This window comes from Cryptomeria japonica, chromosome 11, assembly GCF_030272615.1.
Source record: "Cryptomeria japonica chromosome 11, Sugi_1.0, whole genome shotgun sequence".
NCBI classification, from domain to species: domain Eukaryota; kingdom Viridiplantae; phylum Streptophyta; class Pinopsida; order Cupressales; family Cupressaceae; genus Cryptomeria; species Cryptomeria japonica.
Genome location: NC_081415.1, coordinates 153,740,394 through 153,812,482, shown reverse-complemented (window position 1 = coordinate 153,812,482; position 72,089 = coordinate 153,740,394).

Sequence of the window (72,089 nt, the reverse complement as noted above, 5' to 3'; positions counted from 1 at the left end):
TCTGTGATGGCAGGTTCTAGTTCTCTTAGGGTGCCTTAGGTTAGCACTTTACTTAATGATAAATCTTCCTTATCTTCTACTGGGATGATTGGTTTCAAGGTTACTTCTAAGCGTGGTCTATTGTCCCCTAAGAATCTTTGTTTGTTTCATCACCTACTAATTGGTGTAGAGCACATTTCATTTCACAGCTAATTTTCAAGCACATGGTGTTGTCTATAGGTTCATTTATTTTGTAATTGTGGGTTGGATCAATGATCAACCTTGATGTAGCTGAATGCCTATTTTGTATGGTCAATAATCTCTCAGGTGAGCATATAAACCTAGAGGTCTATTAGGCCATGAAGGCTTGGAATTTGGATTTTTGTTGAGGATGTTGTCTTAGGTGTTGGAGTCAATAATGACCTTGGTTGTGTTTCCATAAGGTCTAGGTAGTTAATAGCCGGTGTTGTTCTAAAATTGTAAAATGTTGCATTTATTGTCAAGCAACTTTTCAAAGTTGTCGGTAGGATGAAAACTACTCCAATGGTCCTAACTATTAAAAAGTTGGTTATGCACATTGGAAGAGGTCTATATATGTGGACAACCATAGGAAGGCATGTCAAATGTTTTGTAAAGTTTGGTGGAGAAAGTGAATAAGACAAATTTGATTTCACCATACAGAGATTTTTCCATACGATTCGTATAGAGTGTGACAATTTTTGATGAACTTTTGAATTGGTTGGGAGTAACTCTGAAACACCTTTCTAATGCACTAGGTTTGACCTCTCAAAGTAAATTTTAGTTGAAGTTACAAATATTTAATTTATGCAGGTTGAAACCCTCCATTTCTAAGGGTTATAATGCAAGTAAGGCCCTAACTTGTAGTCTACTCATTGGGATCTGATGGCCATGGGTAGAATTCTAGTTAGGGATGTGTATTTTGAGATTCCAGAGGGGCGAGGTCAGAGGAGTTGGTTGGTACATTTCCACCAAGCCCTAGTCTAAACCAGTTGAGGGTTTAGATTAGATTAGATGAGTTTCTTTGAATAGACAATGAATAATGATGAGAAGATGAGTTGAAGTGTTGAAACTGTGTATTTGAACATAGGAGAAACTTCCCAAAAAGTTGGAACCTTCCTATGATCCCATTCTCCATACCTCTTTTGTGTGACCGTTCTAACTTGGTCAATTAGGCCTGTAACCAAGTGGGTGTTGAAGAGTGCAGGAATAGGGTGGAAAATCCAATCTTTTCAAATCTGATAGTGACCCCAAAAGGGTGTTTGAAACCTAAATTTTGGTAAAGTGTTGTTTGGTGTTATTTGGAGAAAATTTCCAAAAGACAGTGAAATAGGGCTACTAACTGATGGACCTATATCGATAAGTCTATGAAACCGGTATTAGTAAAAACTGTGAAACTTGTACCAGTACACCTATATCGGTGGGCTTGTCTAGTCCTCAAAAACCAATATTTGTCTTGTGTTTCAAATGAGCATTATGGAAGATCTTAATAGGTCTTAGGAAGTGGACAGGAGTGTGTGTCAACCCGGTTAGTGGTGAGAATTTTATTTCACCATTGAGGTGTGAAACATAACTGGAAAGAGAAGACCAAAGGTGTGTGGGTGGGTTCATCACCCTACTGCTACCGGCCTCTGCATGAGGTGGTATCAGAGTGCTAGAAGAAATTGGGGAATATTTTGAACCATGGGAGATAAAATAGAGGGATAAGGTGAAGAAGAGATACCCTCTAGAGTCACCAATGTGGAATTGGCTAGGATGGTGAGGGAGCAAGTAGCCAAGAACAAAAGGATGGAAGTAGAACTAGCAAAGTTGAAGAAGGATCATGTTGGGAAGGAAGTTAGCCTAGACTCGGAAGAAGAAGAAGAAGAAGAAGAAGAAGTGGTACCGGAAGATCAAAGGCAATTCATTGAAGCCCTTAAGAAAGTAGGTGGAAGAGACACTAAGGCAGAATTACCTGTGTTTCAAGGGAAGATGAATCCAGAGGAGTGCATGGACTAGATTCAGGCCTTGTTGGATGAATATGCTATCATCGGCATACCAATGGAAAAATATATGATTCACACACAGCTATGTTGAGAAATTAATCTCTCCTCCCATCAAGGGGAGGTTCACTTTGAAATTTCTTCTCTAATTAATAAGAAATCAAAATCTATGGGTTGGTGTTGGGCATATAACTCTTTTTTTAGAGTCTATGTATTCTCCCTCCACCTTGTTACAATTTCTCTATCTCTTTAGATATTTAAAGAAAAGAACAATGAATCTAACAAACTACACTAAAACTTACTATCAAGTAGCACAAAGTCTCCCTTGAATGTAATACTAACTCAAATTGATTACTAAAAATAATTAGAAACTTAACTTGCACCTCAAAGTCTTCAAGTATATAAATTCCTAATCCTTTACAATACAAGTAACTATAGTAATACAAAGCCTACCACTAATCACTCAATTATTAGAAGATTTCCCAAATATGCTAGGAACACACGGTCTACTTGCACGATTCAAGAGCTCTTTTACCCACATAACAATATCTCCAATATCAAAGAAGTAAAGAACATATATCAGTAATGGATATAAGAACATTAAATCATATAAACAACTTTCTTGACACAACACAAAGTTTGAGATCAAACAAAATTACTTTCTTTATTTGCTAGATAGAATATTCACAACAAAATCTCAAAGTCTTAGTTGAGGTAAAAATTCTACAGGGTTTTGCTTAGCATGAAAAAGATAAATATTTACAAATGAGGTCCTCCTTAAATAGGAAAAGAATGGAGAAAAATGTGGGCATAGTTGACTAATTCAACTACACAGTCTCACTTCACTACAACTAAAACATGAGGAAAATGTGCAGCTGCGAGAAAACTAGCAGCATCTAATGATGCAAATGCATAAAAAAAAGCTAAAAGGGGACACTTTATTCATCTTTCTCCTCCTCATTTGACTTATGGAATTCTTTGAACTTATTCAAGATGGCTTTCATCTCTACTTCATCCAGCATTGGGGTAGAATCTGTGATCACACGAACACGAGAAATCACATCCTCAGTCTTTGCCTATTTATTTTTCCTGTCCTTCAGCATGGATGAAAGGACTTCATAACTGAGCTGGATCTCTAGTAACTTATCAAATGTGCCAAGTGAGAAATCGTGTCCCGTTCAGTCATCCATTAGAGAAAGGAAATTCTGTATGATGGCTTCACTAGTAATGAGATTCTGATTGCCATCATATAGATAACAAGGAAGATCAACAATTTTGGGAAAAATGAGATCAATCTTATCATCACCTTCTTTCTTTTGTCGGTCTAGCTCTGCAATCATCAACCTTATTGTCTCTTGCTTGTGAGACAACAATGAAAAAATTTGGATATATTTTTCCCTTGTAGGAATTATTTTATTTTCAATGAGGACATCTATTCTGAATTCCTCCATCTTTCTCTAAAGGGTCGTACTTTTCTAAACTTCCTCAATCTCCTGAGATAATGAAGTTTTGAGTCCTTGCATTTGGCTTTGGATTACTTCAAAATCCACCAATAACCCAATTGTTGAACTTAGAAGATGAGAGCCTTCTGACCTTAGCCGTGAAATCCACTCATCCATCACTCAGCCCTTGGCTCCTACCTATTCAATTTTCTTTAGAGCTTTAGTGTCCATTCAGGATCCTATGGGCTCAACTTCCTGAGAAGATTGTGTGACCTTCAGAAAAACATTAGTCAATTGTTCACATTTCTATTTTAATTCATTCTTCTCATCACTCTCTTGATCAAACCTCTACAACAAAGAGTTGAAAGTTGTTCAAGAATCCAACTTAACACTCTCATGTGTTTCCACCCCAAGCTCTACAGTTTGCATGGTGTAATACTCAGGTCGTATATTGACTTTACCTTTATCTAATGATGGTATCATGACCTTAGCATACTTCCTTTTAGATACTGGGTCTACTAACACCCGAGATACAATCTTTGGCTTCTTTGTTCCTTTAGGCTTCAGAGGAATCAACTACTCAAAATCAAACTCATCAAGAGAAATTACCTATTTTTTACTCTTAGGCGCCACTACCTCCATCCAAGGTGGTAATTTTGGATTGGCCAATGGAGTACTAGTTCCTTGCTAAATTTTAGATAAGATTTCGAGAGCAGGTTGACCGGAGCCCGCAGCAATTATGAGTGTTGTCAATGGCACCAATGTTGAAGTATCTTGTGGGACACCTGTCGATGTTGCAACAGTTGTTGTTGCTGACATCTCTTGATTCATAGATGGGAGAATTGAAGGTGTCGTGGATTTAACTTCAGTACTTACCAATGGTGGAATTTCTGTTGTGATTGTAGTAATAGGTAAGTTCACTGTAGATTGTTCTATAAATGCCTCTTCCAAGAGTTCATTAAAATCCAGCATCGAAGATTCAATGGTGGATGAAGTAAAATCATCCAAATTGGAGAAATTGGTTAATGTAAAAAATTGTTGAGGAGTCTCTGACTATGCCATGCCCATACCTAGATCCCCATCTTGAAACTCATCATCCTCTTGATCAGAATCAGAATCAAAAGAGTCGATGATCACCTTTGAATGAGTTATAACTTGTGAAGTGATTGGTGCATTAACTTCATCTGGATGTGATGTTTCTTCAACCTGTGCTGCCTCTTGTTGAGGAATTTCACCTTCTTCAATCTCCTTCTCTTTTTCAATTTCAATAGCAGGCTGTTGTTCTGGTTCCTTTGCAATTGTCCCCTACACTACTGATGATGACTCACCCTTCTTGGACCATTTAATTGTGAATTTAACTTTGGGCCCTTTCCCATTAGATTGTGTCATGTGGGCCGAGGATAGTTCTTGTGGATTTGCCCTGCTTTTCATTCTTGTCTTAGCTGTAGCTGTCTTACCAACTAGGCCATCACTATTATCATCATCCCCAAAACTAGCAGGAAGTTGTTTCATCCTAAGATTCTTTTTTAACAACCAAGCATTCGTGTTTGCCACAATGGGAGAAATTCTTTGGGTGATAGATTTACTCTACTTTTTTTACCATTGCATCGGTGGGAGCGGAGAGTCCAATATCTTCTTTTCATAATAGAGAGGGTCTATTATGTCATCTGTGTCTTCCATGGTCATTGGGATCTTTTCTAAATCCAAGTTTTCAATCTATTCTAGGGTAAGATGACTAAAGTCTATCCTTCTTATATCTTCCTCATTTTGACAATATGCCCATACATCTTCAAACCTATAGAAATGGGTGTAACTCCTCTTGAGTTTGTTCTTCATGCAACAAAAATCAAAATTGTTTCATGCCTTAAATCTTCTCATAGTATTCCATTGCATTTCTTCCTCCATGTTTTTGGCTTTGGGGTTAGTTAGAATTGAGTACCTGCCAATTGATTCTGGAAACTTCAACTCAGTCTTATATGCTTGTGATTTCTTTTTGTGCACATAGATTAGTTTCTGACATAACTCCATGAGAATGATCTTGTCAGAAGGATACCTTGGTATAATGAAGGGTTTGCCTAAGAAACACCCAATCCAGATGTAAGTGAATGTTGGTAATTGAAGGAAAATGCATCCAAAATGAGACACCCTATTATATGCAGCCTCTGAATATCTTTCCTTCTGTAGACTCTTATCAAACATGCACTTCCACATAGCAAAGAGGGCATCATTAACTCTCCTAAAGTGGCTACCTTGATTCTTGATCGTAAGTTGATCATAGTATTCCTAGACAGGCACTAATCTCCTATCACCCTTCGTAGATAAACCTTGATATTACCTCATAGAGGTAGCTACATAAATTAGGTATGAGGTCATATAGAATTTTAGCATCACTTTTTCTTCCTTCAATTAAGCACAGAGCACATCATTGATTTGTTTAACCCAATAAATTCTTACAGCCCCTTCCCTGATTATATTCATGTAATAACACATCCAACTTTGAAAGTAATGTGAGTCTTTTAAACCCTTCACTCTTGATAACATGGTGACCATATCGTTGTACTCCTCATTGAAGTCACTCTTGTGAAAAAACTTGGGCCATCTCAAGGTAGTGGAATTTATGGAAGCAGAGAGGTACACAGTATTGATCACTTTCTTGCATTTGACCTCATTTTTCTCATAGTACTCTTGATCACTTTCTTGAGAAATGTCAGCTACTTCTTCATCTGGAGAACCTCTGAAAACACTGTTGAAGAAAACACTATCCAGAGTCATGACGATATTTTGATCAGCATCCCTAACCTGTCTTGTATTCGGATCAAAGTGATCTGCTACTACAAGTACAGATTCTAGATCATAAGCTGCAACTAGGAAGGATGCATATTTATGCAACTCAGATATGATCAGGTTAGTTAGGCGGGCAGGAGCTTTCTTAACTCAGTCAATAAACTCCTACATACTGACATGTCCAATCTATGTATCTTTGATCTCCTTGATGTTTCAGTCTACTAAACTCTCTGGGTACAAATTCAAGTACTTATCATACTTGTACTTCATCTTTTTTGTTGATGTTTTACCCAGAGAAGATTCCAACTGGCTCGAGGAAGGCTCTAATTTGTCATGAGAGGGATTTGACATTTGCAAATCACTACATTTAACATTGTGGATTATCTCCTTTGATAGTTATCATTATCAATAAAATCAACTTTTCTCAATCGGACCAAAAAATCAGACTTAGAATAGGCTTGGGAGTAAAACTGTCAAAAATATCAAGTCGGGGAAAAAAGTTTGATCTGCACTTTAGGAGGTAAAATTTGCACATCAGACTTTAAAATCTGATGTGCGAGGATAAACATCTTCATTTTCATATCGGACTAAAAAGTCCGATGTGCAAGTCGGGAAAAATCATTAGCACGTCGGACTTTAAAGTCCGATGTGCAGGTGTAGAACATTTGCAAAAGACCACCACATCGGACTTCAAATTTTGATGTGCTGGTTGTGAGATAAGTAACTGAATGACATGTCGGGTTTTAAAACCCGACATGTCAATCGAACAATCTCTTCCCTCGCATATTGGACTTTAAAGTCTGATGTGCGAGGGTTATCCTCCTGCATATCAGACTTTAAAATCCAATATACAAGGGATTACCATTACTCAGCCTGCATACTAGATTTTAAAACCTGGTGTGCTGGCTAGGAGAAAGAAAAAATAAAAAGGGTAATCAAATTTTAAAGTCTGATTACCCTCTGAAGACAATGACCAAGCAAAAACAAAAACAAAAAAGGAAAGGAAAGAAAAACATGAAAAACAAATAAAAACTTGAAATAAAATATAAAACCTACCTCAATCCGCCATGGTGAGAAAAAAAATCAATGGAGACTCGATAAATCCACAAGGTCGGTGAGTGAAAATAGAGTAGAGAAGAGGAGGCATGCACAGAGGAGAAAAAACAAATAAAAATGAAGAAATAAACCCCAAAACTTAATAAATAAACTCTTAAATTAGCAATTAATGCGACATTAATTACTAATCACACAATACATGTTGAACTTTAAAGCCCGACATGCAGGAATAAACTCTTGCAAGTTGGACTTTAAAGTCCAACATGCAACTTTTAACCACAATGCCTGCAGATCGGACTTTAAAGTCCAAATTGCAGGGGAAGGATTGCCTGCAAGTCAGACTTTAAAGTCCGATTTGTAGTGATAAAACCAAACCTTTGCACATCGAACTTTAAAATCCGATGTGCAATTACCTTTGCAAAGAAAGAACCTTGCAGGTCGGACTTTAAAGTTCATCCTACAAGAAAAACTGCAAATCTTAAAAACTTAGAAAACAAAAAAAATGAAAAGCAAAAAGATAAATGAGCTAACTGACGAAGTCGATCAATCTCTCCCAAAGGTTGTAAGGTATGAAACGAACTAGTTTTGTAGGGTTGCCTCATGATTTTGGTTGTGCTAAAATTGAGGACAACAACTGGCTCTAGCTGGGGAACAAGATGCACCATTGAAGCTTGTATAATCCAAAACTCAAAGTGCCTATATCCATTGGGCTATAGAGTCAGGCGATGAAAAGACTAAAAAGAAAAGAATATACATATTTTATAACAAGTACAACTTCCTTTTCATCACTCTCTATTGAGTAAAGAGCTTCAAATGTTCTCCACTATGAGGTAGTGAGAATGGGGTACCATCTGCATATGCAAGTAAATAGCTATGCTCGCCACATATTTCATGAATAGTGAAGGGACCTCTCCATAAGGAGTCAAACTTTTCATGCAACCCCTTTGTTTCCCTCCTCTTGTCCCATAACAAGACTTGATCACCAACTGAGAATTCATGGGAAGTTGTTTTCTTATCAAACAATACCTTCACTTGCCTTTAGTGTTCAACAATCCTATCAACCACTTCTTCTCTTGTTTCTTCCAATTGAGAAAGAAACATAATCTTCTTATCAAGCAAATTTTGATAGGTTTCATCTTCAATGGCCTTGGCAATATTTAATGTTGGAAGTTCCACAGTGATTGGAATCTCGGCATTCAACCCATACAAAAGTTGAAAAGGTGACATACCGATTGCTCTTTTTGGAGTTATACGATCCGCCCATAGCACATCATAGAGAGCTTTATGCTAAGTCCATTGTTTCTCATCAACAAGCTTTCTCGTAATAGTAACCAGATTCTTGTTGCTTGACTCAGCCTGAATGGTGGATAATAGTTAGATGAGTGTGAAAGGGTAATACCATAATCAAAACAAAATCAATTATCTCATAAGATGAAAAATATGAAGCATTATCAGTTATTATCTTATGAGGAACATCAAACCTTGAAACGATGTTTTCCTTTAGGAATTGACAAACTACTGCTGAGGTAGCTTGCTTGGTTGGAATTGCCTCCACCCACTGTGTGAAGTAATCTGTTGTTGTGAGAATGTATATGTGACCTACACTAGATGTCAGATTGACAGGTCCAATGAGGTCCAATCCTCACTATTGAAAGGGCTCTTCAATTACTACTAGTTTAAGAGGGAGCGCAACTAGTTTGGGCTTACCCACAAATTGCTGACGTTGCTCACACTTGCAAACCCAACTGTATGTATCCTTAAATAATGTTGACCAATAGTATCAAGCAAGAAAGATTTTGTGTGTAGTCACGGGAGCTGAAAAATGTCCACCACAAGAAAGATCATGAAAAGCTTGAAGTAATCTTACTTGTTGTTTGTCTACGCAACACAGGAAATTGTCATCTAGACCTTTCTTGTACAAACCATTGTCCCATAGGACAAAATTCATTGCTTTAAGCCTCAGGGTTCACCTTTCTTTCCTTGATAGGTGTGGAGGACAGTCCCCATATGTTAAGGGATATGCCAAGTCTAAATACCACTCATCAGTGGAAATGATAAATAGAACTATGGGAAGATCTTGGTTCATACCTTCATTTTCTAGCACCACTTCATCAATTGATTTGTTGTCAGCTATCAACTAACATAGACCTTTTCCATGAACCAACTTAGTAGGCTTGATTTCCATGTCATATTCTTGAATCTTGGCAACCCAGTTGCCCCTTTTAGTTCCAAACTCTTGTTGCATCAAAATTGACTTGACAACAGCATCAAGAACAAGAGGGATGACAGGTGAATTCAGTATATTAAACTTGAAATGTTTCACCGCTTTTACTATGGCAAAAGCATGCTTCTCCATTTTTGAGTACTTCAACTCATAAGCCTTTAAAGGATAACTCATGAATACAATGGGTGATTCCATGACTTCATTATTTTTTTGCATCAGTATAGTTGAATAGGTATGATCTGATGCATAGATATACATGATAAACTCTTTGGTATAATCTGGGCATACCAAGATTGTGGAGTTTGCCATGGTCTCCTTGATCTAATGGAATTATTTCTTTCCTTCAGGAGTCCACTTGAAAAGAGAATTACCTTTCATCATGTTAACTATGTGACAAGTCTGGTCAGCAAAGTCTAGAATAAATATTCGCAAGAAATTTACTTTGCTGAAGAAAGAATGAACAACAGTCTTACTTGTTGGCAAGGAAAGATCATGAATAGATTTAACTCTTTCAGCATCAATTTTTATACATTCTTTCGAAAAAATATGCCCAAGTAACTTACCTTAAGTAACCCCAAAAATAGATTTCTTGGGATTGAGGGAAATTCCATGTTGATGACATTTCTCTAAGACTTGTTGCAAATGAAAGAAATGATCTTGGCGTTTCTTAGAATAAACAGTCAAATCATCCAAATAGACTACAATGAACTTACCAATAAAACTTCAGAAGGATAAGTCCATTGCACATTGGAAAGTTTCTTCTGCGTTTATTAACCCAAAAGGCATCCTGTGATATGCAAAGGTACCCCAAGGTGTAGTAAACGCGGTCCTATGCTAATCTTGTTCTAGAACTTCTACTTGGTTATAACTCAAAAATCCATCCAACATGGACATCATCTCTGCTCTGGTAATAGCTTGTAGGACATGATCCATGACAGGTAGAGGATAATTATCTTTCAAGGATGCCTGATTCAAATTCCAGAAATCAACACATATCTGAATCTCACCATTCTTCTTACGCACAAGTACTATATTGGCTATCCAGGATGAATGATGAATGGGGAAAATTATTTTTTCTTTCAACATCTTATGAACTTCAACAAAGGTGGTATCTAATATCTTTGGATTACATTGCCTTTTCTTTTGTCGGAAAGGCATGAGACCTGACTTTAATGGAATATCGTGACGAAGTTCTTCTGAGCGGAAAGACTTTAAGTCTTCATAGGAGTAGGCCAAGACATCAACATATTGTCACAACAATGCAACAAATTTCTACCTTTCTTCTTATGAACAACACTTTTAGATGTTGATCAGCTTTGGGTTGACTTCAGTGCCAATATTTACCTGCTCATATTCAATTGAGCCCATAGCTGATTTTTGCTTCTTTTTGACATAGCGGTGATTGATGTCAAACAACTTTTCTAAAGAAACCAGACCCTTAGGGATCTAATTTCCTTTCAACTGCAAAAATTTCTCTCATTTCTGCATCAATGCTTTCAATTGCATCCTTTGAAGGGAAGTGACTACCTTCAAAATATAGGTCATCAAAATTGTTAGTGGTTTTCAAGAAATTTATTACATGACGATCATCATTAAACACTTGCCAATGATTAGAGTTGTCAGGAACACTTGGCCAAAAAACTAATTCAACAACATAAGTTGATCTTGAAAAATATTTGTGAGGAACCAAAGAAGTTGTAGATATTGCTAATTAATTCATCCTATCATTAAATTCAGGAGAGACAATAGTTATATCAAAGGTATAAAATGCCTCAATAAAATCCCAAACCAAGTTACGATAATGTCATAGCCTATCACTCCTAGTTTGATATATATTCTGAACCTGACACATAATTAACTCTGCATCTCCTTGAGCATGCAAGTTCTTGATTCCCTTCTTCTAAGCAACATTCATTCCCAAGAGAAGTGATTCACACTCAACAGTGTTATTTGTGTTATCAAACTGCAATTTGAAAGAGAAAGGGAATATATTACCCTTAGGAGAAACCAAAATAACACCGACTCCTGATTTGGTAGAAGAACAACTACCATCAAATTCTAGTGTTCAAACATCATTTGGATTACCAATGTTAGCAGTATCAAAATTAAGAATTTCCTCCTGTGAAGGTGAAGAGCCCATAGAATCTGTAATAGTACTCTCACAATCACTAGAACCCTCTTTATGGGAAAAGATACCTTCAATCTAAGGAACAATCTCTACCTCATCATCAGCATGGAAGAAATAGTTACCCATTCCTAATGACTCAAAAAGGATTGGAGCCCGCTGATCATCAGATTTAAAAATAGTATACTTTGATTCTTTTTTAGGATACAACTTCTTAACCTCTCCCTTGATAGGAATGTGTACCTCAGTCATATCCATGCTTAACTCTCCCCCAACATCTCTACAAAATTTTCTTCCCAACAATAGGCCATAAGAAGCTGGTACATTTGCTACCAATACCGTCATCTGATATTCTTTTCTCAAAATGTAGTGAACGTAAATTGTGTGTCCTTGATCTAGCCTATCAAGGGAACTTGCTTGTTATCCATAGAGAAACATATTCCAAATGTTTTAGTGAGATTCAAGCCAAGAGCATTGTCATCTTTTGTTGGCATAACATTATTAGATGCCCCAGAATCGATCACACAATTACTAAGCTTAAAACCATTAATCAACAAAGAGATGTAGAATGGCTCTATATTTTATGTAGGAGAAGGAGAAATTACTAAGTTATTCTGAAGTGGATCAGAATTGGGAAGGATTTTTGGGGTACTATACTTTTCTTTAACAAACTTGACCAAATGGTCAAATTGATCTGGGTTAGACCTCAAAAACTCTACCTCAGACATTTATATTCTAGTTTTCCTAGGATGATCTAGAATATCAAATGACTGAAAAGAATTCATTAAAGATGAATTTGAGTTCTCATTTTGAGAACTTGAAACATGAGGAACACTAGTCTTCGATGTAGGTGCAAAAGAACTGACAGGTGTAAAAATTGGTAGCAATCGAAGGAGTACTTACACTTTTATCTTTCATGATGTCCTTTGAGATAGAGTTGTCTTTTGGGGGATTTGGTATAGGAGTCCCACGCTTAGCAATAGTAACTAGAAAACGTTGAGAATCCTTAATTTGAACAGAATCATCATTTTTCACATTGGCAAGTGGTTAAGCCGCTTGTGCTTGTGAACGAGTGAATACTGCAAAGACATCTCCTTCACGTGTATCTAACATATCATCTTATTGATATTGCATAAACCTGATGTTAGAGTCGCTAGCCAATTCTGCATCATCTTCTTGATGCAAATTGGCATCTTCATCACCAAAAGGGGGAAGATCATTTTGTTCAGCTTCATAATATCCTGTAGCTGAATTTTGGGGTGGTGCTTTGAATGCAAGCCTTTCTAGAGAAGGAAGTCATTTGTTCTGATTATGCATGGCTTAATTGGAAGCATTATTTGGATAAGTCCTTCTTAGGACATCACGATAAGAAGTATTTCCTTGTGAGGAAATCTACTTCTTAAGTGCTAACAACTCATTTGCTAGCTTATGTATCATAGGATCAACAAAATTAGTTGAAGAGAAAGACTCATCAACAACTTGATTACTCCTAACCTTGTTAGGATCTCTCCTTATCTTACCCACAAGGATAAGTTCATCTTCAACTGATATAGCCATTTGTTGAGGGGTGGTCGAATCTATAGGATTGTCCCTTCGCAAAAGAAAACTTACCTCTAGCAATTGAATGTTGATGAAAAAGCATTTCAGATTTCCAGTAGTGGGTCGTGAAGCAACTAGGATACGGTTATGTAGCTTATTGAATTTTGATACGAACTCACGCATGGGTTCCTAAGGCTCTTTCTTCATTTGGGTTAATTGCACCAATAATTCATGATCATATTCGGCAGACTTGAATCTTTCCTCAAATAATGTTCTGAGAGTTGCCCAACTTGTAATACAAGCATTTTAAAGATGATAGAACCAATCAGCAGAAGCTCCATGAAAATTTTCAATGAACAGTCTCACTAAAACATCTTTGTGTTTAACCACCAGAACTCCACATGCAATATAGAAGGCAGCAATGTGTTCATCTGGATGTTGAGATCCATCTCCCAAAAACTTGGCCAAATTTTTCTGTATGCCTTTGGGAAGTTCATGTAAAGGTGTGGTTAAGCTTAAAGGACCAAAGGCAGTGCCCCAAGGGCCAGCAACAACCATCCTTAATGGATTATATGGTGGTATTACAAAATTATTTGCAAGTGGAACAACTGAGACTTACAAACTTGACGCCTCACTTGGTATAGAAGATCGTCATGCAGATGGAGGAAAACTTTGTGTTCACTGCAAAGGAGAAAGTGTTTATGGAGGTGTCATAAAGGAAAAATTAAATTGTTGCAATAACTCAAATGTAGGATCAACAATTCTTGCTAATCGCTGCCCACGAGTGTAACTTCAATCAGCCAAATTAGAATATGGAGAAAAACAACAATATGGAAATTACAATGAAAGCGCATTGCAACCCAAAAAGACAAATTGATTACATGTCACTCCCCAGCAGAGTTGCCAAAAAACTGTTGGGTGAATATTTTTTCACCAACATACCAATGGAAAAATATATGATTCACACACAGCTATGTTTAGAAATTAATCTCTCCTCTCATCAAGGGGCGGTTCCCTTTAAAATTTCTTCTCTAATTATTAAGAAATTAAAATTTGTGGGTTGGTGTTGGGCATATAACTCTCTTTTTTTAGAGTCTATGTATTCTCCCTCCACCTTGTTACAATTACTCTATCTCTTTAGATATTTAAAGAAAATAACAATGAATCTAACAAACTGCGCTAAAACTTACTATCAAGTAGCACAAAGTCTCCCTTGAATGTAATACTAACTCAAACTAATTATTACAAATAATTAGAAACTTAACTTGCAGTTCAAAGTCTTCAATTATAAATTCCTAATCCTTTAAAATTCAAGTAACTGCAGTAACACAAAGCCTACTACTAATCACTCAATTATTAGAAAATTTTCCAAATATGCGAGGAGCACACAGTCTACTTGCACGATTCAAGAGCTCTTTTACCCACATTAAAATATCTCCAATATCAAAGAAGTAAAGAACATATATAAGTAATGGACATAAGAACATTAACTCATATAAACAATTTTCTTGAAACAACACAAAGTTTGAGATCAAACAAAATTGCTTTCTTTATTTGCTTGATAGAATCTTCACAACAAAAGCTCAAAGTCATAGTTGAGGTAAAAATTTTGCAGGGTTTTGCTTAGCATGAAAAAGATAAATATTTACAAATGAGGTCCTCTTTAAATAGGAAAAGAATGGAGAAAAATGTGGGCACAGTTGACTAATTCAACTGCACAGTCCCACTTTACGACAACTACAGCATGAGGAAAATGTGCAGCTATGAGAAAACTAGCAGCATCTAATTATGCAACTGAATAAAAAGAAAAAGATAAAAGGGGACGCTTCATTCATCTTTCTCCTCCTTGTTTGACTTATGGAATTCTTTGAACTAAGTCAGGATGGATTTCATCTCTGATTCATCCAACATTGGGGTATAATTTGTGATCACACAAACATGGGAAATCGCATCCTGGGTCTTTACCTAGTTCTTTTTCCCGTCCTTCAGCATGGATGCAAGGACTTCAAAACTGACCTGGATCTCCAGTAACTTATCAAATGTGCCAAGTGAGAAATCTTGTCTCATGCAGTTCTCCATTAGAGAAAGGAATTCTTGTGTGATGGCTTCACTAGTAAAGAGATTCTAATTGCCATCATATAGATAACAAGGAAGATCAACAATTTTGGAAAAAATAAGATCAATCTCGTCATCACCTTCTTTCTTTTCTCGGTCTAGCTCTGCAATCATCAACCTTATTATCTCTTTCTTGTTAGACAATAATGACAAAATTTGGATATATTTTTCCCTTGTAGGAATTACTTTATTTTCAATGAGGACATCTATTCTTAAGTTCTCCATCTTGCTCCAAAGGGTTGTACTTTTCTCAACTTCAACAATCTCCTGAGATAATGAAAATTTGAGTCCTTGCATTTGGCTTAGGATTACTTCAAAATCTACCAATAGCCCAACTATTGAACTTAGAAGATGAGAGCCTTCTAACCTTAGCCATGAAATCCGCTCATCCATCACCCAGCTCTTGGCTCCTACCTATTCAATTTTCTTTAGAGCTTCAGTGTCCATTCAGGATCATGTGGGCTCAACTTCCTAAGAAGATTGTGTGACCTTCAGAAGAACAATAGTCAATTGTTCACATTTTTTCTTTAATTCATTCTTCTCATTTCTCTCTTGATCGAACCTCTGTAACAAAGAGTTGAAAGTTGTCCAAGAATCCAACTTAACACTCTCATGTGTTTCCACCCCAAGCTCTACAGTTTGCATGGTGTAATCCTCAGGTCGTATATTGACTTTATCTTTATCTGATGATGGTATCATGACCTCAGCATACTTCCTTTTAGATACTGGGTCTACTAATACCTGAGATACAATCTTTGGCTTCTTTGTTCCTTTAGGCTTCAAAGGAATCAACTACTCAAAATCAAACTCATCAAGAGAAATTACCTATTTTTTACTCTTAGGTGCCACTACCTCCATCCAAGGTGGTTGTAGTCACACAAATTTGTCCATTTTAATTAAATGAATATTTGCTATTTATTTGATTAAAAATCTACTAGCCATCAGTTAATTAAATTAATAATTAATTAATTCATCTCCAAACATTCTTCTATTAATTAAATAAATTATTCAATTTATTTTAATTCATTCATTAAATCAAATTCCATTCAATTAAATAAATAAAATCTATTTATTTAATTAAAATCCCCTTTTCCTCTTTTAAATAAATTAAATAAAATATTTATTTAAATCATTATCCCCACCCCACTTGCATTTTCCTACAAATGCAACTTGCACACATTTTGAAATAAATGAATTTTTATTTTAAATAAAATCCTATTTTCCCTCACCCACTAAATCCACTTGCAAAATCTAATCCCCTTCTAGATTCTTCTAATCCCTTCCTAATTAGCCTAAACCATCCCCTAATTATTGTCACATTCCTAAGCAAAATGGAGTCACTCCTCAAAGCCTAAAAGTCTTTGATAACCATTAAAGGCTTTCAACCTTCAACCACTTAATTCCTCAAAGTCTTTGATAGCCATTAAAGGCTTCCAACTTTCAACCACTTAATCCCCCAAAGTCTCCAATAACCATTAATGGTTAACCCAAACCCTTCCACATGGTTAAAACATTTGTTTTGACTCAACCTCTACCCAACCCAAGGGTCTCATCAAGCCTTTAATGCTTTGACCATGATTATCTCTTAATCATTTGCACAAAGGTTTATCCTTGGATTAACTCTTAATCCAGTGGATAATCTTAATTTAGGCTTGACCCTTAGCCTTTAGATAACCATGAGGTCTTCTCAAGCCTTTAATGCCTCCAACCTCTTCTTTCAACCCAACCCTATGTGGACATTTGTCATCATTTCATTGGTGCCAATTGTGCACATGGATCCCCAACTTTCAAGCTTGACCCTTGATTAAACCCTTCAATCCTGGTCATCCATTGCTCCATTTTTTCTATAAATAGAGCCCATTCCTTCATAATCCAGATCCTGAAAACTTGTATGCATTTAGCATAAACAATCTAACATCTTATCATTTTGGTTAAAATATATCATTTTAGCATCAATAGATTAGTATTAGCTTTTCATTTCACATTTAGAGCTATACTACAATCTCAATCCTCCATAAGCATCCATAGTGCAAAAAGCTGCTAAGAGCTACACTATTTTGGAATTGGAGAGGAGAGGAACAAGGGAGAAGAAGCTAAGGCCATGCTAAGAGGCAGTTGGAGATGCCTCATAATCTTTGTTTTGTTTATTAGATAAATTAGCATGCTTTTAGTGTCTCTTTTGGTATGCCTTCATAGATTAGTTTTTGATTGACTAACACTAATCATTTTTGTGTTGTTTATCTTAGACTAACCTTGTGCCAGTTAGGAGGGCATCAGTGGTAATTTTGGATTGGCCAATGGAGTACTAGTTCCTTGCTAAATTTTAGATAAGATTTCAGGAGCAGGCTGACCGGAGCCCGCAGCAATTATGAGTGTTGTCAATGGCACCAATGTTGAAGTATCTTGTGGGACACCTGTCGATGTTGCAATAGTTGTTGTTGCTGACATCTCTTGATTCATAGATGGGAGAATTGAAGGTGTCATGGATTTAACTTCAGTACTTACCAATGGTGGAATTTCTGTTGTGATTGTAGTAATAGGTAAGTTCACTGTAGATTGTTCTATAAATGCCTCTTCCAAGGGTTCATTAAAATCCAGCATCGAAGATTCAATGGTGGATGAAGTAAAATCATCCAAATTGGAGAAATTGGTTAATGTAAAAAATTGTTGAGGAGTCTCTGACTATGCCATGCCCATACCTAGATCCCCATCTTGAAACTCCTCATCCTCTTGATAAGAATCAAAATCAATAGAGTGGACGATAACCTCTAAATGAGTTAGAACCTGTGAAGTGATCGGGGTATTAACTTCACCTAGATGTGATGTTTCTTCAACCTGTGCTTCCTCTTGTAGAGGAATTTCACCTTCTTCTGTCTCTTTCTCTTTTTCAATTTTAGTGTTAGGCTGTTGTTCTGGTTCCTTTGTAACTGCCCCTTGCACTTCTCATGATGACTCATGCTTCTTGGACCCTTTAATTGTGAATTTAAATTCGGTCCCTTTCCCCTTAGATTGTGTCACGGGGGGCCGAGGATAGTGCTTGTGGACCTGCCCTGCTTTTCATTCTTGTCTCAGCTGTAGCTGTCTTACCAACTAGGCCATCACTATTATCGTCATCCCCAGAACTAGCAGGAAGTTGTTTCATCCTAAGATTCTTTTTTAATAGCCAAGCATTGGTGTTTTCTAGAATGGGAGCGATTCTTTGGGTGACATATTTACTCTCCTTTTTTGACCATTGCATCGGCGGGAGTGGAGAGTCGACAATCTTCTTTTCATAATAGACATGGTCTATTATGTCATCGGTGTCTTCCATGGTCATTGGGATCTTTGCTAAATCCAAGTTTTCAATCTATTTCATAGTAAGACGACTAAATTCCTTCCTTCTTATATCTTCCTCATTTTGACAATCTACCCATGCATCTTCAAACCTATAGACTTGAGTTTGTTCTACATGCCACGAAAATAAAAATTGTTTTGTGCCTTAAATCTTCTGATAGTATTCCATTGCATTTTTTCCTCTATGTTTTTGGCTTTGGGGTTAGTTAGAATTGAGTACCTACCAATTGATTTCGGGAACTTCAACCTAGTATTACGTGCTTGTGATTGCTTTTCATGCGCATAGATTAGTTTCTGATACAAATCCATGAGAATGATCTTGTCAGAAGGATACCTTGGTAGAATGAAGGGTTTTCCTGAGAAACATCCAATTTGGATGTAAGTAAATGTTGGGAATTTGAGAAAAATGCATCCAAAATGAGACACCCTATTATATGCAGCCTCTGATAATCTTTTCTTCTACAGGCTCTTATCAAACATGCACTTCCATACATCAAAGAAGGCATCATTAACTCTTCTAAAGTGACTACCTTGATTCTTGATTGTAAGTTGATCATAGTATTCCCAGACAAGCACTAATCTCCTATCACCCTTGGTAGACAAACCTAGATATTGCCTCATAGAGCTAGTTGCATAAACTAGGTATGAGGTCATATAGAATTTCAACATCACTTTGACTTCCTTCAATTGATCATAGAGCGCATCACTGATCTGTTCACCCCAATCAATTCTCACAACCCCTTTCTTGATTATATTCATGTAATAACACGTCCATCTTTTAAAGTAATGAGAGTCTTTTAAACCCTTCACTCTTGATAACATGGTGACCATGTCATTGTACTCCTCATTGGAGTCACTCCTATGAAAAAACTTGGGCCATCACGAGGTAGTGGAATTTATGGCAATAGAGAGGTACACAATATTGGTCACTTTCTTGCATTTGACCTCATTTTTCTCATAGTACTCTTGAGCACTTTCTTGAGAAATGTCAGCTACTTCTTCAACTCGAGAACCTTTGAAAACATTGTTGAAGAAAACACTATCCATAGTCATGATGACATTTTGATCAGCGTCCCTAACCTATCTTGTATTCAGATCAAAGTGATCCGCTACTGCAAGTACAAATTCTAGATCATGAGCTGCAACTGGGAAGGATGCATATTTATGCAAATCAGATTTGATTAGGTTGGTTAGGCGGGCAGGAGCTTTCTCAACTCAATCAATAAATTCCTGCATACTGACATCTCCAATTTTTGTATCTCTGATCTCCTTGATGTTTGAGTCTAATGAACTCTGTGGGTACAAATTCAAGTACTTATCATACTTGTACTTCATCTTTTTTGTTAGTGTTTTACCTGGAGAAGATTCCAACTAGCTCGAGGAAGGCTATGATTTATCGTGAGAGGGCTTTGACATTCACAAATGACTACATTAAATACTAAGGATTAGCTCCTTTGATAGTTATCATCATCAATAAAATCAACTTTTCTCAATCGAATCAAAAAATCGGACTCAGAATAGGCTTGGGAGTAAAACTGTCAAAAATAGCAAGTCGGGGAAAAAAGTCCGATCTGCACTTTAGGAGATAAAATTTGCACATCGAATTTTCAAATCTGATGTACAAGGATGAATATCTTTATTTGCATATCAGAATAAAAATTCCGATTTGAAAATTGGGGAAAGTCATCAACACATCGGAGATGTGCAAGTCAGGAAAAGTCATTAGCACATCGGACTTTAAAGTCTGACATGCAGGTGTAGAACATTTACAAAAGACCAGCACATCAGACTTCAAAGTCTGATGTGCTGGCTGGGAGATAAGTAACCAATTGACATTTCAGGTTTTAAAACCCGACATTTCAATCGAACAATCTCTTCCCTCTCATATCGGACTTTAAAGTCCGATGTGCGAGGGTTATCCTCCTGCATATCGGACTTTAAAATCCGATATGCAAGGGATTACCATTACTCGGCCTACATATCAGATTTTAAAACCTGATGTGCCGGCTAGGGCAAAGAAAAAATAAAAAGGGTAATCAGATTTTAAAGTCCAATTACCCTTTGAAGACAATGACCAAGCAAAAACAAAAACAAAAATGGAAAGGAAATAAAAAACATGGAAAGCAAACAAAAACCCATAATAAAATAAAAAACCTATCTCAATCTGCCATGGTGATAAAAAAAATTGATGAAGACCCTATAAACCCACAAGGTCGGCTAGCAAAAATGGAGGAGAGAAGAGGAGGCACGCGCAGAGGAGAAAAACAAATAAAAATGAAGAAATAAACCCCAAAACGTAATAAATAAACTCCTAAATTATCAATTAATGCGACATTAATTACTAATCATGTAATGCATGTCAGAATTTAAAGTCTAACATGCATGAATAAACTCTTACAAGTTAGACTTTAAAGATCGACATGCAACTTTTAATGAGAAGGCTTGTAGATAGGACTTTAAAGTTTCAACTGCAGGGGAAGGATTGCCTGCAAGTCGGACTTTAAAGTCCGATCTGCAGGGATAAAACCAAACCTTTGCACATCGAACTTTAAAGTCTGATGTGCAATTACATTTGCAAAGAAAGAACCTTGCAAGTCGGACTTTAAAGTCCATCCTGGAGGAAAAACTACAAATCTTAAAAACTTAGAAAACAATAAAAATGAAAAGCGAAAAGGTGAATGAGCTAACCAAAAAAGTCGATCAAGCTCTCCTAGAGGTTGTAAGGTATGAAACAGACCAGTTTCATAGGGTTGCCTCATGATTTTCGCTATGTTGAAATCAAGGACAACAGACCTTAGAAAACTATTTTTTATATGAGGAGGTGAAGGATAACCAAAGAGTAAAGGTGGCTAAGTCAAAATTGAAAGGTCTGACCCTTAGTTGGTGGAATGTCCTACAAAGGGAAAGAATGGTGGAAGGTAAGAGCCCCATCACTTCATGGAAGAAGATGGTGTCAAAAGTTAAGAAGCAGTTTGTCCCTGAGGATTATGAGATAATCCTACCTAAGAAGCTACAAAATTTGAGGCAAAAAGACCTGGATGTTAGTGCCTACACTGAGGAGTTCCACAGAATGACACTCAAAGCAAAGGTACCAAAGAGTGAGACACAACACCTAGCAAGGTACATGAATGGCTTTAAGTTTAACATTCAAGATGAACTCAGTTTGTTTAATCCCGAATCAATGTACAAGTGTTATCAAATGGTACTTAGGATTGAGGAGAAGCAAAAAAGGTGAGGAGAACACCATAATAGAGGAAGAGGTACGAATTTCAAAGGTAAAGGTAGATTCAATGGTAGAGGATCATACCCTAAGACCCAAAGAGAAACCAATAGTCAGTAACATGAGGGGGAATCAGGGAATAGAGGTAGTTTTAGAGGGAGAAGAGCAAATGGAAGAGGAAGATTTGGTGGAAGAGGGCCTAGTGTTTTCACTGGTAGGTGTTTCTCTTGTAACTAGGTGGGACATCAATCCTTTAGGTGTCCGGAGAAGCAAGGAAATGTTGTTCAAGGGGGTGAAAGGAGAGCACATTTGATTCAAGAGGAAGACAGTCAGAGCATAACCTCCTACCACACATCAACTTCAAAGTCTACAGACCCGGATCAAGGAAAACTGTTGATGATAAAAAGGACTCTCTTGAAGGAATCAATCTACAAAGAACCACCTCAGAGGAAGTTCCTTTTCAGAACCACCTGCAAGGTACAAGGTAAAGTTTGTAAGGTCATTGTAGATTCTGGATCCATAAATAACATAGCTTCTATTGAAATGGTTACTAAGCTTAACTTGCAAAGAATACCTCATCCCTATCCCTATAAGGTATCTTGGTTGAATAAAGGACAAGTGTTAATTAGTGAACAAGTTTGGGTAGATTCTTCAATTGGTGAATATAAGGATAGAGTGTTGTGTGATGTGGTAGAAATGGATGCTTTTCATTTATTACTTGGTAGGCCTTGGTAATATGATGTAGATGCTAGGAATGAGGGTAGAAAGAATGTCTACACCATCACCAAAAATGCAGAGAATTTTACCATGACCCCTCTCCTGAATGACAGTAAGGACAAAGACCTTGTGACTAGTGTCATGTTGGTAGATGAGAAAGAATTCATGAGGGATTTGAAGGAGGAGGATACTCCTTGTTTTTCCATAATTGTCAAGCCTAGGGATGGACCTAAAAAGAAGTCTAAGAGCCATGAGGAAAAAGGGAAGGTAGGGCCTAAGGAGGTTCAAGACCTACTAGATAAGTACAATGGAATTGTTGCAAACAGTACCACAGATACTCTACCACCTTAAAGAGAAATCAATCATTTCTTAGACCTTATACTGGGTGCTACCCTACCTAACAAAGCAACCTATAAACTGACCCTTGAACAAAATGTAGAACTTGCAAGACAAATCCAAGAGTTACTTGAGAAAGGGTTCATTAGGAAGAGTATAAGCCCATATGCAGTCCCCACAGTGTTAGCTCCTAAGAAATAAGGGACATGGAAGTTGTGTACTGACTCTAGGGCTATCAACAGGATAACAATTAGATATAGGTTCCCAATGCTGAGAATAGAGGATTTGATGGATTGTCTAAGAGGGGCCCAGTACTACTCCAAAATAGACTTGAATAGTGGCTATCACCAAATTAGGATCAAAGATGGACACCAATGGAAGACAACATTTAAAAAGAATGAAGACTTGTTTGAATTGATGGTAAAGCCATTTGGGCTTTCTAATGCCCCTAGTACCTTTATGAGGTTAATGAATAAGGTTCTTAAACCCTTTATCAATCATTTTTTGGTAGTATACTTGGATGATATATTGATTTTTCAGTAAGGATAAAAATGAACATCTAATGTACTTGGATTTAGTATTGAAAAGGTTGCATGAGGAGCAGTTGAAGGTAAACTTGGACAAGTGTGTCTTCTTGCAGGAGGAATTGTTGTTTCTTGGATTTTTTGTTTCCCAAGGTAATCTGAGAATGGATCCATTGAAGGTGGAGGCAATCCTCAGTTGGCCCACACTTAGATCTGCAAGTGAGGTAAAAAGTTTCCATGGCTTAGCAAGTTTTTATAGGAAGTTTAAAAGAAATTTCAGTGGAGTTACTGCTCCTATGATAGATACCATTAAGGGTGGAAGAAAGTGTCAATTTTCTTGGAATGATGAAGCCAACAAGTCTTTTGAGTATTTGAAAACAAAGACTGTAGAACAGCCCATCTTAGTCCTTCCTTATTTTCATAAGGTATTTACTATTGAATGTGATGAATCTAAGAAAGCTATAGGAGAAGTCTTGAGTCAGGAGGGTAGGCCTGTGGCCTTTCTTAGTGAGAAATTAAATGAAGCAAAACAAAAATATTCAACCTATGATCTAGAGATGTATGACTTGGTACAATCTCTTAGGAAATGGAGGCATTGTCTATTACCAGTGGAATTTGTTGTTTACATTGACAACCATGCTCTAAGTTTTTTGAATCGGCAGGAGAAACTCAATCATTGACACATGAAATGGATGGAGTACCTTCAAGATTTTACATTCACTATCAAGCATAAGAAGGGAGTGGCCAACAAAGTTGCAGATGCCCTTATAGGAGGAACTTGGTAATCCAAGAGATTCAATTAGAAAGCATAGGAATCACTGCTATGAAGGACATGTATCAAGAAGATGCAGATTTAAAGGAGGCTTATGAGGTTTGTCAAGCTATGAATGAAAGGTATCATACTAATATTTTTGAGTATATGGTTCAAAAAGGTTTACTTTTGAAGGGTAGTCAACTTTGTATTCCTAATTGTTCAAGGAGGGAGAATACTATCAAAGAAAAACATTGTGGGAGTTTGCCAGGATGTTTTGGACTTGACAAGACACTTGAGTTGGTTAGAAGGTTTTATTTTTGGCCTAGAATGCAAACAAATGTGAAGAAATTTGTTTCAGAATGTGTGGTGTGTCAAAAGGCAAAAGGTACAAGTTCAAATGTAGGCCTTTATACTCCTTTACCAATCCCTACCAAACCTTGGGATTTGGTTAGTATGGATTTTGTCTTAGGCTTTCCTAGGACTAAATCAGGTTAGGACAATATCTACGTTGTGGTAGACCGGTTTTCAAATATGGCACATTTTTTACCATGCAAGGTTACACATGATGCTTCTAATATTGTAGGTTTATTATTTAAGGACATTGTCAGACTTCATGGGTTACCCTTGAGCATTATCTCGGACAGAGATTCTAAGTTTTTAGGACACTTTTGGAGAACTTTGTGGCATAAGTTGGGGACTAACTTGTGTTTCTCCTCTGCTTATCACCCTCAATCTGATGGGTAGACTAAGGTATTAAATAGGTCCCTTGAAAACTTGTTACAGTGCTTCACCAAGGAACATGGAACTACTTGGGATACCATTCTTCCACAGGAAGAATTTTCCTATAATGACTCTGTAAACAAAAGTACATGGTTAAGTCCTTTCCAAATTGTGTATGGTACACATCCCAGGGGTATTCTTGAACTTAGAGATGTGAACAATATTAATAGAAGAAGTGCTCAGGTAGATGACTTTGCTGACATCATGAAGGATATACTCCAACAAGTCAGAGATAAATTGATTCATACCTCTGCAAAATACAAGCAAGCGGCAGACCTCAAAAGGAGAGATGTTCAATTTATAGTAGGAGATTTGGTAATGATCCATCTCAATAAAGCAAGACTCCCTAAGGAGAAGTACACCAAGTTGCACATGAAGAAGATATTTCCTTTTAAGGTCCTCAAACGATGTGGGAATAATGCATACAAAATAGACCTACCCCCGGAAGTGGGACTGTCACCTATATTTAATGTTTCTTATATATATGCATATAAGGGTGTTGTTGATGATGTTTGTGATGTAGGTAAATTTGATTCCTCTATTGTAGACATGATAGAAGGACTTCCCCCACAACCGAAACTTGAAATTGAATATATTTTGGATCAAAGGATCGGCAAGCAAACCAAGAGGAAGACTTACTTGGAGTACCTAGTCAAATGGAAGAATTAACCTCTAGAGGATGCTACATGGATGACTTTTGAGGCCATTGAGCAGACCAAAAATCACTTTACAGACATCCCAACTCAAGGGACTTGAGTTTCTTTTGGGTCCAGGAGTATGGTGTAGAGCACATTTCATTTCACAACTAATTTTCAAGCACATGGTGTTGTCTATAGGTTAATTTATGTTGTAATTGTGGGTTGGATCAATGATCAACCTTGATGTAACTGAATGCCTATTTTGTACAGTCAATAATCTCTTAGGTGAGCATATAAACCTAGAGGTCTATTAGGCCATGAAGGCTTGGAATTTAGATTTTGTCTAGGATGTTGTCTTAGGTGTTGGAGTCAATAATGACCTTGGTTGTGTTTCCATAAGGTCTAGGTAGTTAATAATCGGTGTTGTTCTAAAATTGCAAAATGTTGCATTTGTTGTCAAGCAACTTTTCAAAGTTGTCGATAGGATGACAACTACTCCAACGGTCCTAACTATTCAAAATTTGGTTATGAACATTGGAAGAGGTTTATATATATGTGGAAAACCACATGAAGGCATGTCAAAAGATTTGTAAAGTTTGGTGGAGAAAGTGAATAAGACAAATTTGATTTCACAATATAGAGATTTTTCCATATGATTCATACAAAGTGTGAGAATTTCTGATAAAGTTTTGATTTGGTTAGGAGTAACTCTGAAACACATTTCTAATGCACCGGGTCTAATGTCTCAATGTAAAGTTTAGTAGAAGTTACAAACATTTAATTTCTGCAGGTTGAAACCCTCCATTTTTAAGGGTTATAAAGCAAGTAGGGGCCCTAACTTGCAGTCTACTCATTGGGATCTAATGGCCATGGGTAGAATTCTAGTTAGGGATGTGTATTTGAGATTCCAGAGGGGTGAGGTCAGAGGAGTTGGTTGGTACATTGCCACCACGCCCTAGTCTAAACCGGTTGAGGGTTTAGATTAGATTAGATGAGTTTCTTTGAATAGACAATGAACAATGATGAGAAGATGAGTTGAAGTGTTTGAACTAGGTATTTGAACATAGGAGAAACTTCCCAAAAAGTTGAAACCTTCTTGTGATCCCATTCTCCATACCTCTTTTATGTGACCGATCTAACCTGATCAATTAGGCTTGTAACCAAGTAGGTGTTGAAGAGTGCAGGAATAGGGTGGAAAATGTTGGCATATGTACAGAGTATGATGACATGTTAATACTGTATGTTGTCATTGATGTCAATATGTTGAGTGAATTGGTATATTAAATTTAAGCAACTAACAAAGAGAATCGGTATGATGTTGTGAACCGGTATATGTGAAAAAGTGAAGCAGTATGCTTGTCCAAGTGAACTGGTATGTCAAAAAGAGAACAAGAGAATCGGGATGATGTTGTGAACCATACCTGGTATGTCAGAACGAGAATTGGTATATGGAATGTTTTGTATCAAGGGTTCATATGGCATGACTACCGATTGGTAGTCTCAATCTTAGGGTTTTCGGTTGAAGTGAGTATTGTAATGGAGGTCAGATCGTGTCGCCACGTCAGCCTTGTGCATGTGAAGGATCTTGCATGAAGGAGATTGATCCTATCTACCTCGGGAATGTGCGAAGTCTCTACAAACGATGGAGAACTTGATCCTATCTACCTCAAGAATGTACGAAGTCTCTGCAAACGGCGGAGAACGCGTGATGGGTTATCACCTCCAAGAAGAGGTGAAGAACGAACGATGGAGAATGTCTTGATATCTGTTCAAGACCATTGTATTCAAATGGAAAGTATTCAATGGTCAGGATTGAACCAACTAAATTTCTCAACCTAAGTGTTTAGGGTTTAGGGTTTATGCTACCGACCTATCTATTTCCTATAAGGTCAATGTGGTGTTTCATGCTGAGGTTGTTGGCAAATGTTGTGTGTGTATCTATGTGCAGAGATATGTGATTCTTGCCAGACCAGTTGAGAAGATTGATACCTGCATAGTGTGTGTGTAGAAGGAAGGAAGTAAAGCGGATCCGCATTGGCATTGAGTGCTATTACTAGATCATTGTGATACTTGTTGATCTCTAACCAATTCAATAGTTGGAAAATCCCTTAACAGGGTAGCTTTAACCAGCTTGTTGTAAATCCTTTAACAGGGTGACTCAAAGCCATTGAGTTCATAAAATCCTCTAACAAGGTAACCTCTAACATGGTTTAATTCTTAACTGGGTATTCTAGCCATCCCTTAACTGGGTGATCCCTAACAGGATCGGTTCTTAACAGAACCTGTTGTAACAGTCTTTAACCACACTAGGCTCCTAACAGAGTGGACTTCTAAAGAGTTCAAAAATAGCTTGTGGGTATTCATCCCCACTGTGGTTTGTCCTAGTTGGGTTTCCACATGAAAAATATGTGTGTTATGTGTGATGTCCTTTTCATGTGATGCATTGTTGTTTTCTATCAAGAGGTAAATCATGTTGATCTAGCATGTTATTATATTTTTTATAATAGATTACATGTTTATGCACAAGGACAATGTGAAAATGAGGCTGTAGGTTGTGTGGTAAGATAAGTGTTTCTGGTTTATATCTTTCACAATCTCATTGTGCTTAACCGGTAGTAATCTGGTTTGGACCAGTGTTAGGGATTGCCAGTAGTTTACAGTCTACAGTCAAACCGTTTCAGAAAAAGTTTTTATATTTGTATTGATTCACCCCCCCTCTTAGTACTAGTTTGGTACTCACTGTTCATCATTGTGTTATCAGAAAATCCAATCTTTTTGAATCTGATAGTGACCCCAAAAGGGTGTCTGAAACCTAAATTTGGGTAAAGTGTTGTTTGGTGTTATTTGGAGAAAATTCCCAAAAGACAGTGAAATAGGGCTACTAACCGGTGGACCTATTTTGGTATGTTTGTGAAACCGGTATCAGTAAAAACTATGAAACGTGTACCAGTAGACCTATACCGATGGGCTTGTCTAGTCCTCAAAAACCAATACTTGACTTGTCTTTCAAATGACCATTGTGGAAGATCTTGATAGGTCTTAGGAAGTGGACACGAGTGTGTGTCAACCTGGTTAGTGGTGAGAAGTTGATTTCACCGTTGAGGTGTGAAACATAACCAGAATGAGAAGACCAGAGGTGTGTGGGTGGGTTTATAACCCTACTGCCGCTGACCTCTGCATCACTAATCCAATTGTGGGTTCTAATGTTTTCAACTTGGTCGGGTCTCATATTGGTCCTTCTTCTGGGAGTATATTTGAGGCTCCTCTTATAACTACTGATGATCATTTAATTAATCAGGTTCAGGATCTTGTTAAAAAATATTCTATGCCTCTTGATACTTTGATTATTCCTTCTTCTCACAATCCCTTTGATGTTCTTTCCAATGCTCCAGATATGGATAAAGAGAATTTACCTCCTTCTGAGAGCTCGTTTAAGTTTAGTAAAGGATTACCTCTTGTCCAATCTCCTTTTCCTAAGAGCTCCCCTTTACTTTCTCCAACGTCTAGAGATCTTCCACCAAAACATTTAAAAAAACAAGAAGAGATTGATGCTGGCATCCAATCTACTCTTATTTCCTCTCCTGGTTCATTGAATAAATGTAAAAAGAAACCTCTTACTCTTCTAGAGGGCATTGATGTTGATAAGAATGCTAATTTGTCTTCTCTTGGGTCTTCTATTAGAAATAAAAAGAAATCTTTGATTAGTCCTTCGGTTACTTGCTCAATTGCAGTCAAGAGGAATTTGTATAATGTGTTTATTGAGGGTAGGAATTCTCAAAATCAAGAAAAGAGGGGACCTCTGCCTCCCCTCAAAGCCAATGAATCTTATTTATTAGAATGTTAGGGGATTAAATGCCCCTAACAAAAAGCGCTTGATTAAATATCAAATGGATTTAATGAAGTGTGATATTTTTATGTTATAGGAAACAAAGCTTAGTTTGTCCTTTGCGAATTCTCTTTTTTCATCTTGGAAATTATGGAAATTTGTCTCTTCCCCTCCTATTGGTGCTTCAGGGGGTCTTGCCTTTCTTTGGAATGATTATATGGTCCAATTGAATCTTGTGGCTTCTTCAGTGAATTGGATGTTAGCCTTGGTCAAGAGAAGGGTTTCAAATTTGAAATTTTGACTTTTTAATATTTATGGCCCTTCTGGTATTTTGAAGAAGAGCAAACTTTGGAAATAACTTTTACTAGTTTCTTCCCCTTTGAAGGATTGTATGTTAGTCCTTGGTGAGGATTTCAATGCAATTTCAGATTTGGACAAGAAATCTTGTGGCATTTTATCTAATCATAGGATTATTGCTGATTTTGGTTCTTTTATTCAGGATATGGGTCTGTTTGATTGTAAGACTCGGAATGGTCCTTCTACTTGGATGATATGAGAAGGGGTTTTTCTCAAATTGCAGAAAGATTGGATTATTTTCTTATTTCTCAAAATTGGATAGAATCTTCTTTTGAGTTTTCTTCTCTAGTTTTACCTAATGTAGGATCCAGATGATCATTCCTCGGTTTATTTCTCTATTTTAGAGGATCGAGATCCTCAAAATATTTCTTTTAAATTTGAACCTATGTGGTTCAAGGACACTTCTTTTTTACCACTATTAAAGGAATGGTGGTTATCTGCTCCTTTTTGTTTAGGAACCCGGATGTTTTAGATTGTCAAAAAGCTAACATTTTTAAAAGGGAAAATTTGAACTTGGAACTCCAGTCATTTTAAGAATATTTTTCATGAAAAGGCTAGACTTCAACATGAAATTGAATATCTTAATGATCATGTTCTTTTTAATGGTATGGATTCTATAACTTTTGATAAGTTAAAATCTCTCAAATATCACCTTGAAGAGATTCTTTCTCGAGAAGAGATTTATTGGAGACAAAAGTCAAGGGAGTTATGGCTTTTTGAGGGAGACAAGAACACTAAATTTTTTCATTTATCTACAAAACTTAAGAGACATAGAAATATAATATCTTGTATTTAGGATGTCAATGGTTCCCTCTTGCTGGATTCTGATGAGATTTCTTCTAAGGCTATTAGATTCTTTAAGTCAATTGTCTTCTGAATCTGTCCAACTAGATGATAGCTTGGTTAGGGATATTACATTGCTTGTTTCTGTTGAGGACAATAAAATGCTTATGTCCCCTTTCACAATTGATGAGTTCAAGGAGGTTGTTTTCGCTATGGGTCCTGACAAGGCCCCTGTCCTTGATGGGTTTACTCTGTTATTTTTTTAGAAATGTTGGGAATTTATGGGTAACGATGTCTTTTTAGCTCTTGAGGAAGCTATACGGAATAGATCTATCCTAAATAACTTAATGCTACATTTATTATTATTATTCCAAAGGTGGATAATCCTAAGACATTTGCTAATTTTTGTCCAATTTCCCTTTGTAATACATTAGAAAAAATCTTTACTAAGGCAATTTCCATTAGATTGGCTAAAATTATTCCTAAAATTATTTCCCTGGAGCAAGGTGGTTTTGTCTCAGGTAAAGATACTTCTGGTGGGGCTAGTGTTTCTCATGAGGTTTTGCACTTGATTACTTCTCAGAGACTTCCAACTATTATTGTTAAACTTGACATGATTAAAGCCTGTGATCGGGTTGATTGGGGTGCATTGTGTATGGTTTTGATGAAATTAGGTTTTAGTAAATCTTGGATTAAGTGGGTTTATTCTTGTATTTTTTTTGCTATATTTTTGGTCCTTTTGAATGGTTCTCCATGCGGTTTTTAATTCTCTTCTTAGGGAATTAGATAAGGTGACCCTCTTTCTCCATTTTTGTTTATCCTTCTAGCTGAAGCATTTGTTTGGGAAATTAGAGTGGCTAGGTCTGTAGGTTTGTGGAGAGGGATTAGTATTTCTGAGGTCCCTGATTCTATTTCTCATTTTTTATTTGTTGATGATACTTTGTTATTTGGTCATGCCTCGATGTAAGAAGCAAAAATGATTAAAAAAATAGTTATGAATTATTCTTCTTTTTTGGGGCAAAGAGTAAATACTTCTAAGTCTAAGATTTTCTTTCTTAATACCTATTATTTGGTTCAACAAAGATTGCAGTCTTTTGGGGGTTTTAAGATTGGTGTTTTTCCTTGTAAGTATTTTGGGAGTCCCTTTCTTCGTGGGTGCTGAAAAGAATTGCTTCTCGGATAAGGTAATTTCCTCGATCTCAAATAGAATCCTATCTTGGAATCATAAGTGGTTTTCATTAGCTGGTAACATATTGCTTATTAAATCTGTTCTAAATGATGTTCCCATATATCTAATGTCTGTTTTCAAAGCTCTTAAGGTCTCTATAGTCTAATTGAAATCTACTCTTAGGTCTTTTATTTGGAACAGTAATAAGGATGGGAGACATAAGTTCCCCCTTATAGCCTGGGAAAAGGTATGTTTGCCTAAGGAATTTAGAGGCTCTAATATTTGGAATCTCGATAAGAAAGATCTTGCTTTGGGGGCGAAGTTGGTGTGAAAACTATATAAAGACCCTCATTCCTTTTGGGCAAAGCTCATGTATGCTAAATACTTAGGAAATGGTCCTCAAGAGAGTATTTTTATTGCTTTTGTGTTACCAAAAGGTTCCTCTATTTGGAATTTTTTGGCTTAGTGCAGAAAAGTTATTCTCCCTCACCTTTCGTGGATTATTCATGATGGTAAGAAGGCCAGATTTTGGGATGAGGTTTGAAATGGACATGATGCTTTAGTTAACCTTGGAGATTGGGCTCCTATTATGAATCTTGTTTCTTCTCATTGGGGTGTACATGTTGCTGATTATTTTTATGTGGATGATTCGGGTCCTTTGAGAGAGGTTAAATGGAAATCCATAGAATTTCTACAGCCTGACCAATCTTATGTTAAGGTATTGAGTGATAGACCAATTGCCTTTCTAGATTATGTGGATGAATTAATTTGGAATAAAAATGTTTCAGACTCTTATACTATTAAAGATGGCTATTGCTCTCTTATCTCTTACTCAAAGGTTTCTTCTTGGCCTCATAAGCTTTTTTGACATTCTGCTTGTCTTCCTAAGGCTAGAGCCTTTGCTTGGCTTGCAGTTCAGGATTGGGTGCTTATGGGTATGAGGTTGGATCTAGGTTTGGTATAACAAGTGGTTTTCCTTATGTATTATGCAAGTCTCATTTGGAATCCTCTTCCCATTTATTTTTACATTGTCAATTTTCGTCTAGTTGTTGGTATTGGCTCCTTGATAAATTGGGTTGGTCTATAGCCTTATGTTCACATATTCTTTCCCAGTTTAGATCTTGGCCTATCACGTTTGCTTCTTCTTTTATTCCTATTTATGGATAATTGCCCCTTCAATTGTTATATGGAATATTTGGTTGGAGCGAAACAACAAAAAATTTCATAAGAAGCAATCTCATTTGTCAGATGTTTTGTCTAGAATTGAGGCTTCTATTTCTAAGGTTGCTCTTTCCTACATTTATAAGAATCTTGATCATCTCACTTCCTTTTCTCATTGGGATAATAGGATAACTAGAGTTTAGAGTTCTTTGAAGTCTCTTCCTTCTCAGAGTTCGATTTCTAAATGTTTTGATGGGGTTAATAGAAGGAAATCAGCTAAATGGTGTTCTCCTCCTTTTTTCAAGGTGAATTGTGATGGTGCCTCTAGGGGAAATCCTAGCGAGGCTGGTATTGAGGTGGCTATCTTTGATCATGACTCCAAGTTAGTTGCTGCTAGATGTCATTATGTTGGTGTCAAAACTAACAATTATGTGGAATTTCATGCTTTATCTCTTGGTTTGGATTTGGTTGTCTCCCTTGGCATTACAAATGTTGTTTTAGAAGGTAATTCTATGGTGACCTTTCACAATTTATCTAATAAGAAAATTCATTGTTGGCATCTTCAGTATCTTCTTGATCACATTCTGATTAAGCTTGATAGCTTTGATGCTTACTTGGTTTCTCATTGTTATAGAGAGATTAATGTTACTGTAGACTTTTTAGAAAATTTAGTGATTGATCTCCATGCTAATTAGTTAGATGTTGGGCCATTGGATATCCCTTCTTTGGTTAATGGAAGGGTTTCAAATTCCTTTTGAGTACTTTAAGGTACTCGATGTTAGTTTCATGCTTTGTTTTGATGATTTATTTGGGATATCTTCCAGATTTAGTGGCGCACCAACACTTCTATTATTTGGCATGTATGACATTTGTTTTCATCATGTATAGTGCAGCCTAGATTTCTTGTATCGTTAAGTTTGGGCTCATGGTTTATTTTTTATGGATATTGCTTTTCTTCTTCATTATTTCACATGGTGATTATTCTGTAGCTTTGTACTTTAACAGATGATCAAAATTGTGTGGATTATTTGTAGTATTGCATCTTTCTAGGTGAGGCATGTGTCTCATGTTTCATCCCCTTTGGATTTGACATGGGTATATGTCTCATATAGAGGAATGGGTATTGTTTTTTTGTAAGTTTATTCATTCTAGTTTGTGGTTCTTTGGCAGCTTGCATTTCTGTTGTGGATTATTTGTGTTGTGTTTTCCGATTGGGTGATGATGCCTTTTCCATAGTTATCTTAATCATTAGCCTTGGAGGCATTGGAGGTGATTATCTTGCCTTGTTCATTTGCTTGGTTATTTCTCGAGTCTCGCATTTAGTACAGATGGGAGTCCTTGGCAATTATTGTTTACTTGCTCCCCCTTTTAAAATGATGGTGGCTTCATAGTTGATTTGACTCTTCTCTTTAGTTGGCTCTTAATTTGGAAATATACAAGGTACGACAGGAGATTTGGTACGTGTGAAGTCTCGCTTTGATCATTGATCCGTGTGTTTTTTCATTTTTTGTTATGGTACTCTGATGGCTTGTTGCGCTTGTTTTGATTGTTAATGATATCTTACACATTTGTAGTTGCAATGGATATGATGACTGCATATGTCAACCTGTGTGAGCGTTTACTACACTTTGGTCATGGCTTTATTTATGTGCTTCTCTTCTCATTTCAAGCATGCTTTGTTATTTTTGGTGTGCTATTTTGGGGAATTATTTGGGTTTCTGATGTCATTTCCAATACTGTAGTGTTAATATAGAGTCTTGGTTCCTTCGATTCTTGGTGATTTTCACGATGATCATTTTTACGATGATGAAAAAATTGGTAAAATATTTAATCTTTTCTCTCTTGAGGTTTCTTATGCAGTTAGAAAGATCATGGGAAGAGTTTGGATTATGAAAAATGCAATTTTTTGCATGTGTGAGGTGATTTCTCATTTTCTTAATGTTTGTATGGATTTTCTTTTGGACTCTTCTATGGTGTGTATCAATGCTAATATGTTCCTCTTGCCCTCATGTTTTATTTTAGATGTTTTGGTTAATATTTTGTCTTCTTTAAGATTATGGTGACTTCCCTTACGGTGGTTTCCTACCTCTTAATGAGTTACTGGCTAATGGTTGGTGTAGAAAATATTTTGTGATCAGATGTGAACTTGCTAGTGGTAATTATGATGACTCTTTGCTGGCTATGGAAAGGCTTATTGATCATGTGCCTCCTATTTTGGCTCTTGCTCTTGACACTTTCACGAGAATTCATTTTCTTCTTGATTTGCAGGCATCTCTGGTGGCTACTCCCCAGGTTGCTAAGCCTTTACAGGTGGTTCCTCCTCCTTTGGATGATGCAATGCCTCCTTTTGGAGATCCTCCTGATGAGAGTTCTAGTAATTGGTTTACAAGCTCATGAGTTGATTGTTTCTTTACTTGGGTCACCTCATTTTGTTCAAATTTTCAGATGTACTAGGGGTTGTTATTGGGTGGTGGTTCGGGCTATATATATTTTTCCTATTGTTTTAATGGGGTCTCTGTTTTGGGTGCATGGGTGGGTCAATTATGGGTTTTTTGGATAGTTTTAAAAAGCTTAGAATGTAGGAGCAATGAATACAGAAAGACAAAATTAACATGTGTAACGAAGGACCCGAGAACAAGTAATTTTCAAGGTATTATATCCATAACATTTGTCATTTAAAGTTCATCTTAAATAATTAATATTTAAGTACAATTGTAAATTTAAGAACTGCTGCAATGTACATTATAACTTGATAAAAATATTTGAATCAGAGATCATAGAGCAGGTGTTGGAGCATGAAGAGCTTCTAAAGTGTGCATAATTTTTGTGTCTATATGTTCTAAGGTTGCTGTAGAATAGTTAGCACATGTTAATTTATTTACAATATTCTGTGTTTGTAACAGAAAGCTGTATAGAAAAGCATTACATATTGGAAGGGCAAATTTAAGACCAAAAAACTTGACACAGTACTTTGATGATTGGCATCTTGAATTCTTCTCGTAGATACAATTTGTTTTTGGGGTATGGCCTTTTAACTGTTGGGGTTGAAGTGTTACAATTTGGATAATTTCTTGCAGATGCAATGGGTATAAGTCTATATTACATAAAATATAGATCATATATCACATGAGAAATTGGATGAGTTACTTTTGAATTTACCAACTATAATTTTTAATCCATGTTTGACATGGGATTTAAGAACAACTAATTGATAATAAAACTGGGCAAGGAACTTACGAGCCGAAATTGAGCAGAGACTATATTGTTTGTGATAACTCCAGAAGAAAAAACGGAAATGAAACTGTAACATTTAATTAAAAATATGTCAATTCTTTTTAAAAAAAAAAAAAAAATACTTGCCACATGCCCCAAAAGTCACCAATTTTATGCTTCAAAACTGAGTGGGCATTACAGTGCAAGTAATAATTAATGTTGAATAAAATAAAAAAATGATTATTAAAGAACATTGCAGTTTTTTCTACAATTATAAACACATTGTATATTTTATATGTAATACCTTTACTCCAGAAGTGTTTCTTCGCTATCATGGATTGCATCTTCATAATTCCTTTCAAGAATTCGAATACTTGGTACAATGGAGCTCTATTCCGTAAGAACTTTAAATTATGTCAAGCCATTTGAAAGATCCAAAGCAAGAAAATATGTCAAGCCAGAATGGAAATATTAGTCTAAATCCAGGCTAAATAGTGATCAAGGATGAGAAAAACAACCTAAAATAATAAACATTAGCCTATCACAATTATTTGAGTAAAATCGACAAGGCATTACCAAAGCGAGTAAAATCATTAAAAGAAAAACTAACTTGAGGCAGTACTTTGATGATTTTGACGACTGTCATCTTGAATTCTTTTGCTAGATACAATGAGTATGTCTTTCAACTTTTGGAGTCTGAGTATTACAATTTGGATTTCTTCTTCTAGATGCAATGGTTATAATGGGTATAAACATAAAATATAAATTTTATATGAGTTACTTGTGAATTTAGCACTGTTTTTATCAACTATAATTTTTATTTTTTATCAATTTAGCAAGGATGAAAGGATTGATAATATTAAAAACCAAGTACGTTTCACTTGTGTTTTTAATTTGATAGGCAGAAAATGGACAGTGATTTGAGTATTGCATTTAAACATTGGAATTAAAGAACATTGAATCAAAACTATGAGTTTCATGAGACATGACTGGTTGGATACAAAAATTCAAAGTAAGCTCAAATATATAACATTAGACATGGTTTTTTTTAAAAACAAAAGCATATAACCTGAGCACTCTTTCTACGGTTGATAGTTTAAACTTGCAGTATCTAGTTGCATAAATGTATTTAAAAACTGATAAACAAGACATATTATTTGTTTACAGAAATCACATAAAACTTTTATCTAAGAATTTCAGTATAAAAGAGACTAAAAGCTTTTTTCTCTATAACAAATCTTCGTTTCAAAATTATCAAGGACTATTTGAATATTACATCATAATACCAAAATCATAATCCTTTATGCCTTCCAATACATGATAAAGAATTTAGTAAAGAGATTTATAATAATAATATTCTAGATGATTTGAACTATGTGATCATTAAATCATTAACTTTAAAATATTGGATGTAAAAATTAGAATCTTTATATTATTTTTGAATTATAAAATAACAATCAGTTTTAAAAATAATAATAGTAACAATATATGCTTCATTTGTAATCTTGTAAAAAGTTTTGACATTAATGATCAATATATGATAAAGAATTTAATAAAGAAATTTATAATAATAATATTCTAATTGATTTGAATGATGCGATCATTCAATCAATGACTTTAAAATGTTTGACGTAAGGACCAGAATCTCTATATTATTTTTGAATTACAAAATAGCAATCTTCTTTAAAAAAGATAACCATAGTAACCAGAATCTCTATATTATTTTTAATTTGTAATAAGTTTTGACACTACTGCTCCAGATTTGAATCAATACTAATAAATCCATTTAGATTATTTACTATTCTGTCCACTGTGCCATGTCATCCTTCATTCTCTGCTTGTTCTGGGTTAGTAGATTATTTAATCAGAAGATAACAAATGCAATCTTTATTATTTATTATTTAGTTAATTATTCTGAAATGTGCCTTCTCAAAACTGGAACTCAAATTAAATTTGTTTCACGAAAAAGTGCAACACTCAATTAAATTTGTTTCACAAAAAATGCAACACTAATTTTATATTTATTCGCACTATCCCATCTATTAGTATGAAGAGGGCACGTTATGGTATGCTTTTGTTTAATTAATTTTAATATAATTAATCTGCTAAATTTAAGAATTAGTACTCCCATGACTATTACATTCTTGCAGGTTTATGGATGCAAAATGGTGAATTATTGACGTGTTCGGTAGTGATGAATATATTTGTATACAGAGGACAGGTGGAACGAATATAGCCTACTACCATTAGTTAAATCTGACAATTAAGCTGTGAAATATCTTCGTGGTTTTCTCCATTATTTATTTGTACTAATTCAATTTCTATAAATATATATATATCCAAGTCCATAATATGTATGGCTGTCGTGGCCAAATACAAAAACTCTGTATCATCAGAAAGTATTAAATACTTGCCCCTGTCAAGATGGGTTTTCAGCGAGGCAAAGATCAAAGCCTTATATGCGCTTACCCACATTTTATTGCTATTACAATAACAATTTCGCAGCAAATAGCAGATGCGGGAATTGGGGTCTGGATTTTGGGGGAAAGCTTGGAGAAAAAATTCACGATATTGTCAGTTATTAAACCTTGATACATGATTTCTTGCTGACACAATGCCTCTATCAAATAATGCTTATTTTGTTGCATAAAATTTAAAATAAAAATCAATTACCACTGCTTATGGAGGTTAAAATCTACAACCTACAACTTAGCTTCGAAAAAAAAAAATAGAAATTTAGAAACCAAATTTTGTTAGGAAATGTAACAATAGTTGTTAGGAAATGTATTAATATTGTAAAAAGTAACCAATCAGGTCATGTCATATCAGCTGCAAAACTATTGGGGCATCTTTTGCAGGCCTATGGGTCTCACTTTTTTTTAAGGTTGTTTTGGACACCTTGGCAAAAAGCATGCTGATGTGGCACCATACTTGATGATGTGGTGCTGAAAGTTTAGTTATAAGCAGGGGATTTGGCAAGTAAGCTACTGTAAAAATTGGGAGTGATTTGGAATTTCCACATAAGATTTTGAGAAGCCCGAAGTTAGGGTGCTCAACAACGTCTAAAATGAATTAAGCTCGGCACAAAGCATTCAATAAGCATTGAATGTCAAAATTTTTTGTAGATTTTGGGAGAACAAATCTATACATCTGCTGGCATAGCCAAACGTGCTAACTGGAGAAAATAAATGCTTACCAATTAAATGAAATAATATAAACAACGATCGTTTAATGTTTTTGGTAATACATCAATGGACGCGTCTATTCTAGCTCCAAAATGACAATACGGATTGACTAACACGCATGTTAGTGGCGTGTTTTACACCGTCGATTTTGCAATAAACGGTTGAGATTGACTAACCTGTCGCTAACACACGCTGTACAGAAAGTCTGTTTTGAAGCGAGAATAGCTTCAACCTACATTAACACTCCCTGACCAATGCAAAATCGAAGTCGATCAATTCTCGGGGAACCCCACCCCACTTGCACAGAACAATTATTATTCGTTGGGGAGTAGTTTTATTATTTCTTTTTTAATACTACTAACTATTACATATATTATGTGCAGCATGTTAGATTAGATAGGCACTTCACAGCTCAAATCCACATAAAATAAATTCAATTTCAAAAACATGTAATTAAAAACTGAGCGCGCTCATGGTTCTTACCTCTCTCTTTTTAATGTGCATATTCATCGATTAATTTAATTGATCTATAATATATTATTATAATTGTATTTTTTATACATATTTTATATTATAACTTATTAAATTTAATTTTAAAACACATATAATTATATATTTAGTTTATATAAGATTAATATTATAATTATAGTTATTATTATAAATGTAAACATTACAATAATATAATTATATACTTGAATATATTTATGTTGGCAATTTTTTAACATGATCAAATTTAAAGTTTGAATCTTCGTGGTTGTCTTACTAATGAAGTATTCGTACCACAACAGTAAATGTGGGAAGATATGTATTTTATTTTATTTATATATAATATTATACAATAATGATAACATTTTTAAATTATAAATATAATATCTAAATGGTTAATTATATATTTAAAATATTTTCAATTTTTTTTCAAGATTTGAATAATTATTATGGTATATTATATAACTAGCATATATACCTTAAATTTTAATTTAATCTATATAAAGTACGCCGAGAGATATCCTTCTCGATTAAATTAAAATTTAAGGTATATATGCTAGTGGTAGTGGCGTTGCGCAATAAAATAAACCAATATATAATTTTATATAGCATTTTTTTATGCATCTATTTAGACTGTTTTCAATTATATGTGTGTGTGTTGCAAGATCAAAACAAATAGTAAAATTTAAGATATATTAATCTTTATTTAATGGCAAGTATTATGGTTATGGTTAGTGTTATGCTTGGGGATAATGTTTGCATCATGGTTCGAGTTAGGGTTTGGTTTTGGTTTAGGATTATGGTTAGCGTTAGGGTTATGATTATGGTTTAATATTAGGATTAAACTTATGGTTAGGGTTAGGGTTCAGTGTCAGAGTTACAATTATGTTAAGGGTTTACATCAAAGGTAGGGTTAGGGTAAGCATAGTTACAGTTAGGGTTAGAGTTAGAATTATAACTGGGGGTATGGTTAGGATTAGGATTTGGTTTATGTTTTGGTTATGGTTAGTGTTTTTATTAATGTTAGGGTTCTTTTTAGGGCTCTGATTAAAGATAGCATATATACCTTAAATTGTAATTTAATCTATGTAAAATACACGGAGACATATCCTTTTCAAGGCGCCTATTTGAAATAGATGCCTTGAGAAGGATATCTCTCAGCGTATTTTATATAGATTAAATTAAAATTTAATGAAAAACATAAAATAAATCAAAATAAATAGTATCTTTTTATTAAAATAAATTATATTATAATATTATAATATTATAATATTATAATATTATTACGCAATTGGAAATATGAAATTTTATATATCTATTTAGACTATTTTCAATAATATATATATATGTGTGTGTGTGTGTTGCAAGATCAAAGCAAATACTAAAATCTAAGATATATTAAACTTTATTTAATAGCAAGTATTATGGTTATGGTTAGCGTTAGGATTAAGGTTAGTGCTATGGTTGGGGATAATGTTTACATCATGGTTCGAGTTAGGGTTATGATAATGGTTAGGGTTAGCATAATGTTAGGGTTTGGTTTTGGTTTAGGATTATGGTTGGTGTTAGGGTTATGGTTAAATTTATGGTTAGGGTTAGGGTTTAGTGTTAGGGTTACAATTATGTTTAGGGTTTACATCAAAGCTAGGGTTAGGATAAGCATAATTATAGTTAGGGTTAGAGTTAGAATTATAACTGGGGATATGATTAGGATTATATTTGGTTTATGTTTTGATTGTGGTTAGTGTTTTTATTAATGTTAGGGATATAATTAGGGTTACGGTTAAAGATTATAATTAGTGATTATAATTAAAATTAGGTTAGGGTTATAATAATAATTAGGGTCAAGATTATGGTTAGGATAATAATTAGGGTTAGGGTTAGGATTATAATTAAGGTGAGGGTTATGGTTAGGATTATAATTAGGGATAGGTTTAGTCTTAGTGATTAGACTTAGGGTTAGGGCTAGGGCTAGAATTAGGATTAGGGTTAGGGTTATAATTATAATTAGGGAAGTTACCGTTGGGATTATAATTAGGGTTAGGGTTAGGGTTATGATTGGAGTTAGTCTTATTGATTATAATTAGGGTTACGATTAAACATTATAATTAGTGATTATAATCAAAATTAGGGTTAAGGTTAGGATTGGGTTTACTCTTAGTGATTATAATTAGGGTTAAGGTTAAAGACTATAATTACTGATTATAATTAAAATTAGGGTTAGGGTTAGGGTTAGAATTATAATTAGGGTTAGAGTTAAGATTAATATTGTAATTAAAGATAGAATGTGATGATAGCCATAAGAGTTAGGGTTTGGGTTAGGATTAAGGTTGGGGTTAGAATAGGGTTAGGATTAGAATAGGGTTCAATTACACTCAAATTAGGGTTCAGGTTAGTTAGGGTTCAAATTTATAGTTAGAGTTAAGTTTAAGGTTAACATTCAATTAGAGGGATTAGGGTTAAGGGTTAATGTTATAGTTAATTATAGTCAGGGTAAAATTATATTTAGGGTTAGGATTAGAGGTCAATTAGGCCTATGATTCAATTACATTAGGGCTAGGTTTAAATTAGCATTAGGGCTAGTGTATATTTATGGTAAAATTAGGGTTCAAGTTATAGTTAGAGATTAATTCTAGGGTTATAATTAAGTTTAGGGTTACGTAAATGGTTAGGTCTCAATTATGATAAGCTTAGGTTATTGGTAGGGTTCAATTAGGTATAGATTAGGGATATCATCAAGGTCAACATTTGATTGTCAAGGTCAGCATTAGGGTTAGGGTTAAATTATGATTAGAGTTCAATTAGGTTATGGTTTTGGGGTAAAATTCAATTAGCATTACATTTCAAATCAATATATGTATGTTATCTTGTTTGCTAATGGAGTTCCACATTAGGTTTTTGGTTAGAGATATAGTTAGATGTAGGGTTATTATTAGGTTAGGCTTAAGGTTAGGGTTAGGATTGCAGTTAGAGATATTATTAGAGATGGTATAAATTATGATGTTTTTGTTGAAGATTGTGATAGTTCTGATACTTAATGTTAAGTACAGATGCCAAGATAATAAGATGAGAGGGGGGGGGGTGAATCATGCAAACTTAATCTTCCATAAAAACAATAGATTCAACCTCGGTAACATATACTTCAGTAATATAACCAAAACTGCTAAACATGCAAACTCAAAAGCATATAAACATCATAATCCTCATAGCACCAGATTTAACGTGGAAACCCAAATAGGGAAAAACCACTGTGCGATTCGGACCCACTAAGAAATATACTCTTCTAGAGTATGCTTGGTTAAAAGAAAATCCTGTTAAAGATTACAAAAACGTTGCTAGATGTGACCCAATTAAGGGATTTCCCTCAGATTTGTTAGGATCTTCACCTTGTTAGAAGTGACCTTGTTAAAGGATTTCAAACACTCAATCAAAATGTCACCTTGCTAGAGGGTCTTACAAATAAGATTGTTAAGTCCACTCGGTTAAGAGATTTTTTGTCACTTCACAAAATAACAGTAATACAAATCTATCTGCAACTTCACATCTAAAATGCTAAAGTAGATTCTTATTTTCTCAATACAATATAGGACTTATCTTGTCCATCTGTTGGGCTCTATACGCTGTTATTCAAACAGGTCTTCAAGCTTCTCTGCTTGGTAATCACTATGTAGCATCCTTGTGCATACACTTACTCGCATACATTGTTTATCAATAGTTCCTTATTTATAAACAATTGCTAACTACTTAATCTCCTTGATCACATTTCCCATGATCAATCATAGCCATCAGATCTTCAAACTTGACCAGGTTCAATGTATCCTTTGATCTGAAAATGTTTTACCCCACCTTGGAACTTGCATAAATTTCTTGGAACTTGTGCTAGGGTATTGCGGTTCAATCTGCGCTGTAGATCTTCCCGTCGATTTTCCTTTGTCATAGATTCTTTAACAAACTTCATGCACGACATACCAATCATTTAATCAATTCCAGCTCATCAGCTTCCTTAATTAAATAATGCTTATATTCATTTAATGCATTATGTTATTACTTGGTTACAACTCAGTAAATACTAAACTTCACTCGATAGACATTCTGCCTTCATTAACCGATAGCGATAACCTTAGGGTTTATCAACTAGGTTCCTTAGGGTTTACCGACTAGGTTCTTTGCTCAGTAACATAGTATAGTATTAACCTTACAATCAATAACATATGTATGATATCAAAACAATCTAAACATCATGATCTCATCATTGTCTAACTCGGTAATAGTTGCCCATTGAATAACTTATTCCTCCCCTTATTCATCACATTCTTTCTGTGTCTTTTACCGACATCTTTATACTCATCAAATCATACTTCTTAAGATATGGCAACATCATACTGAATTAGAAAATCAATTACTTGACATCAATGACAAAATAATAATATTAAGATAGTCAACATCCTTAATCAATTATATCCATAATCATCAACAACCTTCTCAATATCCTTATTGAAATGCCAATAATCTCCCTTTGTCTGTTATAATCCCAATAGATTCAGGTTAGGGTTACTATTACAGTTAGGTTTATGGTTTAGGGTTATGGTTAGAATTATTACTAGGGTTAGGATTTATGTCATGGTTATGGTTAGGGTTAGGGTTAGGGATAGGGGTATGGTTAGGGTTATGGTTAGAGTTAGTGTTTAGTATTAAGGTTAACATTATGGTCAGGGTTTATATCAAGGTTAGGGTTAGGGGTGGATTATGATATTAGGGTTTACATCATGATTATGATTAGGGTAAGGATTTTAGTAAGTATTATTGGTACGTTTAGGGTTTACATCATGGGTAGGATTAGGGGTAAGGTTAGGATAATGGTTAGAGTTTAGGGTTATGTTTAGGATAATGGTTAAGGTTAGGTTTTTGGTTAGGGTTAGGGTTTAGTGTTAGGGGTAGGATTATGGTTAGGGTTTACATGATTTGGTGTTATTATTTTGATCCAATAATAAGCTTAAAATTATAGTGATTCAACACATCATAGATTAGCTTTAAATTGATTTGCATTCAATAATAAGCTTTAGGGTTTACATGATTTGGTCTTATTATTTTGATCCAAGCTTATATTTAATATATCATAAATTATCCTAACCCTAACCCTATTTGAATACAAACACTAACTCTAACCCCATTTAGCTTTTACTTTACTATTTATTGAAAGTGTTTCTTTTATGGAATTTTATTTGTGGCACATCATTGAGGTTTTAATTCAACCCTACAAAAGGAAACCATGTTTCTAGTTTAATTAATGAAAATAATGACCTTTAGATTATAAATGGTATTGAATTTTATTAGGCTTTCTTATTTTTTAGCATTAGTAAGGTAGTTTAAGTTATTCATATTCAATGTTTAATTTGAGGGTACCATTTCATTTAATAATATATACAACATATATGTGGTATAAACACTATGTTAACACAACCATGTGCTAACTGTCTTGTGGCATAAAAAAATGTAAATATAAATAAAAAGTTTATTAAAAAAAAAAAATTGGAATTTAAATGCAAATAAATTTCAAATTTTATTAATATATAATAAAATAATATAAAACTAACTAAGAGATAAATAAAATATCAATAAAAAAATCACATTTATATGAAAAATTATATAATCTATAAAGAGAGAAAATGTGATATAAAATAAAAAATTGTTTTGAAATATTTTTTATGCAATTTTGATTTTTTAAAATTTAAAAATATTATTATTTTATTTTTAATAGAAATATATAAATAATTTTTTATTTGACTAAATTGAAAATTAAAAATTATGTATTATTTTTGAATTATTTGTGTACACATGTAATTTTGATTTTTTGAATTTAGAAAATTATCAATCAATTTAGTTATACATATCTATTCTAAAAATAATTTAGAATTATTATCCATATATATTAAAAAGAGGCACAATAGATATAGAAACATTCCTTAAGTCACAGATACCATTCAAAGATAAAAACAATTCGTGAAAAGCATGTTTGTATTTGTTGCATTTTTTTATTGTAGTTTAAGTGTTTCCTATAAAATAGAACTTTAACTCATTATAATTGGTAACATGTGTTTTCTATTTGATAAATATTCCTAGAATAACAAATCTTCTTTGAAAATATTGATCAACTTTATTAACAATTGTCTCTCTAAACAGACATATTAAAAAATATTTTGAAGTCTTGAATAAAATGTAAATTTAATAATATGTTGTATACATTTGATAACAATAACCTATAATGTCAAATAAAAAATATTAATAAAAAAGTTTAGTAGAATAATCCACTTTTATTGAAAAAAAAAAACCAAAAAACTTATAATGTCATATGAGTAATATGATACAATGTTAAATGTATTTTAACTAAAATAATGTCATATGATCGGTAAAGTGCGGAGAAATTGCCAGATATAAGTTCAAACCCTGCAACACTTGTATATATAAAATCCATTATCAATAAAACTGTCAAAAGTAAAAAGTTGTGAAATGTAATTTTTTGATTATTTATACCCTAGTGCAAGATATTACAGAAGATTTTAGGTAGACAAAATGGGATGTTTGGAATTCATATTGTTGAAATCCAGATTCTACTCCACATTGCAACAAATATTCATTGAAATCCAACTTCTACACTATATTAATAAAAAGGCCACTTAAATGTGGTTCACGGTTGTAGGAATTTGACACAATTGCCAAACGAAAAAGATGACATGCAGGGTGCACTTCCAAAGCTTCTGGTGCCTGCACATTAAAAAAAATCAAACTTGCCTACACAACAATGACAAAAAAAAATTCATCAAATTTCTTACATTATACTTAGTGTAGTATAATGTTTGGAGTGAATTCAGAATATGAATCAAAAGCAAGAATCTCCTATCAGTATTTTGTATCTACATAATAAATTCTCTGTGCCAATGCTAAAAACCTGCTCTCGAACACCGATCCAAGGAAGGTAATTAAAATTACCATTGCCTGGAAAAGACAATGCAAATAGGAGGGATAGTTAATAAGAAAGAGTCTCATGCATGCAAAAGATCACAGAATAGACACATAGTGAGCTTATTAATATGGCTTTAAAAAGCTTTCAAATAATTGCAAGAAACTGATGTAAAGCTAAATTGTCAATATAATGCATTACTTCCAAAAAAATATCTGAAATGCTCAAATCTAAATCAGACAGGATATAAATGAGTCCAGCGTAGAATTCTGATAAAAATACATTAGTACAGTGATGAAATTATAAAGGAATCAATGGATATGGCTCAATAAAATAGTTGATAAGAATACGGTAGAATGAAAGGGAAATCTAATACCTGATCGAATGTTGCTCTAGTTTGTAACATCGTATACATTGTTGTCGGCATCAATGTTGTGGCGATCATAAGGCCAATGTAGAGAGTTACATGATCCTTCGAATACCATGCTGATATTTAAATATTATCAAGTTCATTATCTAGTGCTTTGTGTTTCTATTTTCATTGATTGGCCTGTCCAGGTGATGCAATCTATAACTAACGAATATGAAACATTTTTTTTTTCTTACACTGAGAGCCTTGGGTTGGTGCCATTGTAGGCTACGTCTTTTGGTGTAATTATTCATAGTAATGAGATCACTATAACTTTTTATCATAATTTTTTTCTAAAACTTACTAAAATTTGTATTTTTCAGCATGTTAAAATATTTTTCTAAAATTTATTAAGTTTTGTATATGTTTTTTACCATCTTTGTATTATATTTGATAAAATAAGGAAATTGATTCATTTAATATCTAACCTAACAATTTGATGTATTTCAGAGTTTATTTTTAACAATAAAAACCTCTAAGCTAAACTATTGAATCCCTTTTTGGACTGAAGTTCTTACCATCAATTTTTTAATGTTATAGGAGAGGATTGGAAATAATCAGTAAACAACAAACCCATTATTTGATACAAATCGACATTTTGAAACTCTTAAAGCCTATCCATTAAGAAATAATTTTACAATAATATTTTTCTTTGCACTATATAGAAGAATAGACAAGGCAAATAAATTTTTTAATAGAATGCCTCAAAGATGTGGTATCATAGACTGCAATGATTGTAGAATATGCACACAATGGATTTGTTGAAAGGTCTTTAGAAATTTTCAACCTAATCCAACTGGAAGGTGTAAGGCTACACCATCTATCAAAGCATAATGGAAAAGGTGAGAATATTTTCTAAAATGATAGTGAAATTTTCTATATTTTAAAACAGATTTGCCCTCCCATTAATGACGAGAATCAAAGGATAGTAAATAGGACAATAATTTGAATGCCATTACCAATCGTTTAACAGAGAAAAGAAGAATAACAATTCTATTGTGAGATACATAAAGGATAAAACAATTAATAGAAGAATCAAATAGCAATACTATTGCAGCAACTATTTTTTTCACAACCATTCAATTTTATGCATACAGAATAAATATAGGCTATTCAAAAACAACAAACTTACCAGTTATTACAATATTACCAATTGATTATGGTGCAATAGGCCAATTAAGTTATTTGTTTGAATTTGTGAACAAATGGATGGCAATAGCGCATGGAAGAGCTAGGACTAAGTAAAAACGATGGAGGCATCTATACAAAAATGTGAGTAGAGACAATAAATTCTTTGTGGGAGTTTTCAATTGTAATTGAATCAGTCACAAAAATAACTGTAATTTTTTTTTCAAAACGTTTTTAATGAATGAAAAAATTAATATGCTCAATCATAAAAATGATTGTTAACTATATTAGATAGCATGAAAGGAAAAAGGAATTCTATGGAATACCTTCAAAACAAATATTCGCAAATGCAGAAAGTGGTTTGCGATAGGGCAAACATGGTTGCCGCCATCTAACCAGGTTTCAATGTTTTTATGATTGTAACTAAGGCCAATGCAAAGAGTTATAGGATCCTTCATCAAATCCTATAAAAGTTCTATTTAACTAAACATATCATAACCACTGTTACAAGTTTTCAGAAAATGCATGAATGTGACAAACAGAACAACATTCAACAAAATCTAAACATAACAAAATTCTTGAGGTCTCTATTGCAGATTGTATGAACTAATGCACCGATCCTTCTATTGTTTCGACTACCAAAATATGAATCCAACGAAGAACTAATGCACTGAACTTGCAATTGTTTGGAATACATATGCTTTCATGTTGTAACTGAAGACTCTTGCTCTTCTCTTGTAAGATATTCTCCATTTTTACAAGTTTGTAAAGGTCGGGAATATAAAACAATTCTTTTTTCTTACACCATTACTCCTGATGACCTCCTATTGATGCCATTGTAGGTTACTCCTCTCGGCGTAATTATGACACACATCAATCAGCTGTTTCATAACAACTCCATTTAATGAAATTCCCATTACTAAGACAATACTGATTTAGGATAAATAATGCACCTAAACATAAAATAGTCATTTAATAATGTCATAAAATAGCTAGTAAATGGTAGATTGTAGTAATGATATAAAGCTTGACTTTTGCCGAGGACGTCGATTGCTAGTTGTTAGTCGCATTCACTGTGTCATAAATTTTTTGCTAGTCAAGTCACTTCACAAATTTCTTAGTTAGCAGTGTTATGTGGAACAATGTTTTTGATTTCATCGTGTAGAAAATTTTCTTATTGTCAATGATATAATAGGGGAAAGGATCCAGTAGTTGAGCACCCTAACTTCACGCTTCTCAAAATCCTACTTAAAAATTTCAAATCATTATGATTTTTTTACAGCAGCTTACTTGGCAAGTCCCCTGCTTATAGCTAAGGTTTCAAGGCCACATCATCAAATATGATGCCACATCAGCATGCTTTTTGCCAAGGTGTCCAAAACAGTGCCCAAGAAAAGTGAGACCAATAGGCATGCAAAAGAGACCCCAATAGTTGTGCAACTAACATGGCATCATCTGATTGGTTACTTTTTACAATATTAGTACATTTCTTAACAACTATTGGTAAATTTCCTAACAACTGTTGGTACATTTCCTAACAAAAATTGATATTTTTTGTTTCAAACAATAGGTTTTATTTGTTCAAATTTTGAAACAAAAGGTATCAACAACCCTCACAACAATTGGTACATGCTCAACTACTGGGTCCTTTCCCCTAGATTAGTCCAATCAAAACACATTAGAAAAGTTTTACATAGCAAATAAATCTGTATGTTTTATGTTTAAAAAGTTGTACAATGGTTGGAAATTTGTTCAACTTTAGACCTGATCCACTGCACTGTAAGCACGGTGAGTAAATTGTTGATCATAGTATTTAATATGTAACATGAGATTAGGGAAATTGAACGGAAATAATAAATATGTGCATCCGTAAAAGATCAATTTAACTGTTCAGTCAAATTTTTCCATTATCAAATACATTATACAGGAAAAAGTTGGATTTTTGTCTACTAAATAAATTGGAAAAACCAATTTTTAACACATATCCATGAGTACTAATAAAGTCCTCTTAAATGCAACTTTTAAGACAGCAATAAGACTATGGTACCATTAGATGGCCAAAATGGAGAAGGATCGCATTAACTGGTTGAGTACTACAACTCACCAACTTCAAGTCCAAAGAGTTATCGCCATTTCACTAATTTCTTCCACTGTTGATTTGCGCTTTCATTAGTTTCAAGGTCTCTATTGCAGATCGTATGAACTAATGCATTGATCCTTCTATTGTTTCGACTACCGAAACATGGATCCAGCAAAGAACTAATGCACCAAACTTGCAATTGTTTGGAATACATATGCTTTCATGTTGTAACTGAAGACTCTTGCTCTTCTCTTGTAAGATATTCTCCATTTTTACATATTTGTAATGGTCAGGAATATAAAACAATTCTTTTTTCTTACACCGTTACTCCTGATGACCTCCTATTGATGCCATTATAGGTTACAACGTAATAAATACATCATTATATATAAATCAATTTAAATAATAAATAGAATTTTATTATTTTATTCTAAGAATATATTTATATTTAAATTATGTAAATGTATATGTAGCATTCAATAATTATTATATAAAAATTATATAAATTAAATATAGAATTTCAATTGGTTTTTAAATTACATTTAATAGTTTATAATACATAGAAATATATAATAAATACAATTATAATATAATATTATACATAATTAAACAACTATATATATATATAATTATCTTTCTCTCAATTTGTATCTATTTCTTTATCTATCATTTTTATCTCTATCTCTCCCTCTCACTCCCTATCCCTCTGTCCTTATTTATTTATGTATCTCTCCCACTCATATACACATACTCTCCCTATTTCTTCCTCCCTATCTATATTTGTAACTCTACCTCTCTAACTTCCCCACTATATCTCTCTCTCTCCCTTTATGTCTCTCTTTATTACTTGCTTATGTCACCTCCTTTCTCTCTCACTCATGCCCCTACATCTCTATTTCCTTATCTCTAACTCCCCCTCTCTATCTATATCTCACTACTTATTTGTATCATTTTTCAAAAATAGGTTGTAAGCATTAAATGTTGGAAATATATTTGTCAATTTTTTAAAAGAATTGCCAATAGGAACCTCAGTACTCTCAAATGCCTTGTTTTTGGATGTTGGAAATCATATAAGCACTTTCATATGCTTGGTTCTAGTTTTTTCATTTTGGAATACCAAATCACATTTCAAAAAGAGAAATCGAACGAATAACAAATGTAGCATGTATTACAAGTGCCTTTCACTTTGCCTGCAATAAATTTTTCAATCTTTCATCATCTTCATCTTCCTTGTACACGTTGTCACTGAGGATTGCACCCATGATGCTAAGTTCGAAAACAAACAATCATGTGAAACATGGAAACACCTTCGAGCCTATGGGTTGCTCAAAGTGAAGGTGAATTTTTGGACATCAGGTCGGCTTCTTGTTTGTTGAATATCTTGTAAATACTTTTGATAAGAAAAGGGATAGAAAGGGATAGAAAGCTTGCATGTAATAAAAATCTATTCTAATTAAGGCGATGCACCAAATATCTTATCTAAGATCTGCAACCTTCTCAACTCACAAAACCTTCAACAAATAGCCTTGATCGCTTGAAACTCAATTGAACATGTAGATGCATAAAAATTTCCTAGAAAGGGATGAAAAAGGGATGAATTTAATGTGTGCACAAAGGAAAACAACAAATTTTCACAACTTCAAGCAATTAAAATCAACTATCACAAACTAGAACCTACAACTAACATGTGTCTCCTTGCACCACAAATTGACTGAATGAGCTAAATTAGAGGATAAAAATCACAGGAAATTATCAAATCATTCATTCACTAGATAATACAAGAAGTACCAAGAAGGAAATTTGCTGCTATATTACTGAAAAATAAAGGAGTGTTGCTGTTACAAAACTCAAATAATGTTGAGCTACAATGGTTTTTTGCAAAAAAAAAGAACCATAGGGAAAAAAGGAGAGATGGATAATATAGAAATTATGATGAATCCCCTTCAAAACCCTAAAATGACTGCATGAGAAAAGCCTTGGGCGAATCTACCCCAAAATGGCATAAAAACTCATGCATAATACTATAAAATAATAATCTTTACTGCTCAAAAGGACTACCACTGATCCTCCATGAAGAGAAACCCTTATTACTGAATATGGAATTGCCAATCTCACCCTGAATAGCTCCATTGAATAAATGAACCTCCTGTTTTAAAATTTGAATGTTTAAATGCAAAAAATAGCTATCCCCATGAGAAAGTTGCATGATGAACTGAACTGTAACTGTATGGATAAGAAATCCCACTGAAAAAATCTTATGCATTCCTTGGCAGCTGCTCTTTGTGTTGAAACTTCTGTTAAAACTAGTTGTGGAAATGATCTCCCTATTTCGCGAGCTTTCCAACGGTTTGTAACACTTGCATATTCAGACAATCAATAAGTATATGCATTAATCTTTCATGTAAAAATCATCTCCTTTCTTGGCGGGCTTTTCACCATTCAAACAACCAGCTCTAAGTCCACCGTGCATTTTTTTATTATTGCCAGCCACTGGATCGCCTGCATTAACCATGGTCGCTTGCATTAAATTTTTGTTTACTTTCTAGTGGGCCCCACTGTTTGTCTTCAAATCTGCTTGATTATACATCGAGTAGTTTTTCACTACAATATGGCGACCACCATTTGATCTATCGAAAACCTGCTTGCTTTTTACCTCTGCTTGTTTGCTTTTATCTCTCTTATTGCTCTCTTCATCCTAGGCCCATGGGAATGAGCAATGATAATGAACTTTTAGCCATTGAACCACTTTGAATCATTGAACCACTTTGAACCGGTTCAAAGTCCAAGTTCAAAGTTGACTTAAAAAAAATATAGACATCTGCTCGTCTATAGACTTTTGCCACGTGTTAGCCTCTCATTTTCTCGCGAGTCCATTTCGTCTGCCATCTAGACCTGCCATCTTGACCACCACTGGACCTGGACCCACCTTGTCGCTGAGTCGCGACGATAACTGCGCATGCAACTTTTCCTTGTGCCTTAGCGACAGTTGTCGGATCTTTCAGACTTACATGATCTTTAGCCTCTTTGAGCACTTACTCTTATGCCACGGTGTCGCCACGTGTCAACTGCTGCTTAGCTCATGAGATCCGCATCTCACCACTTGGACCACCATCTAGACTTGGTCTGCCTCAGTTCTTCATTCACTCTCTACTACGTGGCACATTCTCATTCGCTCTGGGCCCACCTGGATGACCACCTCAAATGCCACATCATGAGTCGCTATGTCGTGGGATATAACCTGCGAGCATCTTCATCTTGTGGTATAGCGACGATCGTTGGTCTACCCTCAAACTACTTGATCTTTAACCTCTTAGCCGCTTACCTTTTTCGCACGTGCTTTGTCGCCAAGTCGCTATGATAACTAACGAGCTTCTTTCTATAGCAGTATAGCGATAGCCCTTAGAGCTTTAGGACTACCGTTGATCTTCTCTTAATTTTCTTCACCTTTAACCCCGACTGACCTTATCTCTTATGTTGCGTGTCAACATGTGTCACCCCCTGATTGGCTCTAGAGATCTACCTGGGCACCACTTGTTTGTCAGGCTTGCCACGCATCTTGCTCTACCGAATATCCTTCTTTCGGCCAAACTACTCCCTCAGCGAGTCGTTTACCAGTCTCATCGAACTTGCAGTTTCATCAATATTATTCTTTCAGCGGAACTACTTCTGATTTCTTCGATATACCCTATGTCGATGGAACTGACCCTTCGGTGAAACTTTTTTAGGACTCATTGCAGCCAAGGTCTGCTAGATAAGTCACCCATTTGTGCCATGTCACCAGCCACTGGACACACCACTTGTCTTTGGCCTTATACTCTCTGTTCTGCCACATCATCAGTCACCAAGTCACGATGATATTTGGTGATCATCTTTTCATTGTGACATAGCGATAATCATTGGATCACTGTGATCTGCGTTCGATTTTCCTTACTTTCTCTCTCTTTAGTCTCTTCCCACCAACTGGTCACAAAATTAGGATGCCTTGAGATGCGCACGCATGCGGGGACCACTGTGCAATGAGTAACCTCTTGTCAAAAGCCCACAAGCTTTGACACTATAGTTACATGTGATCTTATGTTTAAATGTGATAAAATCTGTCTGCGCTACCAATGTGGGATAAATGTTCTTCATGCCTGGTGATTGAAACCACTTGGAGGGTCTCTGGCCTTTTAAAACCCTTTTGGGCGCCCAAGTGAAACTTTACACAAGCCAATTGCATTTTGCTCTGAGTTTCTTTTGGCCTTAAGGTTTTAATAGCCACACCATTTCATCTGCAATGGAGCATAATATCTCTGTGATCTACAACATGCTAAGCTCAACCCTTGTGGGAGCCACATTTTAACCCACCTGTTATTTTACTTTCCTGTATTTGCACATGAAGCAAACAAGTTAGAGAAAAAAGGTGTATTTCTGATTTCTTGCTCATGATTTGGACCTTTTCAAAATGAATGCAAGGCTTCATTAGGGCACCAAATTTGGCATGTGCAAAATTTTTGTAACAATACACTCAAAGAAATTTGATGATCTGGGTGTGATCTCAACCTGTGACCAATAATATGTAACTAACAAGTGCAAGCTATTAAACCACATAATTCTACTATAATGATTATTGGCATGGTAACAATAACATTTTTAATGATAACATTTAGATAAGAAGGAATATTTTTCACTAAATCCAGACTTTGCACAGAATCCCCTTCAAATTTGTGGTAGAACAGTTGGTGTCACACACTTATTTGCGGAATAGATTTATGTTTCGTAAGTTTTATATTTTACTGAAAGTTGAGCATTTTCTTCTTTCACTTAAATAGTCAACCCTCCATTAGCTAGTCTCAAATGTAAAAAAATTATACCTAGCAGATTTCCTCAAAACATTTTGAAGTAATTGAAGTCTTTAATATATAGTCTTGTTGAAAGCCTAGTTTAAAATCTCTTGGAAACATTTGAAGTTGTTGAAGTCTTTAATATAGGCTTGTTGAAAGCCCACCTAGATTCGTCAATCCTCCATTCTTTTGATTAATGCTAAGTGAAATGATTGGTCTATGACAAAATTAAAGAGATAAAATCACTTCTTTTATATTAAATTCTCTTTGTTTTCTAGGGTATTGTGTTTCATTTTAATTGGGTCAATTAATTAATAAAAAAGAACTTTTAAATATTAATTGCATATGTATTTCATGTTATTTGTGCATGACATCATTATAAAACTCTAAATGTTTGTTATACTTTTAAATTTGAAATTATGTACACCATCAAATGAATATTATAATGTTATTTACCTTGTTCTAATCCATATGGTTTATGATTAGTCCACCACTAGCCATAATGATATAAAATGACAATCTATTGTAAAAAGTGAGATCATTTGCCTTTCAACTAATCAATATGATATAAAAGAACAAGCAAAGTGAGTATATATACATGTATGGTGTAATTTCATGTTAGACACATACATCTAATCACTTACTCACCCAAAGTTGTTTCTATGGTTGTGGGATTAACTCTATAGCCACAAAGTTAGCCATTTCCTTTTTGAAATTTAATTTCAACATTTGACTAAATGACTCCCTTTATTTTCATCTCTTGAACCAACTCAGTACATGATATCATTTGCATCCATTTTACATCATTACATCCAAGGTGTTTCTTATTTGAAATGCACAACCTCTATTTTCAAATCTATGACTAAAATTGTTTAAAAGTACTACAAGACGATTTTTTTCGGTCAGTTTTCTTTAATGTTTTTCCCGTATATCGTGTGTACAAATAGTTATATATTTTTTAACTTTAACTTTACCGATGGGAATTAACTTTATTTTTTTACTTATATCATGTATATATAGTACAAATGGTTCTTAATTATATTTTTTAATATTTTAATACATATGTAAATAGTATGTTTTCAATAAGAATATATATTTTAAATTATTTATTAATTTAACATTTTTAATATTAATTATTAATTTTTAAAATTGTTATTTAATTAATATTTAGATTTCAATATATTTTAACTTTGCATTTAGTTTTTTATTCTAAATTTGATTTAAATTTAAATTTAAATTTGAAATTTAATTATGTCTATTTATGAAATTATAAATAATAATTAAAAATTATTTAAATAAATTTAATCTTTAATTATTCATATTTTTTAATTTAATTTATATGATATTATTGATATTTCAATTATAATAAATTTAAAAATTACTTTTACCTTTTTTTTTTAATTTAATAAGTTTAATCTATAATTAATATAAATTTTTTTTTTTTATTAGTTTTTAAATTTGACTTATTTTGACTTGCATTTATTTTATTTTATTTTAATTTGTACTTTATAGTTAAGTTTGATTATTTTTTAATGCTTTATATATTTTTATGAAATTACAAATAATAATTAGAAGTTATTAGAACTAATTTAATTTGTAATTATTTATCTTATTAAAAATTAATCATTGTATAAAAAATATATTTTGATTTTTTTATTTATATAATAAAGTAAATTTAAAACTACAAAATATAAATTAAAAGTTAAAGTGAAAGAGAATCTCTCCCCCCCCTCTCTCTATCTCTTTCCCTCTCTCTCTCTCTCTCCTCCCACTATATCTATCTCTCAATCTCTCCCTCTTTCTATCCTACCTCTCTCAATCTCTCCCTCTCTCCTTATCACTCCAACTTTCTATATATCTCTACTTCTCTACTATCATCTGTCTATTTCTCTTCCTCTTTCTCCCTCCTCTATCTATTTATGTATCTCTGTCACATTTCTATAACTATCACCTAATCTATCTCTCACACAGACTTTGTGTTCCCTAATTCTACATCTCTCTCTCTCTCTCTCTCTCTCTCTCTCTCTCTCTCTCTCTCTCTCTCTCTCTCTCTCTCTCTCTCTCTCTCTCTCTCTCTCTCTCTCTCTCTCTCTCTCTCTCTCTCTCTCTCTCTCTCTCTCTCTCTCTCTCTACCTCTATATCTATATCTTTGTATCTCTCTCTACCTATCTCTCTCCATATTTCTTCTTCTATCTCTCCCTCTCTCCCCCTCTCTATTTATTTATTTATTTTCATATATATAAATCCCACTCTCCTCTCTCTCTCATCTCTCCCTCTCCTCTCCATATCCCTCTCTATCTTCATCTTTATCTCCATATTCATCTCTATCTCCATTTCTATCTGTATCTGTATCTGTATCCCTATCCCTTTCTATATCTCTATCTTTATCTCCTTACCCATTTCTCTCATACTCTTCCCCCCTCTACCTCTATGTATTTTCATCCATATATTTCCCCTCTTCCTATTGCAAACATGATATGAAACTCTTGGTAATAGAGCCTTATTATCTTCCTAATTTATAGGTTTGTTTTAGTCATTTTTGGATCCTTCTAAGTGGATGCATAGTTGATTTGAAGCTATCTCTTATTCATTGAAACGTAATTTAAACAAACAATGTCATTTGGTAAATGGTCTACCAACTCACTTGATTCAGTACACAAATATGTGCAAACAATAGACTATAATCTTCCCTCTCTCTCATCTTTTCCATCTTCATAGACCTTTATACATACTTCTTCTTCCATCTCTCTATCTATCTAAACACTTATATCTATCCCTCTCCCTTCATCTCTCTATATATCACTTTCCATCTCAATCATTATCTTCCTATCTCTCCCTCTCTCTATATGTATCTTTGTCTCCATCTCCATTTATATCTTCCTCTCTAGCTCTATCTCCTTACTCATCTTTCTCACTCACTCTTTCCCCCTCTATCCCCCCCTCTTTCCATTCTCTCTCACTCTCCCCCTCTTTCTCTGCCTCTTGCAAATGTAACATGTGTTTGTTGGCAATCAAACCTAATTATCTTCCTAATTTAAAGGTTTAATTTCAATCATGTTTGGATCCCTTTAAATGGATACATAGCTGATTTGAAGCTATCACTTCTCCATTGAGACCATTGTTACACAAATAAAATCATTTTCTAAAGGACCTACCAATTGATTTCATGTAGTACATCACTAAGAATTTAAAAGTCCTCTCTTGTTCTAGAGAATTAAAGGAGCAACCAATAATAACATTTTTAGATTTTGGTGTAATAAAATGAAGTAAAAACCTACATATCTCTTTCTCCCTTGCCCTATTCTGAGACCTCTATATCTATATCTCTTTGTCTTTCTATATCTCTATCTCTCTATATTTCTTCTTCCATCTCTCTCTCCCTTGCCTTATTCTGAGACCTCTATATCTATATCTCTTTGTCTTTCTATATCTCTATCTCTCTATATTTCTTCTTCCATCTCTCTCTCCCTTGCCCTATTCCGAGACCTCTATATCTAAATCTCTTTGCCTTTCTATATCTCTATCTCTCTATATTTATTCTTCCATCTCTCTCTCCTTATTACAAACATAACATTATCCTATTGATAATGGAGTCTAATTATCATCCTAATTTAGAGGTTTTCATTTAGTCATGTTTGGATCACTTCAAGTGGATGTATTGTTGATTTTAATCTATCACTTCTCCATTGAGCCATGTTTTGCACAAACAACATCATTTTCTAAATGATCTATTAATTGATCTCATGTCCTACACAAAATATATTTTAAAAAAAAAAAAATCTTAGTTAACCTTCCATACCTGTTCGACGTACCATTGCGTACCAAGGTGCAATTGCTAGTTACATTGAAGGCATTCCCTATATGAGATTGAAGAGATCATTTTGTTCATCAACACTCCACAGTTATTGAGAGATGAAGCAAGACCATTGTATCGTCTATGGCCATCAATTCATTTCCGTCAATATGTCTTGTCGTATCTGCCAATATTTATTTTGTTTTCTCTTTGCATCCATTATTTTCTCAGAATGTAGATATTATTCTTGTAGTATAAAATCACCGCAACTTGCACATTATTCACAGTAAAAGAACATAATACGAAGACTTAGAATAAAGTGGGAGATTTTTAAGCCATGCAGGATGATCGAGATCATCTGGATCATTTACTTTTTACAACCGTCCAACACATTAATTTGACAACTGACCAAGCAGGGAAGCTTGAGTACAATAATATTTGAGCCATTTTGTTTATCTACCTGAGGAGAATTACATTTGTGTTATCTTTTGTCTGAAGCTAAAGCACCAATTATTATTTAAATATATTTTTATTTCCCACTTGTATTGGGTGCATCAACATCACTCGTCCACTATGCGACGCCCACCCACTGCTAATTCAATCTCACATGACTAGGCATGCACATTAAACCAATACATATCAATTGGTAATATCTAATAAGACACTAGGAAAATGACAAAGCTAAAATAAAGATCAGACATAAATTAGCACGAAAATGGATAACAATTATTACAATAGTTCACATAATAGGCATGCAACTTCACTAAGTCTTGTTTCAATTTCATTGTATATTTAATTATAGTCTCCATAATCATATTATCAAACTCAGCTCACGTATTTATAGTCACTTATATTTACTTAATTTTGTTCATTTACTAGTATTAAATACAATAAAAGGATGGATAATATAATAATTAAAAAATTATTACAATATTATAGTAAATATCCTAATATAATAAATTATAATATATAATTATTTTACTTAATTTTTAAGTTATAATCAACCTTTTCAAAATTTACATTTTATATAGATTTATTTATTATTAAATTGTGTGAAAACAATAAGTATCATAAATATTTAAATTCATTTAAAAATGTGGGTTTAAAAAATAAATTTATTTATTTGAAATTGTGTGAAAACAATAAGTATCATAAATATTTAAATTCATTCATTCTAAATTGTTAAAAAATTAGTTTTAAAAAATAAAATTATTTATTTGAAATTTAATTTTTATATATTTAAAAATATTGTTTGATTATATTATTTTTAAATTTATGAATTATATAATATTTTGTTATGATTAAATATAATTGTTTTTTATTTTTAATTTTAAAATTATTTAAATAAATATCTTAATTGTATTTTCAAATATTAATTATTTGTTATATCTTTAATAGATGAATTATAATATTTTATATTTTATGACAATATAAAATGATGATAGTGATAATAATTAATAAAAAAGAAACACAATTTGGTTAGGATATTTTTAACATAGAAGAATAACAGGTGTCAAAGAGCCCAAGATTGTTGTTTGAGCACGAGCATAAAATGTTAACACCAATATTTCTCTAATTGGAAAGAAATGAAATTCCACAGTATAATCATTGGCTTACTGTGAATAAAAGAATGAATGATTGAATAAGAACCGTCAAATTGAAACTTAAGATATTTATTTTGAAGTAGTTGTTCATTTAAAGAGATGTGACTTAGGAAGACAGATGCCAACTTGGGAGTGCCTACAAATATCCCGGTGTTCCTTACTTACTTATTTTACTTGTAATTTCTGTGTTTTTACATTTGGGCATTTCAGGATGTATTGTTTCTAGCTTTGCATTCATCCATCAAGTTACTTGTTAAGCTATTGTTACACTTTGTCATCAAATAGGTATTTCCCATGACCATTAGACTTTATAGCTCCATTGTGTTAGTTTATGGTTCAATTTTTTTTTGTTTTACTATGTGCTTTCTCCAGAAGAGCTCCATTGTGTTGGTTTATGGTTTAATTTTTTTTTGTTTTACTATGTGCTTTCTCCAGAAGAGCTCCATTGTGTTGGTTTATGTTTTCACAGACCACAACATACAACAAAAGCAATGGATAGAAACATGTTGCGCTGTAACAACAATCGACCAAGGTATACTCAAAATAAACATAGCCCCAAAAATTTCGCACACAGCTCAAAAACAGGTGGATAAAAATTGCCCAACGAAATGTAAGCGTTGACTGTTGATCCTCAGATATATCTGTTAACAAAACTGTAAAAATAAATGTCTAATAGTGTTCTTGGGTGAAACACATCATTTCTACGAACTCAGTAAATGCATCCAGAAAATTGCAATGTAGGCTGTTAAATAATAATATCAGTGCATATTATTAGTAGGATAATAAGGAATGAGGATGGATACATTTGATGATTGCAAATATTTGGGTTGTATGGGACTATCATTAAAAGTCTTATTATCAAGAAGCAAGTCAAATTTTCGAATGGTTGATGCATTCAAATTAGGTTGCAGTTCTGCAAAATACATAGAAATGTAAATGTACCCATATTGTCATATTCTCATCAGAGGAAAATCCATGGTTGAGTGAGAGCTAGGATCACTTGTTTGGGCCATTTGCATGACAAGAGAGGGAGGTTGGTCATAAGCTGTTCCAATAGATACACTCATCTGAGTTGTATTACGTGGAAAGTTTTCTACACTAGCAGACCAAAGTCTGTCAAATAACAAATCAAATGTTAAACTTTTTATAATTTTAAACAAAACATCAACAATGAAAAAAAAGAAATACTAAATATCTAATTATCATTTGAATTTTAACTGGTTTAGCTTACCTTATGATACTATTAGTTGGCTTAGCCCCAAAATTGGTCCTCTCCAACAACAAAAGTGAATAATTCTGGCTAATAGGCGAGCACATGCTTTGATTGAGAGGGCACAGTTCCAAAGAAGAAATAATGGGTATTCCATAGCTTTCATTAATTCGGGCAAGGCAAACATTAGTTGGGTCAAACCTTACGATGAAAATTATTTCCTTCTGAATAACATGTGCTTGAATTAGTAAAGGACAAGTTGTCCCAAAGATCGGCATCCAGAAGCAAATCAAACTGGGGAGGCAAGCTGAGAGTGTCATAATACCATTTTTAGCTCATGCTCAAAGCAAACAAAACCTTTGAAAATGGTTAGAACCATTGCACAATATGTGGAAAATTTGAAACTCATGAAAAAGAAACAAAAATTTGTGAAGTAGATGGAAGAAAGGCAGAAATTTTCCTAAGATAAACGATTTACTACTAAAACCCGACAAAACTTCTGAGAAGTTGAAACCAGAGAGAAAAACCCTTGAGACAAAATTTGCAGCCAATACCCAAATAGTTTCAAAGCAACATTTATAGTAGAAAGCTTGAAAAGACATACACAATTTAAATCTGTAAAATGTTTACCTCAACTATTAAACTCAAATATTGACAAAATTTCAGCCCCAAAACAAGTCAATATATATTTGCCCCTAAAACTGTGAAAATCGTGAAGAACAAATGCTAGAATTCTGGGAAAATTTGAAACAAAAAATTGAAATATTTTATTTCAGAGCTTAAAAATATTTCTACTACTGAAATAGGAGCAATAATCACCATCTCACAGTGAACAACCCAAAAATCGACAACATTGTCTTGGTTTTGGAACTCCTGCAGGGCCTCTTGCAAACCCAATGACTTGCTATTATCCAGATTCGAGTTCCCCAAGAATACCATCATCCTCCACCTTTCAGCACGTGCAAACAACCTAACTACCAACTCGTGCAAACAACCTAACTACCAACTGTTCGCCCTAGTCATCTGTCACCTGTGCCCTATGGTGATTCCGAATTTTTATTTTGATAACCGTAAATGTTCTGTATTATAAGTGTTGTCTTTATAGTTAAGAAAGTTTCATTATAGTCCATGGTGAATGTTCTACACACCTAAATCATTTACTTAAGAGGAATTTCAATTAGACGTGGTTGCCTTTATTGTCATTTTCTTCACTAGGTTGTCATCGTGCTGAATGTTATGAGATTCAAGGAGACTTGCATTGAAGAGTTAAAATATCATATAATTGTAAATTGAAGAAGATTGAGAGTTAACCAAAATAAATGAGTTGCTTACAAATATAATCATATATATTGAAGAAACTGTTTGTACAGAATCAAATCTAACTAGGTAGATTTTATTGCTCGTTGCCCAACTTGCATATAATTTATACTCATATTGTTGGTCGTAGAATAGTGAGCAAACCATACAAGTCAATAAATGGTGTGGGAAGTGTCTAGGAAGACATTAAGAGTTCTCAACACGTAACCACTAGCTGCCCAGAGTGTACACAGTGAGGTATCTTTGGAGGCGATAACAAAAATCAAGAGCTAAAAAAATTATTTTTATCATAACTGAATTTGTATGATACTGTCTTTTATCATTATTAAATTGGTAGATCTGATTAAGAAGTTTTGCATGGATGAAAAATATTCAATCCATCGGGATCAATCCCTCTATCAATGGTTCTTTACAATTTAAATCAAATATGGAGCATTATCTTATTGAAAAGACCAGGTTTGAATGATATGACAATTCAATGATATTAAACATATTAAAGTGCTCAATCACACACTTAACATTAATCCTCCATGTGAACAATCTCTACCCCTTTATCTCCCTCTCTCTTAGCCCCTATATTTCTTTCTACCAATTTAACTCATCTATAATATAAATATATACAAATATATACCTAATTTCTCCCTAATTCACCTTCCATTCTTCTTCGGCATATCCATTGCATATTAAGGTTTTAAAGTTTGGTAGTAAGTATCAAAAAATATTATACAATATATGATTAATCTTTAATTATGTTATTAAATTGCATAGATAATACATTTATTTGTATATATTATATACTATTAAATACAAATATTAATATATATTTTTTCATGTAGTATTAATAGATTAATTTATATTATAAAATATATCACTCCTTATTTCTCCCTTTCTATACATGTGTCTCTTCCATCTCTATCTATATCTTAATCCTCCCTCTTTATATCTTCCTCTACATCTTCATTTTCATCTCATTCTCTATCGTCCTCTCTATCTCTATGTGTTACCCCCCCTCCCCCCCCCCCTCTCTCTCTCTCTCTCTCTCATGCTCTCTTCCCTCCTCTATCTCTTCTTATTTTCATCCCTAACTTTCCCCCTCTCCCACCCCCTCTCTCCCACCTCCATATTGCAAAATAATATGAATCTTTTGGTCATAAAACCTACTTATCATTTTGATTTGTAGGTTTAGTTTTACTCACTTCATTCAAATTGTTGCAATTGGAAGCATAATTGATTTGAAGCTACCACTTCTCCATTGAGACTCTTCTTGCATAAATAACATCATCCACTAAATATCCTACCAATTGACCTCATGTGATACACAAATGTATTTCAAAAATAGATCAATTTCTTTCCTTACTATCTTTCCACGCATATTCGGCGTAACTATTGTACAACAACATTGTAATAGATATAAATTATATTCTTCACTTATTTATATTTGAAATAGTTATTTCCATTTTAAAAACTAATTTTGAATTTGAATTTTTTATTTTGATAGTTTAAAAACATGGACAATCATGTTTATACATTTCATTATGTTTGGATTGACAAAAAATATATTTCACCCATCCTTATTTTATTTATTTATTTGATACTTATACATTCTTCAAATTTACTCCTATCAGGAAATGGCCAAAGATACAAATTTTGATGGTATCATTGAACTGTCTACTAGAGATACAACCAAAAGTATTGAAAGCCCTTTATTGGCAGTGGATATCACAACCATGCCAGCAGAATCATGTTTTTATGTGAATAAACCAGATTGTCTTGCAACTGATGTCAAAAATCTTGCTTCAATTGTGTCCAGTAGTTGTCATGATATTGTACATAAATTCAAACTTACATGTCAATCAATGCCTCTTGTGGAAGAATTGGATATTGAAAAACTTTAAGAGATGTTGTCAACATTTCAAGCCAGTTGCACTAAATTAGATGGGCTATTCACTTTCCTTAAGGAGATATACTGTCATTGACACTATTCAAGTGATAAAGACTCCTATGCCTCCTTTTTCATTGATGCATATGAGGCATACTTAAAAAATATGTGACTAGCTATTTTAGCTTCTCACAATGTAATTGATGTACACTTTTATTTGTGCTACAACTATAAGTAAAGATACTCAAAAGTAAATAAACAAACTTCTATTTTGGTATTATGTGACCAACCTAATCTATCAGTGTAAATTATCAACATAAATAAATAAATAAACTTTTATTTTGGTATTATGTGACGTACCTAATCCATCAATGTAAATTCTCTTATATAATATGATTCTTTGAGCTCCAAACACTCATCAATTTTAGAAATAGATATTTTTTCATAACATTTTTAAAAAGTTTACTTCATGTACTGATTCATATTGATATATCTTAGAACTTTATTTTTTGAACTAAATAGTTTTAAAATATCTTAGATGAGTTTTATCACAAGGAATACTTTAAAAAATATTTGTTAAAAGTTTGTTTTAATGTTTAATGAGATGTATAAAAATCATTATATACTCTCCATGTTTTAAAAATAGCTTAGATGAGATGAGTTAAGTTTGATGAAATGTTCTTTTAAACATAGCTTAGCAAAGAAACAAATAGTTATATTATAGTTTATAAAGATAGTTAAAAAAAAGGAAAGATTGGTGGATAACTTCAACAATTGTTCAAAACACTTATTTTTTTCAAACAAGTCAATCTCAACTTGAATGCTTCTTTGAAGACTTCTTTTTTGAAAAATACATTTGTAAAGAAAAAAATTAACATATTTCAATTTATATAAACAAAAATGTTATTCCCACTCAATTTCAACTTCATGTTGATCGGAATTTCTTTGTTGCAACCTAATTGTCATATTTCAACTTATTCATAGGCTATTATCTTCTAGTTAGTTTGAATTGAATGATGGCAAAATTAACTGCAAATGTCATAGTAGACATCCTTGAAGGCATGTCCCTCATTGACCCTTTTTTACAAGTTACAACAATACATTCCATTCAACAACCTCATTCTACAAATGTCAAATATTGAGTACAACTCTCTGATGGTATGCACACCCATCCAACATTGCTTCCTAACCAAATGAACAATCTTTTTTTGGAAGAAGCTTTAGTCACAGGTTCTATTCTCTGCCTTAGAGAATATTCTTGCAAGATATTCGACAAATACATGTATGTTCATATTTTCCAAATATTATTTTTTCATTCTTGTTTGTTCTTATAGACACTAAATAAACATCTCATTTTATTGAAGGGCTATTATAATTGTTAGCCTGGACATAATTTCAAATAATGTAGCAATCATTAGATCTCCAACTCCACTCCTACAAGCTATTGCCTACCTTCCATCAAATAATTTTTAAGACCCATTGAACCCTTTCCCAATTGTTCCCATTAAAATTTGACCCCATATCACAAACAATGGTCCATTGAATGTCGAGCATTAGCAAAAACCCCTATTCACGAATTTAAAAATGCAGGACGTGACGGGAAAGTTTTTGGATTTGATTTTGTAGACATGTTAGGTTTTGAAATACATGTGACTTGTTTTAGTGAACTTGTTGATAACTTTTACCATGTTATTCACTCTAGTAGTCTTTATGTGATCTCCAACTATCGTATTAAAGTGGTAAACACAAAATATAGTAGCTCCACAAACCTTTTTGAAATAATCCTCCACAGCTCTTCCACAGTAAGTCCTTCCACATGCATAGACTATACCATACCCAAGCATAGCTTCCACATTAAGAGCATAGATTCACTACAGTCATTTCCTATTAGTTCCCTTGTAGATGTCATTGGAATAGTTTTATCCATCTCCTCTACATCAACCATACGTAAAAGAGATGACATTGAGACAATAAAGTGTACTGCTGCAATCATAGACATGTCAAGTTGTACCATAGATATTACATTTTGGGGTCACCACTATCAAATTGAGGGCAAAGAAATATTTGAAATGTCCCTAGAACTGAATCCTCTTGTTCTTTTGATCAAGTCTGGTCGTATAATATCTTTGAATGGAAAATCACTTGATGGTATCTTTTCAACTACACTTTTAATCAATCTAGATTTGTTGGAGACCACAACATTACAAACATGGTATGCCAAGAAAGGGCTTGACGAACCCTACATTACATTGTCACAAAGCCACCTTTCCCCCCACAGATTTGAAAATCCTATAGATATTTCATCTATTACTGATGAAAGATTTCCTTATTAAAAAAATGTATGTGTGAAGGCCACTATTACAAAACTTCACTTGGACAACTTTTACTACCTTTCTTGTCCATAAGTAGTGGACAAAAAAAAATGTAAGAAAAAAGTTGTGGGAAGTTCACCCAACACATTCCAATGCCCAAAGTGTTCTACTGATCTCTCTGAATGCCATTTTAGCTACATGCTTAAAATGGACTTGCAAGATGAAACAGGTGAACTTCTTGAAGTTACCGCATTCGAAGGACCATCAAATACCTTGTTGGGTGTTGGTGGAGAATATTTTCAACTTCTTATAGCAGAACCTAATGTTGTGGAACCTATATTGAGCAATGTTATTGATTGCCAATTTTTCCTTGATCTTAACATCAAAATGGTTCCATTTGCTGGCCAAGAAACACAAAGCATTGTTATTACAGCCATCGAGCCTACATAAACGTTACATTTGACACTATCTATGGATATGTATCCATTTTGTATATCTTTTTCAATATTATGTATTTCACTTGTCCATATATGTAAAGATAATTTTTGTATAAATCAACATAAGTTGTATTATTTTCATTTATGATCAAAATTTATTTCTTTGAACAATTAATCTCACAAGTTTCTTTATAGTGGTTTCATATGCTATTTCACATTACACTTGCACTTTTTTGGGGTATATAGATATTTTTAAACTACTCTTGCAAATAGATACATGTCTTCAATTCATATTATTGATTTGCTATATATTTATATTTTATAGATCTTCATTCACATATAGATCATATTGCTTTCATTCTCAACACACCATGCCATGGAAATACAAAACGATACAGTGGAAGAAAGACGTGCTCATCAAAATCAAATGCAACGCGCAAGGTACCATGGAAGGAAAAATATTCTTAACAAAAGAAGATGAGAAACCCGACACTTTTTTGTTGGACAAGCCTCCACATCCACAGTATAATTTCCCCACTTTCCAACCCATCTAGAAACACATGTACCCCAAACCCAACATACAAGTCAACCTGCCCCAATTGCTGAAATCCATAGTCCCCCAATTTTTTGTCAAAAATATTGCATTGCTAGAAACAACTTTCATTCAAAATTGGACAAGCTTTCAAAGATTTCAACATGTCTAATCTGTATGGAGAGATATCTAGGAATTAAAACTTGACAATTTAATGGAATAAATACTTTTTATAGATGCACAACAGAAAAAAGTGGACACCACTACTCAAATTGGAACAACATGGACCCTAGTGAGCAACCTCGATGTTTGCAAATACTAACTCAAGTTGAGGAGATGTTGATAGCAAGGACCAGCCTTGTCCTTCAAGTTACCTATGCAAGAGGAGGGCAACTAAAATATAGTGGCCACACTATTTGTTTTCCTCAAGATATTTCTTTAATTGCATCCCACTTGCCTAGGCGTATAGATGGATTGGACATGATAATAGTAAACAAGGTAAGCACTGGCCAACAACAATACAACTTCTATGTTATTAGAGGGTGTGTCCATAAGGCATTACAATATAAGATTTTGTATGACCCATACTACAAAGATGTACAATTAGATGATTTAGCATTATCATCTTTACCCATTAACCCCACTAATACATTTGACCGGCTATATGTAATAACTTCAAATCTTGTTCCCATTGATCTAAGTTTCATGCAAGAAGATGTTACAGAGGATGGTCCATTGATAGAGAACTTGCAAATGACTAATTCATTTGTGGAAAATCTTCCACTTGCATGTCGAGAGGTCAAAGAAGTGCACTATTTACTAAAACTAGGGAAAGGACGCCCAACTCCTATAGTTCAATGGCCATCCATTTCCCCACCTCCTATAAACGAATACACTACTAAAGGATTATTTGTAATGTAATTCCCCACTTTGTTCCCTAAAGGTGTAGCTGCATTCAAACAACCACATCTCAAATAAGTTAAGCTACATGAGTATGCTCTCCATCTTTTAAGATACCATGATAATAGGTTTGGTCAACACCCAAGGTTTAGGTACTTCATATTGAATATATTTATGTGTCATAGAAGTCAAGCCACCACATCTGTATTTGTCCACAAACAACTTGATAATTCAATGCCTATAACAATTTCTGACCTTCATCATAGATTAAAGGACTTGCCTGATGACAAACTTGCAGATCAACTAATGTGCTTTAGCTAGTCAATTCATGGAACAATACCATTCTGGATTCAATGTAGAAGGGAACTTATAGACATGGTCATCCAAATTGGTTGTCTAACGCTATTTCCCACACTCATTATTGCTGATACAAAATGGCCAGACTTGCATAATATCATGCCATCCACCATAATAAATCCATATGCAACTCCTAGGTGGAGGTTACAAAATATAGTTCAAAATCCAAACCTTACTGCAATGTACATGCATCACAGATTTACTACATTTCGTGAAGAAGTGTTGGAAAAACTTCTTGGTGCAAATGTCTATTGGTATAGATATAAATCTTGCAACCTTCTACTTTTACCATCAGCTCTTACTCTTCTTTTCTTTTTCTTTTCTTTCTAAAAACATCATTACCCAAGTATGAATGGCAACATAGAGTCTATGGACATATCCATGGTTTCATCTGGCTACCACAAGCACCTAGTATTGGCAAATTATAATGGAATAACATTCAATCAGTACAAAATGCACTTGATTACATTGATAAATATGTCATTGCATGGAACCCATAAAGTCTTGAATTGAGAAACCAAGTGTTCCACCGATCCATTGTTGACGACCCTTGCTTGATGGACATGAGCATGATAGTGTCAAGTGATCCTTCCATTGACTATTGTGAATTGGCCAATCGTGTTCAAATACATACAAAGTGTACTATCCAAACATGCCTTTGAAGGAAGGGGACATCTCTTGTATGTTGTTATAAAGCCCCTTGGAGCATTAAAGAAAATTCATCTCTTTCTAATGATGAAAATGGCTAGCCTAGGCACACCCTTGCTCACAATGATGACCGCCTAAATCTTCATAACCCATTTATACTCTCAATATGGAGGGACAATGTCGATTGCCAACCTGTTCTCTCAATTGATGTTGTGATCAAATATATTGCAAAATATGTAGCTAAAGCTGAAAACAAATCTAAAACATACCACGCAATGTTATATTGAAAATCAACCAACTTTGAGTCTAATAAACCAGCTCCTAATGCTTTTTGCAAAATGCTTCTTGACAACCTTGTGGATCGTGATATAGGTGCCCAAGAAAGCTACCACCTTCTGTTAAAGCTACCCCCCGCTTTGTAGCAGAACATTTTTTTCTTTAAATGTGAACCCAAAAAAATTCCAATGTGTACCAATCACATCCACAGACACAACCAAATATCCAAACTATATTTCATCTTACATGGCACAACCAATACATTTAGAGAGAATGTCTCTTATTGAAGTAACTCAAAAATGGTCCTTCAACGCATCAAGAAAGCGCAATCAATGGAAAGAGCGAGCCGCACCAGTCATAGTTCAAGTATCACCATGATTCACAACCATCTCTGGAAAGGAAGAAAAATATTTTCAAGCATTTTTTTGGAGTGAACTATTATTGTACCACCCATTCCGCAACATTGAAATTGATTTCGGCTCAATAGATGATGAAATTCAAGCATAGTGGGAAAGGTTCTCGCACAACTACAACCCATGGCATGTACGTCACACACCTTCAGAAGCAGATGAAAAATCTAATCCTAGCACTCCTTCAAGCGACACAGAACAAATGCCAAAAAACATCGTCAATGAATGGCAAGTACTGTCAGCTTCATACCCCAGACTTCTTATTCACCTAGATGAACTTGGTATGCTTGGCCAACATGATATTGACTTGAACCATGACTGGGGAGAACATCACTTTAGTCCACAAGAAAAAGAAATAGCTACAAATTTCATACACTCCAATCATTACCAAACATTTCATCCTCATCATGTTCTCCAGTAGTAGACCCAAAATAACCTATGTATACAACAAAAAAAGACATATGATATAGTTATTCTACATCTACATGGTAATAGTTTGCAACTACCATTGAAAATTATTGTTCAAGGAACTGCAGGCACAGTAAATTCACACCTTATAACAAGCATAAAGTCAGCACTCGCAAGATCATCACCAAATGGAGAATCACCATTATTGCTCCTTGCACCAACGAGAGTTGCGACATTTAACATACAAGCATCAACAATTCATTCAACACTCTAAATTCCAATCAAAGAAATGGTCCTCTACAAGGACAAACATTGGCAAGCTTCCAAGAAAGCATGGACTTCATTCACTATATTATAATTGATGAAATGAGCTTCATTGGTCAGGGTCCAAAGTTGATACAACGCATTGATATTAGGTTACGTGAGGCATTCCCTGCCCATAACCAGCTCCCATTTGGAGGACTCTCAATTATTCTCTTTGGTGACTTGGGCAAACTACCACATGTCAAGGACATTCCTATGTATGCTTTAACTTCATATGGATGGACATTATGGCGTAGCTTCATAACAGTTATTACATTGAAAAAAAATATTTCATCAAATTGGAGAGCAACCAACACAATTTGCCTTTCATGCACTTCTCTCCAATTTATGAAATGCAGAACCTACTATTCCAGACTGACAACTTTTAATGTCTCGTCAAATTCAACACTTTCCTTTGTAGAGCAATCTATATTCTTATCATCCACACACCTATTTGCAACAAATGAAATGGTATCATTACATAACAAACACATGTTGTTGTCTTTGGCAAAGCCTATTGCCCTATCTACTGCAGAACTACTCAGGGGATCCACATGCTC